The 68,494-nt window shown below is 48.4% G+C and overlaps 5 protein-coding genes across 8 annotated transcripts in view; 2 read left to right on the top strand and 3 right to left on the bottom strand.

Moving 5' to 3' along the window:
* The window catches only part of LOC128971063 (thiosulfate sulfurtransferase), an 8,066-nt gene extending 3,182 nt beyond the window's left edge, over positions 1 to 4,884 (bottom strand). Inside the window, exons 1-2 of one of the 4 annotated variants that reach the window (XM_054386459.1) lie at positions 4,299 to 4,884; positions 2,359 to 2,367 (exon numbers count right to left, since the gene is read on the bottom strand). In XM_054386459.1, coding sequence (XP_054242434.1) covers positions 2,359 to 2,367; positions 4,299 to 4,884 — 595 coding nt within the window. Of the gene's footprint in view, positions 1 to 2,358; positions 2,368 to 4,259 lie in introns of all 4 variants that reach the window. The other 3 variants (XM_054386456.1, XM_054386458.1, XM_054386457.1) reach the window with 3 other exon arrangements.
* Positions 4,885 to 5,072: 188 nt separating this feature from the next.
* LOC128971065 (3-mercaptopyruvate sulfurtransferase-like) lies at positions 5,073 to 7,912 on the top strand. Its single transcript, XM_054386460.1, has 3 exons — positions 5,073 to 5,111; positions 5,688 to 6,340; positions 6,937 to 7,912. The coding sequence occupies exons 2-3, from the start codon at positions 5,746 to 5,748 to the stop codon at positions 7,233 to 7,235; spliced, it is 894 nt and encodes a 297-aa protein (XP_054242435.1). The 5' UTR covers positions 5,073 to 5,111; positions 5,688 to 5,745; the 3' UTR covers positions 7,236 to 7,912.
* A 6,592-nt stretch (positions 7,913 to 14,504) lies between these two features.
* Positions 14,505 to 19,936, top strand: KCTD17 (potassium channel tetramerization domain containing 17). Its single transcript, XM_054386526.1, is given in 9 exon segments — positions 14,505 to 14,711; positions 15,321 to 15,429; positions 17,076 to 17,167; positions 18,103 to 18,198; positions 18,560 to 18,685; positions 19,363 to 19,429; positions 19,671 to 19,699; positions 19,702 to 19,782; positions 19,784 to 19,936. Coding segments are annotated over 9 exon segments (960 nt in total).
* A 3,081-nt stretch (positions 19,937 to 23,017) lies between these two features.
* Positions 23,018 to 38,931, bottom strand: TMPRSS6 (transmembrane serine protease 6). The gene is made up of 17 exons (XM_054386525.1): positions 38,784 to 38,931; positions 38,477 to 38,619; positions 37,861 to 37,928; positions 36,486 to 36,670; positions 33,734 to 33,775; positions 32,591 to 32,795; positions 32,120 to 32,256; positions 31,118 to 31,230; positions 30,560 to 30,669; positions 29,763 to 29,908; positions 28,480 to 28,578; positions 27,246 to 27,359; positions 26,857 to 26,973; positions 25,939 to 26,107; positions 25,302 to 25,573; positions 24,040 to 24,176; positions 23,018 to 23,176 (listed from the first exon to the last, which is right to left on the bottom strand). The coding sequence occupies exons 1-17, from the start codon at positions 38,929 to 38,931 to the stop codon at positions 23,018 to 23,020; spliced, it is 2,364 nt and encodes a 787-aa protein (XP_054242500.1).
* Positions 38,932 to 44,882: 5,951 nt separating this feature from the next.
* On the bottom strand, positions 44,883 to 55,588 carry IL2RB (interleukin 2 receptor subunit beta). Its single transcript, XM_054386947.1, has 9 exons — positions 55,474 to 55,588; positions 55,024 to 55,150; positions 53,434 to 53,539; positions 51,868 to 51,976; positions 51,239 to 51,387; positions 50,799 to 50,970; positions 48,865 to 48,961; positions 47,046 to 47,130; positions 44,883 to 45,710 (listed from the first exon to the last, which is right to left on the bottom strand). The coding sequence occupies exons 1-9, from the start codon at positions 55,553 to 55,555 to the stop codon at positions 44,883 to 44,885; spliced, it is 1,755 nt and encodes a 584-aa protein (XP_054242922.1). The 5' UTR covers positions 55,556 to 55,588.
* Between the last annotated feature and the right edge of the window lie 12,906 nt (positions 55,589 to 68,494).

Genomic DNA, 68,494 nt, shown 5'->3' with positions numbered 1-68,494 from the left:
GAAACACAAGCAAGTACCATTTAGACTACTATGCATCCAGCTTTGCTCTCTGTAGCATTGTATTTTGTCACTTCTATCACTGCAGGTGGTACCTCACGCAACACTCCCCAAGTGATCATTTAAACCTTCCCAAGGCTGTGCCAGCAGTGCATTTCAGTAGCAACTCTCTATTTTCAGTGCCTGGATGATTCAGAAAAATATGAAACAAGACACAGAAGCATAAGGATGGACCATGCCTGCAACTTCCAGCCCCACACATCTGCTTTCAGCCCAAGTTGTTCTTACCTCCCTTTTCAGTCAGTTCTTTTGGGAATCTAACAGTACTTGTGCTTTTTTCTCCCTTTGAACTAAAAGTTGCCCCTCTCTAATAATATGTCCAAAGCATTACAGAATTCCAAATGGAACAAGCCCACCTCACAGGTGCTTCCAGTGGTTGGAAGAAAAGCTCAGACATCATTTCCAGGCACACATGAAAAATGGGAACCAATTCTTTCATCTGGCACATCAATTCTGCTGGCAAGGACAGAGAGCCCTTAGCTATAGTGTAAGTTTACCAAGGTATTTTATTCCATTTTGTCTTTAGTTCAAATAGTTTTTCTTGAAGAGTTTTTTGAAAGCCTTCCAGTCTATCCATGATGACACACCAACAGCCACCTATGTTGTGCTGTGTCTCCTATCCTAGATGCAAGTACAAACTTTTGCTAGTGTTTCTGTTCAACAGAACCATACTCTTGATTAAATTCATTACATTCTTGCCTCATGAAGTTGCAATGTCATGACTTATTTTTGACACGTTTGGGATGGATGCTGTCTGCCTCACAGATTGGAGCACATGGACACCTTCTGGTTATACTCCCTCTGTAGAAATGATCATTTCCACTTCTGTATTTTTCTTGGTACCACTCCCCCTACTCTGCAGATTTAGGAGAAAGAACAAACAGTAGCACAGATTCAGGATAATTGTGTGGCTGTACACAAGTAATCTTTCATCTGAACCCCTGCTAACTGCATAGCAACCCTATTTACTCCTTCTCTCCTTGTTCTCTTCTTATTCACTGTGCTCCAGCAGTTTTTGTTATTTGTTTTAATTCCTTTTGCCAAGTCTCACTCAGCTTGGCTCCTGGCAATCCTCCCCCACAATCTGTAACCTATAATATGTTACCTTCTTTACTGTTTAATCCCCTTTTCCACATCTGTTAAAATTCTCTGCTTAAGTATTATTTTCTTTTGTTGGCTATTTATCTAAGACTACAACCCCTTCTCTCCCTAGCCTTTCCCTCTGTGCTGAAAGCTCTAGGTGCAATTTCTTAACATCAAAAAGATAAAAGATGTGCCTTGTCCACATTTAACTCCCCGTGGTCCTGGAATTGGCTAGCTGCAGATGGCTGTTCCTTTCCAAATGGAACAGCTTTCCTCCTCTGTTGCCTCCTTTTTAATCTCTCTCGTCCATTCAAATGGTATGATCACCATTAGTGACCTCACCTAACCTACTGTGAATTCATTGGAAGGAACACTTTAAGCTTGGTCCTAGCCAGCTCCCCGGGAGTCCCCACGGTCAGAGCAGTGCCAAAATACTGTGTGTATGTGTACAGCCAGAAGAGTCGACTCTAAGAATCAGCACCCCATGCTAATTCTGGCAGCTGATGCTTGTCAACCTGAGCACATGAACAGACAGCTTTCAACTGTAGGTTCCTATGGGTCGAAGCAGACTTGGATAAAGTCTTTTGCTCTTCATGTTGTGCCTTGAGTGTCACTTCATGGTCAAAGCAGAGCCAGTCCACCCCTAGCTGCAAATTCCAGTTGGAGGAGAGCGGGAAGAAGCAGCAACATTTCATTCTCACTCTCTGCACACTCAGTATGAGCAAAACCTTTGTTTGGGGCAGGGAAGATGGGAAGCTGGGAAAACGGGCAAAGAGCCATGTATGTGCTACTCAAAGGCTGAAAATAAATGGACTTTGAGTTTGATTTTTAAGATGATGAATTTCTAGTCTGGCAACTTTCTCCTCCTTTTCCATGTGTCTGTGGAAGAATTCGGACATTCACAACTTTTCTGTATTTGTTCAGCTACCATTCTTGCTGCTCAGTTTTCAGTGCTCAGTACTCAGAGAAGAGCCAGCACTGGTAATCACCATCTAATTCTTTTTAACATCTGCTTCTGGATTGTCTCAGTTCAGGCTGGTACCACACACCTGCACTCTACAGCACCTGAGTAAGGAAAGGACCTGGTTGGGCCACTGCTTAATCACAGCTAGTAAGCAGGCCTGAGCTGCTAGTTCCTCCAGAAACAATGAGCTTATGCTACACAGCATGCAGGAACACCTAAGCTTCTTCATCCAAAGCAACACCTGCATTTAAGACCAATGAGGTCTGGCATATAGAAAAACTGACCATTTTTCTCCCACCCTGGCAACCTAGGTAAATCTCTGCCAGCAACTACAAATTAGCCATGCTTATCTTAAATGCTACAGAGCTCTAAAACTCAGCAAGGCAGCTGCTGTACACAAAAATAAAACAGGGACAACTAATTCTTACCACAAGGAACTGAAAAACTAAAGAGGCAAAAGAGTCAGCTGAAATTAGCCTCTTCTAGAGATGTTCATGGAACTGGAGAGATTAATTGACTTAATTAGGAAGTCAAGAGCTGAGGCAATAATTAAACTGAAATCACCTGAGAAAGCAGAAAGTTCCTTAACCTCAAGACCATTCTTCTTCTCTAAATTGCAGGCAATGTTTCTCCTCCCTGATTGGCTAGCCCCTGTAATTAATCAGCATTGATTTCAAATTGCTCTTTGAGGTGTAAGCACTGCCTTTTACCCACTGCTGACTGTGCTGCAGCTACTGGTTAGCCTGGTTCAGAAGGCTGTCAAGCTCATGTGGAACAAGCAGCTGCAGCTGGAGTGCTTACACTGCTGGATCTGCTGTAAGAAGCAAAACTGGACCACCACAAATAAACTGTTCCATGCTGACTCATTTCAAAGGGAAAAAAAAAAAACTGTTTTCAAGATGCTGACAGGGGCTGCAGTATTTGTCACCTGGTGACAACTCTCACTTTGGGAAAGTGAATGAGAAATACCCAGTGACGAGCATTTTATTCATGCCTTGAGGTTAAAATTCAACCTTCACTTTGATGGGAGGCAGTAAGAACAAGAAGAAACAAAGTGGTAAGCCTAACTGTCCCTCCTTCTGCAACAGTGTCCTCTGTCACTGCCACTGCCTCTTCCACCTTCTGCACAGGTCAGGTGTGCTGGGAGGGGCTCACTGCAAACACTTATGTGAACCATGTGTACAGAGCCATTTACAGCCAAACGCTCCTGAGGTTTGGATGCTGAAATCCATTTCAGGACAGGACCACGCTCCATGGCAGTGCTGCAACATACACATAAGCAGTCACAACAGAGTGATAACTGGCACGAGAGAGAGCAGTGCAGCACTACCTGCTGCTGCAGCATGTGGCTCAACTCAGACCCAAACTGTTGCTGAGCCTTTCTGTGCTTTGTTTTTGAAACTCTGCATTTCTTTTTAAACCATGTCTCTGATTCCCTTTTGGAGGAGAGGTTATTCTAGGATATGCCAAGGCTTAAATTACACAGTAAGGGCATCCTACACCAACCAACTTGAATTTCATGCCAGGCACACTGCTGAACCAACTGTCCCCACTGCGCAAGACCTCTCCCGCCCCTGCTGCTTGCGTGTCTAGTGTTTGATTGAGGTAATAAAATCGACTTTTTGTTTCTGTTACATCCAAAAGAGACAGGTTGACAGCGCATGCATTTGGGAAGGGTCTGGGGCTTTTCTTACTTAAGCCTGTTATGCTAGAAACCAGAGCAAGAAGGAAAATGTCCCTTGGGTTACTGAATTGACTAAAGCCTGGGCTTCTGCTGGTGCATTCATTATGATGAGAGTGCCTGTATGAATACTGATAGTTTGTGTGTGTCTGCTAGTGTTAGATAGGACCCTGAACAAACCCCTGAGAGCACTCACCTCCTATGTTTGCATTCTGTCTGATTAACTTCTGCAGGGTGTGGGATGGGGAATCCTGGTGCAAACTGACTGCAGACTTTTACTGCTATTTCTTCCTGCAGCTTTACAACCAACTACAAGAAAACATTCCGTGAGGGCACTTAGGATCCAAATGATCAACTGTGGATCCCCTAAGGTAAATCCACGAGTTAGGCTGCTGCATGCCTGTGCACTAGGAAAATCTGTTTGCTGGCTGGGACGAGCTGTTATGCCCAGACCAGTACTGACACTCATCCCACTGCGGTGCAGAGGGTAGGCACTGCTCCCAACTCCATTACCTTGGTCCAGCTCAGTACCCCGGAACCGGCCCTCAGGGCGGGAATCCACCACCTGGAACTTCAGGGACCCCACATTCTGTATCATCTCCTCAAAGGTCTTCAGCAAGGCCCTGTTCAGCCTGGCCTTAAAGACAGCTGGGGTGGGCTGGCTGACCTCCGCCGTGACGGGGTGGCCCTCCTTCACCCAGTTCTTGAAGCCGCCGTTCAACACAGAGACCTCCTTGTGCCCAAAGGCCCTGAACATCCACCAGGCGCGGGGGGCGTAGAAGGTCCCCAGCGCATCCCCGTCGTACACCACCACGTGGGTGTCATTGCTGACCCCCAAGCGCCCCACGTAGTCAGCGAAGTGGGACTCGCTGGGCAGCATGAAGTCATAGGGGGAGGACTGGTCCCGGCACTCCTCGATGTCGAAGAAGGATGCCCCGGGGATGTGACTCTCCTTGAACTCCTGCCGCGCGTTTCGCTCCTGCGGGGGGTACCAGGAGGCATCCAGTATCCGCAGGCTCGCCCCCACTCGCCCGGCCCGCACGGCCTCCGAGAGCCATTTGGCCGTAACTAGCGGCCGGCTCAGCACCTGCGACGCCATCTCAGAGGGCCAAGGCCGAAAGGGGGCGCCGCCGCTGGGGATACACACACAAAATGGCGGCGGGGGGACGCGGCCTGGGGGGCGCGGCCGGAGGAGGCGGTGCGAGAGCGGGCGGCACAGCCCGGGAGCGGCTCACCGGGAGGGCTCCGGCTCCCGCCCCCCTCAGCGGCGGCCATGGCTGGCGGGGACGGAGGGCGGGTGCTGCTCTTCTGAGGCCCAGCACAGAGGTACGGGGCGGTGTGGTCGGCCGACCGGCCCCGCTCCTTCCCGCGCTGCAGAGCGGAGGAAACCTGGGCCCCGAACCGCCGAGGCTGGGGGTGTCCGGGGCGGGAGGGGTCTCAGCGAGAGTCGGCAGCGGTCCAGCCTGTGTTGGGGGCGCCACGCCCCCGGTAAGGCCTCGGCTTCGAGGCGATGAGAGCAGTGGGACAGAGCCCCTGTTGTTATAGGGCAAATCGTAGTTTGCCTCATCGCGAGGCACTCGGTCCTCGCCGTTCAGGGTCCCCGTGGCAGCCCTCCTTCCCTTTTGAACGCTGTCAGGACTGACAGGTGGTTGCAGGAGGTGGAGGAGCCGGGTGGGCTTGGGGAGGCTCGGTGCAGGGCAGGGCTGTTGCCATGGCTGTCCCACTCGGGGCAGGGTCTGCGCTGAGCTTTGTGAAACTTTATTTTCAGTGCTGGAGCGTTTCAGGCTCCGTACTTGGAGGCTTAGCCAGCAGCTCAGTACAGACAAAGGATTTTGATCCCCAAATACATCTTTTTCCATTTGTAAGGCTGGTCTTCAATTTGTGACTTTCTTCCTTTTGCAGTCAGGTGGCATCAGGCAGACCCCAGGAATCAGGTAACCTCAGCCAGGACACTGGAACAATGTCACAACAACTCCTCTACCGTGCTCTGGTGTCTGCAAAATGGCTTTCAGAAGCCATCAAGTCCAAGCAAGCTGGTCTGGCCTTGAGAATCGTGGATGCATCCTGGTATCTGCCAAAAATGAAGCGTGACCCAAAGCGGGAATTCGAGGAGCGCCATATCCCTGGCGCAGTTTTCTTCGACATCGACCATTGCAGCGATCGTACTTCTCCTTATGATCACATGCTGCCCAAGGCTGATGACTTTGCTGAGTACGTGGGGAAGCTGGGTGTGGGGAATGATTCCCATGTTGTGGTGTATGATGGCAGTGACCAAGGCCTCTTCTCAGCGCCCCGGGTGTGGTGGATGTTCCGGGCCTTTGGACATGAAGCTGTCTCCCTTCTGGATGGTGGCCTGAAGAACTGGCAGCGAGAAGGACATGCTCTGAGCTCTGGGAAAAGCCAGGTAGCTCCCACTGAGTTCCATGCCTCCTTGGACAAGTCCCTGGTGAAAACGTACGAGGATGTCATAGAGAACTTGGATTCCCATCGCTTCCAACTAGTGGATGCACGTGCTGCAGGACGGTTCCGGGGAGTAGAGCCAGAGCCCCGAGACGGTAATGTGCCTCATGAGACGCTGGCATGATAAAAAAGTACTTCATTTAAGGTGCCCATCAGTTTGACTCCTGTAGAGGTAGTGAAGACAAGTATGTTTTCCGTTATGGGAGGAGACTTGAAGCCGTGTATCCACCTGTCCTTGTCTCCTTTGATGTGCAAGGGATGCTCTTTGAAAATTCAGGAGTGGAGAAACTGCATGTTTTGGGTTTTTTCTCCTGAGAGGCTGGCATGAGGAACATTGCTTTCATATGCCTTGAAGATATTCCTTGGTTTCTTCGTGTGTTTGTATTACTTTTCCCCTCAGAAGCACCTGTGGAGGTGCTTAAGTCAGTGCCTTGTCAGAGTGGGTTGCTCTGATGTAGGGAAGATGCAGAGGGAATTGGGAGGAAGGGCAGAACTTGAGAGGATTGCATCTCTGAAGGTCAGAGATGCATCCTTCCTGAGCAATCTAGTAAAGCAAAGTTTCACAAAATAGAACCCATTTGTTTTAGCAAAATACACTAAACAGTATTCCTCCCAGTGGATCAGACAATGCATTTTAAGATGGGTTTGTCCCAGACAATAGGGGTTAATTCTTATCCTTATTGCTTTCCAGGAATTGAGCCTGGCCATGTCCCTGGGTCAACGAACATCCCCTTCACTGATTTCCTCACAGAGTCTGGCTTAGAGAAGACCCCTGAGCAGATCCGCAGTCTGTTCCAGGAGAAGAAGGTGGACCTCTTAAAGCCAGTGGTAGCCACATGTGGCTCTGGAGTCACTGCCTGCCATGTGGCTCTGGGGGCTTACCTCTGTGGCAAAGCAGATGTTGCTGTGTATGATGGGGCCTGGGTGGAATGGTACATGCGAGCACAACCTGAAAATATCATTTCTGAGGGAAAGGGGAAGACGGTGTAGTGAGATGCTTTGTGCTTTGTCTCCCAGCTGTGTAAATAATTTGCCTTGAAACAGGGTTTGGAAAAGATGGGTTTAGCATTCTTGGTTTAGTGTCTGGAGGTGAAAGTATTGGGTGACGCGTATGGGGACATGGTGCTTTGCCATTTTCCTCTTTAGACTACTGCTGCTGCTTAGAAGCATAAAGATGACCTAGGCAGACAGTTGTAGGTGACCCTGCCAGATCCCTGACAGGCAGGGTGAGCCAGATATCCCCCCAGGATCACTTCTAGCCTCAGCTTTTCTGTGATTTTGTGTTCACTGTATCAGGTGGAAGAGAGAGGATGCTGGTGGTAGCATGGGGAAGTAACTGAGTCAAGCCAAGATCATGACTTGGGATATTCCAACATGTTCACTCACAGGATGATCAAATTTGTATAACTGTGCCTGCTCTCTGCATCTGCCCTGGAAGTCATCCATGCACTTTATGATCATTTTGAGTGCAGACTTTGGGGAAAGACATAGATGTGAAAGGACCAAGTATGGCTTCCAGGTTGGCACTTAGGTTAGAGAGTTTGGATTCTTTCTTGCACTCAAATTCTTAACTGCAGTGTGTATTTAGTCAGTTTTGTACTCCTATGGTCCAAAATTCCCCTTGTAACAAAGAAAAGATTCTGAGATTGGGTGAATAAATGTGTTTCAAGGTCCTTCTGCTGAAGGAACTTAAGTGAATTTTGTTTGGGTGATTTCTTTTAAGGAACTCTACTTTTATGGGATCATTTTGTCTTGATGATTAAAATGAGATGGTTCCTTCTCTCCATGAGTAGAACTACTGCTCTTACCCCTAACAAGCTCTTTGGCCCAGGACAGACAGTGGCATGTCTCTCTCTTGGGACTTTTCACCATCTTCCTTCTTTCAGTCCTTGTGCATTTGCTTTTTGGCCTAAAATTCCCCATTAGTCAGTTACAGCTCTGTTTTCAAAGACTGGATGGCAGCTCACATGGTGAAAATTGGACTGCATGGATATTTCCATTCTTTCCATGAGACCTACCAGGTAACTCTAAAAAATGTAGAGGAACTGAGACCTAGAGAAACCACAATGGCACATAGTTCTTCTCATGACTGTTGTCTTTTATGTGAGAGTTGAAATCCCCCCAGGTATCCTTGACAATGGTCAAGAATTTATTCTCTCTGAGTTTTCTCTTGAGAAACCCCAAACAAACAAACTGCCCCCCCCTCCTCCAACAAAACACAAAAGCCCAAACAAAACCCCTGCACCTATTTTGGCCCACTGATAGCTTTGAAAGTTAATGTGACAGGATCTGCTTTCAGGCTTACAGCAACTGATACCTGTGGACATCCAAGGATGATGGGATCATCCTCTTAGGGGATGCTATGGATGCTTATGGTCACAGATTTGCAGGATCTCCTCCTAGCTGCTGAATAGGAGGGCTGGATCATTTCCTGTTGGAGCATGTTTATTCTTCACACTTGCTTTGGCCTCTTGATTGTAGCCCTGGCTTCTTCCTGAGCTTTGTTTGCATGCACAGAAGCTCCCTTTCTGCTTCCCTCCTCTGGAACTAGGGTTTCACTGTCCATATGATTTCTTTGTCCTCCCCACCCACACGTACAGCCTGAATCTTCTTTCCACACATTTCCAGTGTCTGAAAGCATTCAATTCCCCTGCTTGCAACCAATCTACCCACCCAGCTCTGCAGCGACTTGGGGCTGGCATTACAGCCAATGCTGATAATGCAGAGTGCACAGGGGTCTGGAATGAGTGACACTTTAGTATGCAGTGCAGGACGCTGCTCTGGATGAAATAATAAGCCTTTATACCTGCCACCTTCCATTTAGTTCTTTGGGCTTAGACTTCCCAAAAGGGCTTCCTTTGCTGACTGCCATATATGCTGCAAATTGGTGAAGAGTTTTAGTTCTGGATCTAACTGGTGGTTTAATTTTATTTTCCTTCCTGCTGGGTAAAGATTTTCTACTTCTGTGCATTAGGAATTTCCCCACCTAGGTGATCACTGTGTTTCTAAAGACCAATAGCAGCATCTTGCTTTATCCCACGTTGGGTAATTTTCTAGAAACTGTTTCCTGCAGAGCAAAGGGAAGAACTAGTCAGCATGTCATGTAGGACATCTGATAGCAGCCTGGAACTGAGAGCACTTAAAAAGCAATTCTTTAAGCTGAAATAGGGTGTTGACATGAAAACAAAAGGATAAGCACTGTCTGGGAACACCAAGTGCTGCTGAACAGTGAGTGGAGAGGCTTCCCAATCTGAGCAACATGGGTATTGCTTTTTAAGACACTTCAAGTTAAGAGCACTTGTACAGTGTTGTCTAGATTGGGGTCTTATAGCAGGATCTGGCCTGTGACATCTTTTCAGTTCAGGATTTCTACCTTCTCCTGCCATTAGCCAACCTCAGGCAGGTTATGGCAGGTCAGTAAAGTTTAACACCCTGGGTGGGGCTGACTTTGTGAATATGTGGCCAGGCCAACCTATGTACAAACAGGGCTGTGCCTGCTCTATTTTTCCAGGAAAATTTAGTTATTAGAGAAAATCAACATACTCTTTCAAGGCTTTGTTAATCATTTCCATAGGATGCAGGGGGATTGCTTTTGATTTTGTCCTTCCAGAACAGTTGGCAATACAGCGTAAGCACTGTGTTTCCTTTTTTTCCCATTGCCCCCAGCAGTCCCTCAGTTCAGTGGATATCTCTCTGCTTCCTTTTGAGACTGAGCTGCTTTTCTCTGCCCAGTGTGTTGCAGAGAGGTGTCTGCAACAAGGCCAGCCATCCACCTGGAGAACACAAATAAAGTGAAAGATTTCCCTCTCCCCCATGGTTCAGTGACATCTAGCAGGGCCCTTCCTCCTCCCTGGTAAGTGTGCCAAGCTTGGCTGTGCTCAACTACCCTTCTGGCTGGGTTTTGAAACACAAAATCTCAGCAGCTCTTCAGTTTCCCAGCTTTTGGCAAATCTTTTACCAGATGCTTGGTTTTGCCTTGATTTCCCCACAGCAGAGAAACTGAGAACTTCCTCCCCACAAGAAGATACTTAGTGTTTCTGGGGTATGCCCTGTTACATCACACATCAAAAATCTGTCCAAGAATGTCTTCTGATACTCTCCCTCCTTTTAGCTGAGATCTGTTCTCACACTGCTGGCAAAGCACTGGGAATGTTGTGGAGACTGAGACAATGTTTTCAAAGCCTGGAGACTGCAAAAAACTATTTTGAGCCATAACAGATGCTACTGGACATATGGAATAGCTGAGGGGACTTGCACCAGAACTATAAATACTAGGCAGATCTTTAGGTCCCTGACTTGATGGGTGGGTCTCCTGTGGGAACTGGAAACTGGGGAGGAGAGGGTATGAATGAAAATCACTAATGTTCATAACTCTGCTGTGGAAAATCTGCCACAGGGAAGGGGGAATAGCATATCTTGGCTGGAATAGGGCTGGTGGTGGCCAAAAAAGTAGCCTGAAAACAGTTCTGATATAGAAAGGGGGTCTCATTGACCTGTGGCTAACTTGAGACTGGAGCTTTTACAGCTGTCTATGTAAATTTGAGAATCCCAGGCTGGCATGTAAACTCTATATTGGTTTATTGACATATTTTACTGTCTGCAGTACTCCTGTCCTGAAGCAGTTTTGGGCTCCATGAAAACAATCTAGACAATGGTTCTCCAAAGGTAATCTCATAGTCCCTTGCTCCTCATTGTGTCTTTCTTGTCCTCTGTCTTCCTCTTCTTTCCCTACTACTGCCTAGCAGTCAAGTTGCACAATTTCACACTTCCCAGCAAACTTTGTTCCCTTGCGAATACTCCCAAATCCCAAAGCAGCCCTTCTGGCAGCTGTTCCTTTGCACTGACAACCACTGCATCAGCAAAGGTAATTGCTGCTACCTGCAGGGGCTGTTCTTGTTCTCCCATCTCTCCTGGTGCCAGCTCACAACTGGGTGCCACACGACTTCCTTCTTCTTTTGGCACTCTTTCAGCAGAGGTGCCAAGCAATGCACATCACGCAGACTTCACAGTGTTGTGTGCAGGTCTATTGTTCACAGGTGGCATGAAGCACAGTTTGCTGGAGAAAGATTGGCTTTCCTGCACACCACTGAGCCTTTCTCTCCCTGCTCCAATATGCCTGGCTCAGCTGGCAGTCAAGCCAGGCTCTGCTGGCTACCAGTGAACTGTCTTCCTCCCACCCCAAAGTCCAGTGTAGGGAGTTTCTTTGCCCAGTTCAAAGCCGGTTTAATGGCATTGTTTGTCCTCCCTTCCTCGCTTTTTGTAGAAAGAGGAGATGGTTTCTCCTCTGGTGCTTTGCACCACAGTGTGTTCATTAACTAAATGATTGCACAGGTTTAAACCCTATTGTGTTCCCAGCTTGCCAGAGTGGTGACACTGTCTGTGGTACCCCTGATGCACAGCTCTACAGTTCTCCACGAGCAGCCCTGGGGGATCAGCGATGCATCAGCTGGGTGTACCCAGCTGACTCGTCAGGCTGCAGCAGATGCAGGGAGTGCTGTGGTGTGTGTAGCTTTCTGCATGTTTGCACGTGGGCTTGCTGGATGCTGAACCAAGAAGCTCCCATTTTACCCTCTGCTTTGTTTTCCTCAACTCTTGTTGAGTTCCATCACCTATCTACCTAGTGCCTGTCCAGTTTTTCTTGCTCCTAGTCTTGTCTGTGCAGTGACCCTGTGATTTAACTGGGTGCCCAGCAGGGGTGTGCAGTGTTACACTGCCCGTTGTAAGCTCTTGCTTGCTCCTGTCTCTCTGTTTTACATGTTTTTATATACAGTTATCATCAAAGCAGGAGGAAAAGCCACTGGATTATATTAGTGGACCTTAACAAGAGCCTGGTAGCTGCATCTCAGAGCTATGTCTGGTGGTGGTGTGCAAATGAAGCCTGTATTTAGCCCATGCCACTGACTCATCACATCATTTCTGTTGGTAACTCACCCTGGGCTGGCTTCTTCCTAAAGAAGATTTTCATGGGCTATGGGGAACGCCCTGGCCAGGGGGGTTTCCAGTAAGTTTTGTGCTGTATGTTGCAGAAAAGAAGGCTCTGAGGATGGGAGTGGTGTACCTTGACCTCTTTCCTTACTCATGGTATACCTCTATAGATTAACCAACTAACCTTTAAAACCAGGCTGTGAGGGTGAGCAAAACTTGAAGTGCTGGCCACTCCACTGGAGGGAGAGATAAAGAGTTATAGACTCCCACCCAACTACTACATTCATATCAGAGAGCCACAGTCCTCACTCTAATTCTTTGCTGGACCTGCAGCCACAACAGATATGTATTCCTTGCACACCAGAGTGCAGGGCAGAGCCATGGTTAGACTCAGAGACAGAAGTAGGAGCACATCAGCCCTGAGCTGTGTTGCACTGTGTGATGCTTCAGCTCAGGTCAGCGTTAGTATGAGCATCTTTGATGCATGCCACTGCTCAGTGGAGACTGATCCAAGGGCTGGGCACTAATTTGGGCCAAAATCTGCTCCATAAAGATAGGCAAAACCGATTTTTCATCCTCTCCCTGCTACTGGTTACTCTAGTGGTGGCCATACAAATTCAAGGAGATCTAGAGTTATTTGATTTTACACCTCCCTTCAAATGAATTGTTTCTATGCTTAAATTAGCTTGAGGTCCACAATCTTTGAAATGTTTTCTGTGTTACAGTCCCCTCCTCTGCTTCACACTCCTCCACAGAAGGAGCAAAGTACACACACCTTCATTGTGAAGGAAGTCCTGGGTGATTTGGTGACAGGGTGACACTGCCTTCTTATCCTTTAGTGATAAAAGGAAGTGATTTGTAAATGAAAGAAGAGGGAAGGACAAGAAGAAAAAGGAATATGCATAAAACATAGTGTTCCTCTTATCCACCCTCCTTCCCTGATAACCACCCCCCACCCTGAAACACAAAGATCTATGTGCAAGAGTAATAAAGTGTATGCAAGGCATGGCTGTGTCTCTGCAGTGCTGCATTGCCCTGGCAAGGAAGAGCCAGAAAGCAGCTTAGGTGAAGGAAGGCTTTGGGCCACATTCAGGTGAAACATCAGCCTTGCTTTTCTATTTCTAATACGCTTCAGCTGCTGGCAAGCACCACCGTACTTAGATGGGAGTGGGAAAAACAGAACTGCTGGAGAGAAAGCTCTTTCAGGTTGCATCTGTGCCAAGGACTGCATTTCAACAGAGTCCCATGGGCCATGAGCTGCTGAGCTCCAGGCTTGGCCTGACTGGAGCAAGCAGCAGAGGCAGGGCTAGATTTGATATGGCAGGATAGGCACAGCAGCCTCAGTGGGTGATATGTGCCTGGGGCAGAGGTGAAACTCCTCACAGAGCTAAGTTAAAATCTGAGCTTTCTGTTGCCCAGACACAAACAGGGATGGCAGAAGCACAGGGGAAGGATGCAGGGAGTCTCTGGCCTGCTTTGTGCTGGTAGGACAGCATGGGGTGGGGGATGGGGAGTTTGCTGAGTCAATGGCTCTTCCAAGCTGGAAGAAAAATCGTTCCTGCCCCCTGCCAACACTTCTTGCAGGTCCAAGATACAGTTCTCAGAAGGTATGTTAGCAAGAAGGCAAGTGTCTGCACGTTTTGCAGCAGGAACATTGAGGCAACTGGTGCAGCATTGAGCTGTGAGCCTGCGGTAATGAACCTCCTGAAGGGAAAGCCATGGAGTACAGTGCTGGCTGCTTTAATCTGCTGACTGCCAGGGAGCAGGTTGCTCTTCCTGACTCCGAGGACTCTTGCAGGCAGGACCTAGGACTGGCAGCAGGCAGGCTACCAGCCACAGAGCTGAGGTCATGTAGTACAGTGCAGCCCCCTTTATTAAAGCAAACTTTTTGCAGGGGCAGCAGGCTGGGAAAACTACAAATCCCAGCATGCTTTTGTGCATGCCCCTGCAGACTACAGTTCCCAGAATCTTGTAATGAGTCCGAGCAGATGTCTGTGGACATAAATAATCATTTTTGCATAACACCCTGCACCCTCGAAGTGCTGGCTAGCCCTTGGTTAGTGACAACAGGAACAGGGGGAAAACCAGGGGGCATCAGCGATGTGGAACTGTTGTTCTGTCCACTCCTAATACCCACAGCGGTATCCTCTAGCACAGAGCATCCTTCCTGCCCTCGGGCCTCCCTTGGCCGTCGCAGGGAGGACCCTGGCTCCCGGGGAACGCGGCTGCTGCGGGGTGAGAGGCAGAGAAACTACAGATCCCAGCATTCTCCACAGGAGACTCCACAGCACCTGCGGCAGTCCCTGCACACCGGGGGAGGGGTGGGGGTTGAGGATGAGGATGGAAGGTGGGGAGGAGATGCAGGGCGCCGTGGGGCTGCGCTGCGCCTGGGACATCGCGCCACCCGCTGGCACTCCGGCCAAGTGGGTGAGGCTCAATGTGGGGGGCACCGTCTTCCTCACCACCAGACAGACTCTGTGTCGGGAGCAGAAATCTTTCCTGTGTCGCTTGTGCCAGGGCGAGGAGCTTCAGTCGGACCGGGTAAGGCAGCTGGGTTGCCTCCCGCACCATGCCCCAGCGAGCATGGGGAGGGCTGGAGGGATGCAGGGATGGAGCCAGACCCCGACAGCAGCCGGAGCAACTGAGAAACGCCTGCCCTTTCTCCCCTTTCCCGGGAAGGATTTCCCCTTGCCGGATCTCACCTTCGCTGTCTCGTAGCCTGGCACTTGTCATCCCAAGCTGGGAAAAAGAGAGGCCATCTCCCCTACACCCCTGTTGTACTGCCTGTCTATCCCCCCACTTCTCCTGGGTCTACCTCACAGCTCTGTCTGCCTGACTCAGCCTTGTCTGCTCTAAAGGGGCTCTCTGCTCTCTCACACCAGGCCTGCAGGGGCAGTTGCAGAAGGAGGCTCAGGCCTATGTTTTTGCCTTTCTCAGCTGGGTATGTCCATGTTGAGGTGGTCATGCTGAGCATACCAATACAGGAGTTAAAATCCAAGCTGGGCTGACTCAGTTAAGGATTCCCAGGGGCTTATGGTTTCCAAGGAGTCTTAGAAATAGTGGTTATGTTTGCTTAGGTTTGCATTTATTATATTCTGGAGTATTTGAGAATTGGTCACAGGTTTCCATGGGGTCTGTCTCTATTGCTAGGATGAGACTGGTGCATACCTAATAGACCGGGACCCCACTTACTTTGGACCTATTCTGAACTTCCTCCGTCATGGAAAGCTGGTCCTGGATAAAGATATGGCTGAAGAGGGTGAGTCTTGGAGCTCAGAGACTTTCTGCTTAACATTGCTGCTGTAGGCAGGATGCAACAGGACTTGTTGCCAACCTTCTTGTTCCTCATTCTCCATCGGGTGACTGATGTGGGGGGATATGAGAGGGCTATCCTTTCAGTTATTGCAAAGAATATTGTTCTTTCCTTTACTAAAGGGGATTGCAGTAGGTGAGGATGGCATCATACAGGTATTGTGGCTTCTTGACTGTTCGTTCAGCAGAGAGGTCACCAAGATGGAAGTGACAAGATCTCTCAGCCTCAATAAGCCATTTTTACTTGTTCCTGATCTACTTTTAACAAGGCTCTGTGACTGTGTTTTCTGTTAATGACTGAATGTTTCTAATTAGAACTAAAATCCCAGAAGACTGAACAAAACCAAGCTCATCTACTGACTGCAGTAAAGACCATCATTAATCAGCGACATGCAGTGTATGCTTGTAAAGCTCTGATGGCTTGTGGACAGCAGCAATTCCAGTGGGGCAAGCCAGCCAAACCAAATCCTCATTTGAAGCTGACAGGAGGTCCAATAGGATAACTCAGTAACATCATGGTGTTACCAGACAGCAGTTCCCAGTACCTTGTTAGTTTTTGGATGCTGGAGTCTAACCAAGCAGCCAGTTTTCAAGACAGGCAATGCTGTCTAGCCCTCACCAAGTGCAGTTTCTACGTGTTCATTGTTCTTCTTGCCTCTCTCACATATTTTTACTTAATGCAAGGAAAGTTTTCTGTAGAATCATCTTACAAGTTATAATTCCAAAAATATATCTTAGTAATGGTACAGAATTATAACAAACACAGTTTCCTGCTTGACTTTTATTATAATACTGAAGTCAGACAAAGTTCGTTCACAGGTTTTAACATGAAATCCACAGCATAAACAGGAGTCCTGTTTGTAGCTTAGCATTGCATTTTGTTCTTGCTGCAGACACTCAGGCTGTCTTAAAACTAATCTGCTAGACAATTCATAGCTGAATGAGGGACTTGAAAGAGTGTGTCAGGCAGGGAAGGATCAATCTCCCCACCAGCACTGTCTGTATACTGCCCTAGAGAAATGTAAATGTTGGCTCCCAGCTGCCTTTCACCAACACTCTGGGAACCCACTTGCCTTTCCCTGAAGGCTTGTTAGGAAACAGGTGAGTCTCAGGAGATGTGATGGATGCAGACACCACAGCAAAAAGCTAAAACACTTCTCTGTTTACCTGCTTTGAGGTGAAGCACAGGGAACAGAGCCAAAGATTTTCCGAAGTCATATGGGACTGTAATGTGGGTGCTGCTCCAGCTGGCCTAGGAAAAAAGTTGGGATTTTCTAGGAGAGGCTGGAGCCCACATTTACTCTGCTTGGCCAGTTACCTGGGAAAAGTATTGACAGTCCTCAGCACAAGCCTTCACTTAGAGAGCCTGTTTTGTAGTAGCAGGCAGCATAAGGAAATTGGGGTGAGCATTAGAGATGCAATGCAGAGAACCAGGATTCCTCTTTCTGCAGTAAGAGTTTCAAGTCAACAGAAATCTGTTAAAAAGTGAAGCTCCCTATGGACCTTAGGAAGCTCAGAACTGATCTTTTGCAAGTCAAAACCCAAAGACAGGCTATTAACTTTCTGTCTTTGTGGTCCTTCTGTCTTTCTCAGGAGTTCTAGAAGAAGCTGAGTTCTATAACATTGGTCCTTTAATCCGAATAATCAAGGATCGGCTGGAGGAGAAGGACTACACCGTAACTCAGGTATGGAGGGAAAGATAGAGTGGGGTGGGGGAAAGAGGGAATGTCAAAAGGGAGAGGTTAGTCTAGGGGGAGAGCAGGCTTGGGAAGAAGTAGCAAGGAGTGGAAAGAAGCAACTAATTAGAGTTTATGTGTTTATGTCCCCTGCAACATAGCAAGATGTTGCAGGGGGCAGACTGCCACCATCTAGTTACAATAAACAAGTTACAACCTTGTTTTGCATCTGCAGAAGTAATGTTGGATGTAGTCCCTGAAACCAAATCAGCTTCTTTAGCTTTTGGAAGAAAGCAGATGGTTTCTGTGGGTTATGGAAGAATGGAGTGAATGTTTTTTTGGAAAGGAGGATGCTGGTGTGGGGAGTCCTGGGAGTGCAATCACAGTGGAGAGCATGGGGATACCTGTAGAGAAACCTGGAGAGAACAGGTGGAAAGATGTCTGTGGAAGAGTCAAATGCAGACAATGAAGCACAAAGAATCTGTCCTGTGGCACAATCACACCTTGTTCTTGGCCAATAACCTTTTAAAAATCTCTCTTCTGGGAGTGTTGGCTGATGCCTCACTTTTCATTGTGTTTGTCTCAGCTTGTAAGCCTCCAGCAACACAGTCACTTTGCGTTTGCAAAACCCCATCAGCATTTGTGCCATTTGCATAAATGGCTTTGTGACAACAAATGCAAACTCCCCATCAAAAGAGACCAATGTCTTCTGGGGACAATGCAGGAAGTGCTCAGCTCATTCCCCCCTCTCCAGAGCAGATAGTGGTGTTCTTGCTCCCCACAATAGCAGAACAGAAAGCTGGGTTACAGTTCCCACTCCCCTTTAACCTGGGATTTGGAGAGAAGGCCAGGTCTGTCAACAAGGGGTGCTACCACTTCGTTCTTCACAAAGGCAACCTGTAGCATCCAACTGTTGTCATCATGCTCTACAATTTTGCTATCAGGTGCCTCCTAAGCATGTCTACCGTGTGCTACAGTGCCAGGAAGAGGAGCTCACCCAGATGGTGTCCACTATGTCAGATGGATGGCGCTTTGAGCAGGTATGGAGGAGGTATGGAGGGTGGAAGGAGTCTCCTTTTGGGGAAAAGATCATGGATACCTTGCAGTCCCCAGGCAAGGCAGCTTCCCTCGTTGAGAATATGGGGTCATGTTGTGGAGGTATCACTGGATTTCTCCTATCCCTTCTCTAGAGGTTTAGAAAATACTGTGTGAGGTTAAGCTGGTTTGCATCCTGGTTGACTCCTCACCTGGTTCTCTGTGCTGCCTCCTCAGCGTAGTTATGAGGCCTTTCTGTTGTGGGTGTAGATTGGACTCCATGCTGCTCTCTGTCTTGCTCTGTAGGTGGTGTGGATATTTGAAATAACTTATACTTGTGATTCTTGCTCTCACTTTTTTTTCCAGCTTGTGAACATTGGTTCTTCCTATAACTATGGGAACGAGGATCAGACAGAGTTCCTGTGTGTGGTCTCCAAAGAGCTGTACAATTCCTCCAGTGGCCTGAGCTCTGAGCCCAGCCAGAAAGCCAAGGTGAGACCAATTTTGCTGTGGCTCTGATCCTGTTGTATATGAAATCCTTTGCTCATATTTGCTCCCTCTTTCCTTCCTCTCTCCACCACGCCTGTGGGGCACCTCAGTGGTGGAATGCAGGGGCTTGTCCTGATGTTCAGCTGTGTCATTGTACCCCTTGCCCAAAAGGAGGAATGTGTGTGTGTTGTGAGTGGTGGTGTCTGCCCTTGTGGCAAAAGGCTTTAGCAAGTCACCCTGGCATTTCTCATGCAGCTCTACTATTCCCCCTCATGCCTCCTCCTGACCATGCTGTCTGTGTCACTGTCTCTAGGGTGTGATTTCCCTTAAGGTTTTGCAGTGTTCTCCTTCCTTTTGCTGAGTCCCAGCTTAAGGGGCAGGAGATAATCTGCTCCCCTTTTGAGGTAAGGACAGAAGCATGTGGAAGGAGCACTAGCAACTGGTTTGGCAGTGGGATCACAGCACTTGTAAGTGGGTTAGATAGCCCTGAGTGATGCTCCAGAGGAAGACAACTCTCATTGCTCCTTGACCAGAGCTGTCTTGGCCACGGGGAAAGGCCCCTTTTTATTCCAATGTCATGACCATTGCTTTATTCTCTTGTGTGTCAGAAAGGACTTCCATGGCTCATCTTGCAAGTATCTCCACTCTTTCTTCCCTTTGTCCTGCATGCTGGGCCACAGAGCACAGAGGAGGACCTGGAGGAGGAAGAGCAGGAGGTGGAGGACGAAGCAGAAGCGGAGGAGAAAGGTGCAGCAAATCCTTGAGGAAAATGATAAAAATACCTCCCCCCCAAGCATAGACCCATCCACCTTTCTGGTGAGAGCTCCCAGTTAGCATCAGGGAAGGACTAGGGCAGGTGTGGGGTGTGGGGGCAGTCCTCTGCAGGAGTCTCTCTGGAGATAAATCCAACAGGGGAGAGCTGTTGCCATGGCTGCTGCTTTGTATTTTAAACTGTTTGGTTTATTTATGGTTATATTTTTATTTGCAGACTGTTTGTCTGTTTGGGGTTGCACTAAAATCTTTCTTCCTCCAGACCCTCCCTCCTGCTCCCCACCATGTCCATCCCAGCACTGCCACCTCCTTCCAGCACTGTTACCACCCTCCCACCCTGCCCCACATCCCAGCTTTCAGCATCCTTCCCTCTGCTCTCTTTGCCCATCAGGGCTCAGAATGGTCCCTGTCTCTCTGCACTCCTCACCTTTCCTCCTCTGCAGGTACGTTACCTGTCTGCGCTCTCAGCTCCTGCCAGCCTGAGCTCTGCATGAGTGACTCACTTTCCTCTTGTGGGTATGGTCTTGCTTTGTAGAGCTTGGGGAGGGGAAGAGGGAGGGGGAGGTTGACTCATCCCTGAGCTGGCTTTTCCAATTCTCATCCTGTGTTGTGTGCCTTTACCTGCCAAGCAGGTCCTGGACCAGAGGCTCTTGCAGCAGAAGGGAGATCGCAGCTGGGAGAAATGAAGAGGGGTGAAAATGAATGCAGAGTAGGCAGGGGTGGCAGGGGGAAGGAGGGGGCGTCTGCCACGTGTCTCCCTGACACACATACCAGATCCCTTCTCCAGACTGCTGTCCACAGCTCTTTTGCCTGTCAGCCTGGGAGCAGGTTGCAGAAGGCAGCCTGTTATTTTTGCATTCTTGCTCTCTCTTCTCTGGGCTTTTCTGCCACTGCCTCTGCCAAGGTGAGAGCACAGTGGGAGAGGGTGGTGAAGTCACTGAAAGCAGAAGTGGCTGATGCCTGCTCCAGATGTCCTCACAGCTGTGTGTGAAATGAGCCACTGTGTTCTGCTTCCTGCTCAGAGAGAGTGCCTGGCCGTCCTGCATGAGGCTGGGGGGCTTTTTTCTGCAGGAAGCTTTAGAAGGAAGATTCCTCTCTCATACTGGAAAACTGTGGGGCTTTGTTAAACCAGAGATGCTGTCCTTGTGGAAGGCATTTCTGTCTCCCTCTGCTTGAGAGCCTTCTTGTCCATGGCTGTGGGACCTGAGTGTTATTCTCTTAAAAGTCAATGTATGTTAATCATGTGGACTTTTCCTTCCTTCCTCTCTGTTGTCCCACCTTATCTCTCTTATTTGTCTTCTGTTCTCATTTCCCCTGTCATTTCTGAGTCTCCCCCCTATGCTCAATCACTTTTTCCCCCCCTGCTGCTCATTTAATTTTTCTCTTTGTCTCCTTCTCTAGCTGTTGCAAGCCAGAGGTCTGAGGATGTGCTTCTGACACTCTGCTCCACCCTTTTTGTTTCTTATATCTTTATTTTTGTACCGTAGTGTATGGCAGCCCCTTGCCCCACAGTAACACTCTCCAGTCCCTCTCACTTTTCACATGCAGCCACTATTTTTTAACAGACCCACCTCGGAGGTCTGAGCCTCCAGCCCTGGAGGAGAGCAGATGCTCGGTGGAGTCCCTAAGCTACTGCAGGTGCTGGAGCTCACAGGCCCCTCCCCTTCCTAGCACGCTGCCTTTCCTTAATGTCACAGTGGCCCCTGCTGGGGACATTTGTGATCAGCCACCGCAGCCTGCGGTCCCTTCCTCAGCACCCTGGGTGCGACTGGGGCCCTGGTAGGCAGTGCCTGCTGCAGAAGGACCAGTCCTTGGCCATTCGGCTGTTGGAGGCAGCTGCTCTGGTCTTGTGGTCAGAGGGTAAGTGCAGAGCCTCTGCCCTCTTCTGAGCAGCCTCCACGGCTGGTGAGGTGTCCCTGTGCTGGCTGTCGTGCTCCTTGCTTCCAGCCTTCTTGTGTCCCAGAGCAGCCCTGAGTCAGCAGGGTGAGGAGGACACAGGAGTGCAGCCCTGGTCCCGGGAACATTCTGGCACCTGCTGTTGTGTCAGGTACTGCCAGAAGATCCCTGTCTTGGGGAGCAGGGTGCTTGCTTCACTGCTGTGTCTGAGGACACTGGGTTGTAACTTCTCAATAAAATCCAGTCTGTTCCTCCTTGCAGCTTCTCATTTCAAGTGACAGAAATTTGGTGCTGGTAGAAGGGGGTGGGATCTGAAGAAGAGGAGTTTGGATTCATCACATGGAGCCACCAGTAGCTGCTTGTGTTGTGTCTGTCTTTTGGAGGCTCGAGGTACTTCTTTCTGCAACTGTGCTGCATCCCTTCAGCAGGCAGTTAGGCTAGGGAGCAGGTTTGCTTATTGCTATCTTCACCCCTAAATGATAACAATAAGTGAGGACTGCTTATCTAGCTAATCTGTTGACCCCACTGCTCCTGGGGGCCAGCTGAGAGGTGGGGCAGGGCCGTGGAAACTTTTGCCAGTTGCCAGTGGCAGAATTCGAGCTTGGTCAAAAAGATAAAATCTCCAAGATCATTTTCCACAGAGAAAAGCAAACTAGAGCCAAAAAACCCCCCTCAGATTAATTTTATTTCTAATTCCAGAGAGTGGCCCATGGTATATACAAAGATTGATGTCTTCAGTATAAACCCATACCCAGAGCAGTCACTGTTTAAGCACTGTGCCCTCAACCTTCTCTTTCACCTCCTGGGTTAGCTGAGTTAGGAGAAGTAAGCAATTGAGACACCCTCATGGTAGAGGTAATTAGAAGGGCTGAAGGAAGGGGATGGGAGGCTGTTCCAATGTTTTTACTGAGGGTTGGGGCCTTTTCCCTGAGGAAAGTGCAGCAGTGGAGGCTGGGTGCTGCTCCAGCTGGGAGGCAGGACACGCGCTTGGGGGTGTGATGCTGGACTCGTGCCTAGGAGTCAGCGAGATGTGAAGAGTTGCCTGGCTGAGCTGAGCAGAGCAGCACACTGAGCAGCACATGCCAGCTAAGAAAAGTAATTAGGGAGATGGAAGAGGAGGAGTGATGGGAGGGGAAGGGGGAAGAAGGATGAGCAGCAGGAAGGAAGAGGGAGGCAGATTGATTTCACAGTTACTGGAATCTCTAACTACATCAGTCACATTTTCTTTCAGCAAATGTTCCAGTGCAGGATCATGGCTGAATCACATGGTTCATGGAAAGTTCAAGTCCCTTTATTCCTTTTCTCAGAAACCATCAGCTTGGGACCATTGTTGGGTGTTGTGTTATTGTCCATTCCTGTCTCCCCAACACCTCTTTTGGATGGATGGCCTAAAACCACCTTGGGATGCTCTCTGGAAAGCACTGAAGATGAAGAGGTTCTGCCTGCTTTCCTCTGTAATTCCCACAGTAGTTTTGTAGATTTCTGGGTTTGATTTGGGGTTTTTTGTTGTTGTTTTGGTTTGGTTTTTTTTACCATGCTCAGAAGAGCATCTTGAGTCTGATAACATCCCACACTGAAACTCTTGTCTCTGAGAGGCAAGTGAGCAAGATGAGGAATGAGTGCCATGTGAGTGCAGATCTGATGGGGAGAGGCAGAGATGCATTTTTCTCAGCTCATGGTTTGGTTCATCCAGCCCAGCATTTGAGTGATCCTGGTGTATACTCCATAGTGATTTGGACGTGCACATCCCATTCCCCAGCTGACCAAACCTGCCAGAAACCACCTGCCACTGGGCTCCTTGCAGGCCAGAGGACCTCCAGAATCACCCTAGAGAAAGGGAGAGAGAAATGGGGTGGGGTGATGATCACATAATCACAGAATGCTGTACGTTGGAAGGAACCTTTAAAGGTCATCTAGTCCAACCCCCAGACATCCAGCTGAATTTACAGGAACTGAAGTTGCTTAGCAACTTGCATCAAGAGGTTCAAGAATAAAATCACAAAAGCATTGATCCACCAGCTTCTCTTGTTGGATCACATTGGCTTTTAGTCCCTCTGTGTGAAGATTCCTGCATCCCCTTGATGCAGGGGGTGCCTGGGGGATCTGCAATGTTCCTTGTTCCTTAGGCATATGTCAAAACCCATTTCCAGTGCCAACATCTGACCCATTGTTGCATTCCTTCCTCAGGCAAACTCCTCCCCCTTAACCAGGTCCCAAGAAGCTGACAGCTTTATTGCTTCCTTCTTCTCAGTGTGGCCTTTCCAAATATGTGGAGAGTAAGAAACCTGGTGAGATTTAGCTGGATACTTGGAGGGATGGGAGACAGAGGAATTCCTTGAGATTGATAGTAATAAGGGAATAGACAGGTGGTTGTCTGTGCTGGATGCTGAAGAGGCTGAGGGGATAAGAGACTGGTATAAACACGTGACTTGAAAGAGGGAGGTCAAGAGTGGAGAATGGGCTGACATGGGAAAATGAGAGCTTTAAATGTATTTGGATCCTGTTTAAGGCAAAAATACTGTGAAGAAATAGTCGTGAGAGCTGCTTTGGCCACATGGAGCAGAAGAATTGTTAAGGGAATTAGGCATTTTGTGGCCTTTTCACCCTTGTGTCAGGCTATGGAGCACATTTAGGAAACCTAGGACTACCACCTCTGGTAGTCAGCCCCGACCCCACAACTCCTCTGTCACCTGGCAGGCATCTTTTTTGCCCTTTTGGTACCCAGCACACAGCATCCTGGGAGAAATCATGTAGTGATAGGCCTCGCTGCAGATGTCTTGCTGGATGAGCTGCACATCTACCTTCTGCAGAACATTGCTGATGTGCCCTGAGGGGTAGAGCACCAAAAGTCATGCGGGTGAGCAATGGTGGAGCTTCCCATCATTTACCATGATCCCCTGGTCCATGGCCATCTTGCTACATGCTGAAAGATGCTCTGTTTTGCTCTTCACTGGCATCACAGTCTCTGGCTTTAAACAGAGCTCTTCACCTGCATGGAAGGAGTAACTTTCCCCTTCAGTCCCTTTCCCTCCAGGGATATAGTATGAGGGAATTCTGATGTGGGGAAACCTCTGGAATTGGGTTTACTCCTGAGCAGTAATTGGGTTTACTCCTGATTGAAGTGAACATTAAGGTCTTCTAGTTAAGTATGCAAACAAGGAGTGTCTGTTTTCATTAGTGAAAGCAACTAATTTGACATGGATGAGCACATCCATATTCCTGTGACAGGCCTTACCAGCTTGGATCCATTTTGCTGTCCTTATGGGGAGGGAACATGCAGCTACAGTCTTCCTCACAAAACAGAATGGACTCATCCATGCTACCCCTTGGGAGCAGGTCTTGGCCCGTGCCGTCCCCCCAGCAGTACATGGGAGCTATGTGGCCAAAATGGTCAAGTGGTGCATGCTAACAATTACACAGTGTGATCCTTGGGTGACCCTGAATTTACTCCTACAGGTGTTTCTGGGGGGCCCAGGTCCTAGGTTCTTTGACAGGGGGAATATGTTGCTATGGGGCCCACAAATACATGTCTCCAGGAGGCCCATTCCTGATCTGATGAAGAGCAGGTTTTTGATCTCCCCTTTCTGTCCTTGGTGGAATGACCTCACAGGACCCCACATATCTATGCAAGCATGCAGTTGGGTGTTGGGGCTGCTCCACACTGTTATCAGGATAAACAGCTGCTAGACAGACCTCTAACTCCTGAAGGGCTATTGTAGTCTCTGGATGAAGGAGCAAATGCTGTCCCCATATAGTTACCAGACTTTCATACCTGCCTCCCAAATGAGGCTTCGAGGCAATCAACAGGTAACTTTGGCCAACCTGTGACCCAAAATCAAAGGGAGTGGAGGAGGCATAATGCTTTGGAGCAAACAGAAGCCTATTCTGCCTACCCCACATCTAAACATATGTTTCTGCTACAGCAGGCCACCAGCAAAGACCTTGCACCTACCGCCTTCCTTGAGGGCTCCCCAGCCAGTGATCCAGCAATGAAGGCCAGGTTCAAAGAGATGGGAAGGAGCAGGCAAGCAGATGGGCTGGATTAAGGGTGAGATGATCACAGGGTGGTCCAGCTGGAGCAGGGCCACATCATAATCATGGCTGTCCTCCTCGTAATAAGGGTGAAGGAAGAGGCGGATCACCTTGAAGGACACCTCTGTGTGGCTGCTGGCATTCTGAAAGTATTTGCCCAAGTAAACAGTCCAGATGGAGGCAGAGGCCAGCCTGTAGTACACAGCAGAGAAGATAGCTCATCATATGGCTGGACGGGTAAAGCCTGCTTCTGTTGCAGCCTTTTGAGAAGTCTCTGGTATGGATGATCATCTCCCTCAGAGGGGCCTCTTTCTTTATTTGGCTATTGATGTCAAGAAATTAGGTGGGACAGCTCTTGGATGCCTCTTTTCCCCCACGATGCACCCAAATACCTGGGCATTCGTCCATAGCCCTCTTTCCAGCTTCAAGCCACAGAGAAGAATGACAGAGCTGCCCTGCCCAGATGCTGCTGCACTGTGACATTTTCACAGTTTGGGTGATCCTCCCCCATGCATGACATGGACAGCAATGCCAATCCTTCTCCCCCCTCCCCTTACCTGTCATCCTGGAAGCAGTGTGCGGCCGAGACCACCCAGCGGTCAGCAACGAGCGTTCCCCCGCAGATGTGGCGCCCCCGGACTTGCAGGCTGGCCTGCCACGGCCATTCCCCTTCCACAGAGTTTGCACCACCCACGATCCTGCTGAGAGGGGCTTGCAGCCCACAGTCTGAGGAGGAGGAGACACAGCAGGAACATGACATACTGTGTCTGCCCTTCCTTTCCTACTTGATCAACTGAAGACTTTGACCTCTAATCCCTTGCCTTACCCAGCCAGCAGATGCTTCAGGTACTGTCCAGGGCAGGTCTAGTGAGAATTTCCTCCCACTACGTGTCCCTGCTGATGCCTGCACAGCCTTACCCCACCTCCAGCTGCAGCCTGGGGATGCCTTTGGGGCAGCCTGCTGCCTGTGCTACCTGCTGCCATGTCAGGGAACCCTCACAGTCATTCCCTTTCACTGCCCACTGACATTCCAGAGAAGCCAAGCAGGAAAATCAAAACACAAGCTCTCTCCCTGCCAGTGACCACACAGGCACAAGTAATTTCCCTGGCTGGAGCCTTGTAGAATGGCATTACTTCACATAAGCCAACACAGTGGTCCAACAGGCAGCCTGTGAGTAGGACCTGGCCTGTGAGATGCTGTCTGGCCTGATGCCTCTGCCTGAAAGAGATGGGGAGCAGCTGTCCAAAGAGCAAATGCCTGCTCATGGCTCAGCACAGAGAGCAGGCTTGTTGCTGCTGCCACTGCAGGATGCATCAGTGTCACTGCTGCTGAGGGGCTGGGTTAGGGAGAAGGTGGTGGAACAAGGGAGGGTGGGTGCTTGTGCTGGGGTGGGCAGGGGAAATAAATGATGTGACTTGCAGCTATGTGGCATTGTGAAGCTGCCTGGCTGAGGTGCAACCCAGCATTTCCTCACCACAGTACTTCTCATCCGACAGGTCCTTGCAGTCTGCAGTGGTGTCACACAGAGGGTTGGGTTTCTTCACACAAGTGCCATCCTCACAGCGGTAGGTGAAAGGACCACAGGGCACCACTGCAAAGAGGGAAGGGAGCAGTAGGTTGTAGTTGCAGCCTGAAGTCCTTGGAGTGTGTGGGGGGTGAGGTAACAGAGAGCTTGGGGGAACTCCATAAATGATGGCAGGGAATTCCCTGAGCAAGCTTTGTTGTCTGCAAACAAACCAAACACTGTGAGCAGGTCAGGCACCCAGTTGGTGCCTTTACTGCTCAAGAGGGAAGTATGCTGCTGGCAGCCTTGGCTCAAGCACAGGGGAAGGTATTTGCAGCCCAGCCCTGTCCCCTCTCTACCTTCACTGCAGTGCTCCTCATCGCTCCCATTGACACAGTCCAGCTGCTGGTTGCAGACCCTGCTGAACTCGATGCAAGTGCTGTCCTCGTGGCACTGGAACTTTGCAGGGCACACTGCATAGGAGGGAAGCCCCCAGGAATTAGGCATGAAAGACAAGGCAATAGGTGTGGGGTGAGGGTTCTAGGGGCACCAGCAGGCTCTGCAACCTCTTCCCCCATCTCATAAGGAGCGAACTTTGTAGAGCAGGGTTAATGGTTGGACCTGATGGTCCCAGTCTTTTCCAACCTAAATGATTCTATTATTCTAAAATTCTGTGAATACAAACCCCAACCTTATCAATCCTGTGAGAGTTCACATTTCCACACTGAATTAAACCTTCCTTGAGAAAGATTTCTCCTTCTTCTACTTTAGACTTTGCTATACTTTCCTCTGAATCTTTCCGAACTGGCTACTGTCTCCAGTGGTTGAGGGATCTTTCTGTCTGTGAGAAAACAGCTGTAAGGGACAACTAATGAAAAAAATCAGTGGTGACAGCAATGTGATGAGCCCCCACTCACACCAGGAGTGGGAGAGCAGATTAATTAGTTGTCACGCCTGAGCCTGAGTAGCTGTTCCTAAGCATGGGGCTTTGCAGGACCCCTTTGATGCCAGGAGTGGTGTCTGCATCAGCACTCACTGCTGTTGGTATAAAGACCTGATGGCTGATCAAGGTCTTCAATGCTCCAAAAATGTAGTGCAATACATGGGTGAGGATCTCTAGAGATCAAGTGTCAGAAATGGTCTGGGGGAGGGAGAGACCAGGGCAAGAGGTGGGCTTGGGGAGGTGTGGGCAGGGAGGGGGATGCTGGGTAGTATAACAGCAGAGGGGGTAGGCCAGGGCTGAGGCTGGCTGTCAGGCCTGGGTGGGGGGAAAGCAGGACAAGATGGGGGACAGGCTGGGCAGGGGACTTCTTTCAGGTTGCCTGCAACTCTTGGTGCCTGGATACTGAGGGTTGTCCTAGGAAGACTGTGCTGTGCACAGCAACTAGAAGTGCTCTGCTCCCTCCCAGGCAGGCTGAAACCAAATGGCAATGGGATAAGTCTTTTAGGGATGCAGAGGTTTAGGGTCTAAACAGGTACAAGGCTGTACCTAGGCCAACTGAATCCTCTCCATCGCTCCTTACCTTTGAATAAATAAGCAAGTGGCTGTGGCCTGCTGAGTCCAGGGACCAGGAGGGAGAAGAAATCACTCACCACAATTCCTCTCATCCAGTCCATTGGGGCAATCTTTGATCCCATCACAGGCTGGAACACACAAACCATTCACAGAACACAGGAACTCCCCAGGGCAAGCTGTGAAAACACCAGGGAGTAGTTAGTCCTCGGTGACTTGGAAAACTCCTTGCAGCAGAGTACTGTGGCTTGAAAGTGGAGCGTGGGGCTGCACACCTTCCTGACCATGGGTGCTGCAGCAAAGGAAGCCAGGCAAGGAGAGGGCTCTTTCCCCTGCTTCCTGTTGTACCCATGGGCAAGAGGCAGGACAGCCACCCAACTGGCATGCTGTACCAGCACTGTTTCATGGCTGCTGAATGCTGTGGGAAAGCTTTGGAGTTGTTATTAAAACTTACTCAGGGTCTTGAAGGGTTTGGTTGCTAGAGATGTGTTGTCAGGTGCAGGCATGCAGGGACTGGTATGTGTTACAGGCACCCTTTTAGGAGGAAGAGGGAGAAAGTCTGGAAAGACAGACTGTGGGCATGCATTTGCATAGGTGCATTTGTGTGTGGTTTGGGTTGTCTCTCACTTGCATGGATTCTGAGGAGAGCAGGAAACAGCTCTCTGTAAGAGCTCTTGTAATCAAAATAAAAGCCACTTCAAGCTGGAGATGGTCTCTTGCTGAATTCCCAAGGCCAGTCCCTGATGTGGATATGGGGGTGAGAGTGTAGACAAATCTCTGACCATAGCCTTTGAGGTGTGAATACTCTGGCAATATGAGGCAGGGCCACACCTACAGAGGTGAGTTTGCAGGAAAGGGAGAAGAGAAGGCTCCAGAGAGATCTAATATCAGCCTTCCAGTACCTGAAGGGAGCTTACAAGAAGGCTGGAGAGGGACTGTTTACAAAGACCTGCAGTGACATGATGAGGGGCAGTGGTTTGAAATGAGAGAAGACTGGATTCAGATGGGATATTAGGAGCAAGTTCTGTACCGTGAGGGTGGTGGAACACTGCAACAGGTTGCCCAGGGAGGTAGTTGAGGCCCTATCCCTGGAGATATTCAAGATCAGGCTCAACAAGGCTCTGAGCAACCTGTCCCTGCTGACTTCTGGGGAGTTGGACTAGATGACCTTTGGAGGTCCCATTCTATAAAGTGCCTCTTCTTTTTGGGACATCAGTGGTGTGTGCATCACTGATCTGTGAGAATGTGCCTCATGGGCAGATGGCACAGGGCTCACAGGATGCCTTGTGTTTCTCCTGACACAAGCATGGGGTCTGCTGGTAGCCCCCACTCTACTAAGGAGCAGGGAGAAGCCTGAACTTACGGTCAGATTGGTTGTACAGGCTGTAAGCTGCCTGAACACCAGGGCCAGTTAGGGAGATCTGTGAGGTGAAGGTGATGGTGATGTCAGCAGAGGATGTGGCTGGGATCCGCTCAGCGTAGTCTTGCAGGGTCCGGAGGCCACACAACCTGAGAAGCAAACACAGGCAGGATGTCTTAGGCAGGGAAGGAGGACAACAAAGCAGGGCAAGGAAGCTCAGTAGGGCTGGATGGGAAGTGAGCCACACAAACTAGGTGTTGGGGGGAAGCTGGGAGGGCAAATTGGCAACTGCACCAGGGCAGTGGTGGGCAGCAGACCTAGCTACATATGGATGCTAATTTTGGGAAGTCTTGTAGTGGGAAATAGCTGAAGTCAAAGCAGGAGATATGGAGCTAGGTGGAAGATCTGTATGGAGGTGTATGCAAGGCAAAGACTCACAGAGGTAATACTGCAGAGGTTGTGACAGGCAGGTTTGCAAACCTGGGAGACGTGGGAGGACACTAAGGTTACACACACAGGAGCACATTAGGAAGAATGTTGCAAACAGCAAGACAGAGAAGGCTGGCTGGTAGCTTAGAGCAAATCTGTAAGAAATAGACACACTGGGGAGCCTATGAACAAGAGAGGCTGAAAACAAGTAGAAAAGCCCGAGGCACCAGCATAAACAGTGGCCACTGAGGGTGGTAATAACCTCTTCTTCCTCAGACCTGGTGTCTGAAGACAGTGGGGAATTTGCAGAGGTTTAATCCCAGTTTAATCCAATGTGAAAAGTGAGAGAGAAAACGGACCCCAGCACACACCTTCTGTTCTGAATTATCCACTGTCCTTGGGTACAGGGCAGGTCCTGCTTCTGTCTGCTGAGTGAGTAGGCATCGAACCTCAAGGTGACCCCGTAGCTGAGGGATGGGACCTGCAGGCAAGGGGGTCCAGAGCAGTGTAGATGACTCCTAGGAGTGGTGCAGCCCACTCAGTATAGCATGAAATGTTCAGGGTAGATGTGAATGGGAGAGCTGACAATTAACTCATTGCAGGCCAGAAGGAAGCACCCCATAAACTGGGGCCATGCTGCAGCCCAGGGTGCCCTAGCAATCTCAAGCAATCTGGTTCTGCCTTGAGGGAATTCCCTGAAGATCAGATTTCAGGTTCATCTTCAGCTATGGCACCTCTGTGCCAGCATGCAATATTAGACTCCTTCTCCTTCAGAAACACACATTCTGTGGAGGCCAGGCAGGCTGGCACCCTCTGCTCACTCCTCACAGTGAGCTGACTGAGAGCACTGGCTGCAGCCCTCCCTGATGTGGGAGCGTCCCAGGGGTTTCAGGGGTGGGGTTTCAGCTCCCCTGGGAGCTGGTCCTTACCGTCATGTGCCAGGTGCACTGTGTATTGGGTGAGTAGTAACTGGGGTAGTGTGGGGTGCCAATCTTGCCCTGCAGCTCCAGCCCCTCCCGCAGAGTGATGTTCACTTCACAGGCTGTAAATAGAGACATTGAAAGCCCTGCTACCTGTCAGCTCAACCTCAGCCTGGGCATGACATGTGCTCATCCTGTTGTAAGAGAGGAAAAAAGGGGGTCTAAGACCTGATGCTGAAGTTAGCTGGGATGTTCCACCATCCCCCTTCAAGGGGCCATTTTGATCTGGCAAGACTTTCTCTCTTCCTCTCGTCCAGAGAAGGGCAATGCTAATGTATATTGCTGCCTCACTCTTGAATTGAGTTTGTCTGCAAGTGCATCTGCTTGTGATGTCCAGGCCACATCTGGTCTGTCCTTACATGACAGTTTGGCCTTCTCTTAAAGTATTGTGGTCATTCAGGCACTGCTCTCCAATCTGAGAAGACTGTAAAGACTTGAGCCAGATGCTAATGTGTGAGCACAGGTGAGGGAGCAACATCTAATCTGCTTTTACTGACCACCTCTACCCTTGCAATCTAGAGTGAATTCTGCCTCTGATGTGGATGGAGCACCTCTAGGAGATCATAGAATTTTAGGGTTGGAAGGGACCTCAAGGACCATCTAGTTCCAACCCCCCTGCCATAGGCAGGGACACCTCACACTACATCAGGTTGCCCGGAGCCACGTCCAGCCTGGCCTTAAAAATCTCTGGGGATGAGGTTTCTACCACCTCCCTGGGCAACCTGTTCCAGTGTCTCACCACCCTCATGGTGAAAAATTTCTTCCTAACATTGAATCTGAATCTACTAATTTCTATATTTTTCCATTCCCCCTGGTCCTATCATTACCTGACACCCTAAAAAGTCCGTCCCCAGCTTTCTTGTAGGCTCCCTTAAGATACTGGATGTGATGTTGTAGGAGATAACCTGTCTTCTTCCTGTATCCTGGCAACCCACCCTCAGCTTTCCTCACCTTTGAGGGGCACTGCTTGCACTGAGAGGACGAAGGGGTCATAGTAGCTGTACATGGCTTTCTTCCACACAATGGACATGACAGGGCCAGAGGAAAGCACTTCCACAACAGGTTCCTGCCGGCTGCAGCCGTAGAGCCTCAGGGAGATAAAAGGATGGGAGTGAAGTAAGAAATGAGCAAACAAAAGAGAAGGAGAGAAAAAAAGACAGTGGAAATCTCTGTTATCCACAGCACAGGCCTGCTGAATCAAGTAAAGGGCCAGCAGAGAGGCAGCTCTTGCTGCTGTAGTCTCAGACTGCACAGCTGGCTGCGTGATGTCCCACATCAGTGACTTCAGCTGATCAGTAAGAGGCAGGTTGTGCATCAAAGAGAATTTCCTCTGATGTAGTCTAACACCTTCCCCTGCTGTGGTGTGCTGTGCCATCCTGCCCAGCTTCCCTGCCCTGTTTGCTCTGCTCAGGAGCTACCTACGAGGTGATGAGGTGTTTCTCCAGGGGCCCGGCAGCGTCATACATAGCCAGGCGATCCCTGCAGTCTGTGAGCGTCCACTCCAGGTGCAGCTTGATCATGTAGCCCTTCAGGCTGTGGAGGTGCCACAGACAACTGGATGCTAGGTAGTCAGGACCCTCCAACCTTAGGACATCATCCTCCTGGACATAGCTGTACCTGTAGCAACCTGAATCCAGAGGACAGATAGAGGGATTTAAACCTCAGGGTGATGTCAGTGGAGGCAAAGGGAGGCTTAGGGGTGGTTGTAAAGGAAATTAAGATATGGGATTGTCACTTGGGATATTAGTGGAGTCCTATTTCAGAGTAAGACTGACTCATCCCAGTGATCTCAGTTCACTTTTACATATGCTGTGGTGGCACCAGTCCCCTCATACCAGTGCCCCAGTTTCTCTCTACAAGAACTGTCCCCTCTTCCTTGGTTGAGCTAATACTATCTCAGCCTTAAAATATCAGCACAACACCATTATCTTCCATTGGCTTTATTTTCTTTTTTACCTCTTTCTCCTCTCCCATATTCTTCCTGGCTTTACATCCCCCTCATTTGATTTCCAGGTTCCAGCAGGCTTCCAGAGTAAAAGCTTAAAGGTGAGTTTCTAATAATATATCTAACACAAGCTGCTAGTCATAGCACTGGTAACACTGCCTGAAATTACTAAAAGCATCTTCAAACATCTCCAAGGCAACAGACTCCCAAATGTCTGACAGCATATCCAGTGCAGAGCCACGCAGGGAACCCCCCACCCCACTCAGCAGAATTGAATGGGGCCTGGAACTAGCACCATTGTACCAGCACACCCAGCTGGTCCACAGGACTCATCAGCACAGGGACAAGACTACTGTGGCTGCACTTCCCCTGGGAGCAGATACCTCTGCACAGTGCTGTGCTACTGGGCCAGAGGGGTGAAGATGCTCAGAGCCACCTAGCATGTAGCTGGATCAGGTAGTTTGGATCTGGCCAAGCAGCAGCTCTGGTGTTCCCTTGCTGCTCCTCTCGTCTGCCTTCCCCAGCAATTTCCACTCCAGGAAGCCAACAAGCTTTCTGCCCCCTGTAAAAATTCCTCCCACAGAGTCACCAACTCAAAAGGAAAGGAAAAGATAGCCTACCCAGAGTGGATTTCAGCACTACTATGTCTTTCACACTGGATTCTGTTAGAAAGAAAATATATAAAGGAAGATAAACAAAAAAATAAACTGGTAGTGTCTAAGTGCTAGCATGGCAGGTGGTGACTCCCTTATTTCCTTTGCCAATAGCTCACAACTTTACTGTGGGGCATCCTCCAGGTACTTTGTCTGTCCTCAGGGACTTGTTTCAGCTATGCCTTCTGCACCCCATCACTCTGAGAAATTTTTCTGGCCTCCACTCCAAATACAAGAGCCCAAATTCTTGCCTTCCAGCCCACCACAGCCTTCTGTGCTTTATTTTTTTTTCCCCTGTTGCTCATTTTGTGTGTGCTATTCCAGGACCTCTTCTCCTTCCCAGGAGGGCTGGGCTTTGCTCCAGGCAGCCGTCTTGCTCTTCTGCCAGGCACACCACAGAACACAATCCCACTTCCAGGAGTCTTCACCCCTCCCTTGCTCCTCCATTTTAAATAGCCCTCACTGAAAGGTGTGTGAGTTGCTGAGGGTGGAGAACTGTCTCTTGATGACCGCTAGTTGGTGAGCTACTCGACATCCTTATAGAGTTCTCCTGTGGAGAAGGGAGTTGCAGAGAATGCAAGGACTACCAATCTGTGCAAAACAGAGCCACAGGGTGGACAACACTTTTAGGAGAGCTGGGCTTTGCTCCAGCCTCCCAGCTGAACTGGAAGCGGCCAGAGATCAGGTGCTGCTGGGAGTAACTGCCAAAACAAAAGGCACCCTGAGGTCAGCTGGGTGTGAGAGTTGCTGCTGGGGGCTTGCCTAGGTCAGGGCTTTGGTCTTCTGTAGATCCTAAGCAGAGCGTGCAATTCTGTAGGGAGAGCTGAGCAATTTTGTCATGGCAAAAACAGATGTGGAAAAGATGATCCTGCATGCATAAGGCAGGCTCCTGAAGAAGTTTGTGCTGCAGGGAAGGGCGTATGCTGAGCTCTTATCAAGTACTGTTTTATCTGAAGGTCATAAACCTGAGCTCCTCTAAGGAGAAGGAAGTCTGTAGAGGTAAGGGGACTCTAGTGTCTTCGTGTGAGAGCAGCTGTTAGTAAAAATAAAGTGCTGGAGAGGTTCCTGTGCTAGTCAAGGGTTTCCAACTCTGTGTCTCAAAGCAGGTGGCAGGGAAACTTAATCTTTAGAGCTAAGCAGGCCAGCAAATGAGTCTATCAGAAAGCAACGAAGTGCTAATTACCTGCTATGAGCTAGCTAAGTTTTTACTCCAATTTAACAGAGCAAATGAAGCCAGAGGTTAAGTCACTGCCTTGCGGTCACCCTGGCCAAACAGCAGAAGAGATTTTTGTCTTTTGACTGAGTTGCTAGGCTGGCTGGAGAGGGGAGGACTAGGGAAAGTAGAAGGAGCTGAAGAGACTATGATTGGTATGCTAATTCCAAAATAGAAAGAAATGTGGTCTGCTGAAATGAATAAAACAGTGAGACAGATGCAAAGGGAATATGATTGAACTGGGAATAGCTGAAAGAATGGCACCATCGTTTTTATTTGTTTATGAGTTGTGCTATGAAATGAGTAAATGAAGGAAAAATGCTAAATGGGCTGACTTGGAAGCATTTAACACATCATCTTATGATATCTTAAGAAAGTTAATATAAATTGGCTGAGCAAAATGTTTGCTATGCTGGAAACAAATCATAAGTAGAAGCAAGTGACTAATGGCAATCATGGGAAGAGATGTCTTCAAGAGATGCTTCAGAAATAATATCTTATGGTCTGGATGAGGGAGTGAAAAAAGGAAACCAAGCTTTCTTTGGAGACTTCAAAAAATAACCCTCAAAACAAAAGAGATGTGGAGGGAAAAGTTAAAGAAAATATGGGTGGGATATATTAACAACAACAACATATATATTCACCCTAGAAAAATGGAAGATACTGTGTCTGGGGAAAAAAACCTTGGAGATGTAACTTTTCCTGGGAAGAAGAGACTTGGAAATGAGAGTCCCAAGGGATGAGAAGAAGCACAGTGTATTTTGAAAACCTGTGAGGTTTGGGGGCTCTGTAAGAGGGATCAGATCTGGCTGAGAACTTAAGTCTCATAAATACCAAATATCAGTTCCACTGGACTTGGATGCATTGAATAGAGACATATCCCAAGCCCTTTATCTAAAATCTGTTTTACAGATTCAGAGATTTTTTTTTCAGAGCAGTTCTATAGGGGTGGATTTTTAACCAGGCTGTGATCTTTTCTGTGGACAAAAAATGAATCATCTTTAAAATCCTATGTCAAGAACTGAAGTGGCAACTTCAGTTGCCTTGTCTCAGAGGAAGACTAGTGGTGACCCAGGTAGGTTGCCTTTGTTCTTCTCTCAATCAAGTAGCCTGGTATAATCTCCCAAAGGAAAGTAGGAAACCTGATTGCTTGCTATTTTTGAGCTGGGCTGATCAAAGTCATGACCTGTGTAAGATCTTATTCCACAGAGCCAAAGCTGGTGGGAGAAAAAAAAAAAGTTACCTAGCTGGTTATGGTCAGCTAGATACCAAATAATCTTTAATATTTCAAAGGAAGGATGCTTTTTTTTCAACCAGACCTCAGTTCTCTTCTCTCAGGTAGAAATACATCTAATTGTATCCCCTGATCCTCACTTTCCCCCTATTCTCTTCAGGTTTCTCCTATCCCCCTCAGTAGTGACTTCTGAGCTTTTCTCCTAACTTCTCTTCAGCACTTTGTAAGTCTTGAAGCATTTCAGACTGCTTAGGCCACAGGCTGGTACTTACCCAGCAGGATCAGTGAGTCTGGGTTGACTCTGTACTCTGTCTGGTAGGACAGGCTGCCTGAGCTGTTAAATCTGGTGGAGAGCTCTTGGTGGAGCGTTGTGTTTACCCTCTCAGCAGTCACCTCCTTCTGCTGGCTCTCAGGGATTTGGAGGGCAAACCAGAAGAAGAAGGTCAGAGCTCCCTCCCTAACAGAGAAATAGCACGTTAAACCTAGCAAACCCCAGAGATTAACCCCACACTGTTCTTCCACAAGCATATCTGTGTGGACTTTTCACACAGCTCACTGCTGTGAGCCAGAGGAATCACTCTAAGAGGGGCAGGAGAGCTGCTATGTCCATGCTGCTAGTGAATGCTCAGTCTTTGGGGGGGAGAAAACCATTTTATACCATCTGGCTTCAGTGATGGCCATATGTAGTCACATTAATGTGATAATTAATCAAGACTGGTCTAATGAGTAGCCTTAATTCAGGTAGAAATGACCTTTAGTTACTACTGACCCATAGTTGAAAAGAAGCCCTCAAGACTTCATTGTCTCACCTCCCAGTGGTGGCAGCTCAATGATTCATGACTCAGTACCTTACCACAAGCCATTAATGCTGGGCAGGCTCAAGCTGCGGGAGACTGTGCCTGGGCAAGCTCTGTCCAACCAGCTGGCAAAGAAAATTGGCTGAGGGAGGGGGAAGAGATGTTGAAACAAACCTTTGCTCGGTTAGAGGCTGGAGGAAGAATTGCAAGCGAAACTTCTCTTTCCCTACTTGAAAATTGGGATTTTCCTTAGCTTAGGACAAATTTAGGGGTGTAGTTTTCCATTGGCAAAAAAAAAAAAAAATCAGAAGCAAATGTAGATGTTAGTTTGGAAGTTATTCCTGCTTTCTTGATCTACTGTATTGCCCTGCCAACCTGTAGTCCCTCATCTGTCCCATACTGTTGCCCCATTCCCAGATGGACCTGGGCTGGAATACTTTTCCCATGGTGCATTCTGGCATCTCCCTTCTGGTGCCTGGAATATCAGTCCATAAAATGACTTTTTTGAATTAGACAAATTAATTTCCAGCTGCTTAGTTTCTACTGAGTATGGCAAGACATTTTTTTTCCTTTCTTTCCCCCCCCCCCCCCCCCCCCCTTCTTCCCAGTGATTTTTTTTTTCCCTTTCTTGAACTTTTGCCTTTTTAAAAAAAAATTCTCAGTTTTGGCTTTTCATCTTGACCATAAGTAAAGATGAAGATCAAAATATCCCCCAGCTCTGTCATGATGGAACCATTCTAGATCTGGTCTGCCCATCAGCTTGCTATGGCCAGACTTCAGTAAAGCCAGAGTACAATTGACTGGAAGCTTTCACACACAAACAAGCAAACATGCTGTGGGTGATACTCACCCAAAGGCATACACTGTGCTCGAGTTGTAATATCGACCCAGCTCTGTGGCACGAATCACTTCCTTCAGCTGCAACGAGAATGTCGTCCGGTAACTAGTGTGCAGTGTTACAGAGGCACAGGACCTTATTGTGGCTTTTCAATATCTGAAGGGGGCCTACAAGAAAGCTGGGGAGGGACTTTTTAGGATGTCAGGTAGTGATAGGACTAGGGGGAATGGAATAAAGCTGGAAGTGGGGAGATTCAGACTGGACGTGAGGAAGAAGTTATTCACCATGACAGGGTGAGAGCCTGGAATGGGTTGTCCAGGGAGGTGGTTGGGACCCCATCTCTGGAGGTGTTTGCAGCCAGGCTGGATGAGGCTCTGGCCAGCCTGATCTAGTGTGAGTTGTCCCTGCCCATGGCAGGGGGGTTGGAACTGGATGATCCTTGTGGCCCCTTCCAACCCTGACTGATTCTGTGATTCTAAATTCTATGACCTATGGCCACCCTTATTTTTCATCCCTTTTGCTGTACAGCCTCATCCAGTCTGTCACTTGGATAAGGGTAACTAACTCCCTAGTCTTTCTACTGACTGAGCTGCCTCAAGGCCAGTTCTGGTCATGAAATTGCTCTCACCATGTTCTGGAGCTTAGCAGACTCCAACCAGAAGGCTCTGGACTCCAGCCGCCCCAGGTCCGGGAAGTATCGGCGGTTAAGGACCTGGAGGCTGCCACAGTAGAACTGCAGGATGGCTGGCTCCAGGTGCCACGGTCTGTAGTCTGCCAACAGAATACACTACTGGATCATCTTGCTGACAGGTAGGAGAGAGGGGTTTACACCTATGAATGAGTCACCCAGAGTTGGTAAAGCACTTGGAGCAGGGTATTGCCTTGACTAAACACATCTACCTCCTGCACGGGGACAAAAGGTGTTGAATTTTTACCTAGGAAATACCAGGTTGCTGCAGCAGCTCCAGCCAGCAAAAGAAAGGCTATCCCAAGGGACACATAGCGGAGGCAGTCTCGTGGGTTAGTCTCTGATCCATCCTTCGAGAGGGAGCTGGCATCTTCCTCCTGTTCCTCGGCCTCCATCAGGGGCATCTGGTGATATAGCACACTGTGGTCAGCCTGGGTATTCTGCATCCTTTTACATCTGGCTCTGGAGGGGTTCTGCCATCTCTGTGCTCCTCTCCCAAGATCTACAGGTCTGTCTGCTCACCACCAACGGCTTTGCTCAGTGCACATGTGAGTAAAACCCCTACTGCAACGTGAGACAGGCTTCCAGGACACTGTCCTGTCTATGCCTCCTGGCAATCCCTTAGTTTTCAAAACCATTCCCTAGGTTTTGCTTCTACCAAACCCCAAAATGAGTACAATAATTAATTTCTCTACTCGTTCTCCCAGGCTGGGAATGGTTTTTAAACTGGTGTTTTATTGACCTAGAAATCAATGCTAATGACCTCAAATGCACACAGAAGTTGCACAAAACAGCCACAGCTTGGGAGCCTGAAGTTGCACTGCACCTGAGGTCCCTAAAAGTGGGAAAACCTTGCCATTCCCCTGAGACCACATGTTCCTGGGCTAAGCTCATGCTGGCACTGGCTCACTAGCTGAGCTAGTGAGGAAGGAACACCTGAATATTGTTGAGCCCTCTGCCATCCTTTGCTTGTGCCAAGGGACACCTTCTGTCTTCCTTTGACCCTTGTCTTCCCCGGGCTGCTTCTTTTGCTTCCTCCTGACTGCTGCCTTACTGTCAGCCCCAGACTCTGTGGGCAAGAAATGCCACTGCCCCAAAGAGACTCATTAATCTTGGTTATCTCACCCACCTTCCTTCTCCTTTTCTCTGCCATCATCTTGTGCATGGCTGCCCCCAGACTCTGTCTGTATTTCTGTGACTGGAGAGGAAAGGGATGTGAATGCATCTGGGAGGCCACAGAGGTGTTGGGAAATGCCTATGCCCTGCTTATGTGTCTGTGAGGCATCTTCAGCCCCAGTGGTACATATGCATGTGAGGGACTTGCTGCAGATATGGGAAGAGATGGTTGGCTTCATGCAGATTTTAGCCTGCACAGATGGCATTGAGTGTTCACACAACAGAGGTGAGTGGTCTCCTCAGTCTCTTTGCTTTCCCCTAGTTACTGAGCCCCAGGCCCTCCAGGCTGCCTTGCAACTTGGAAACGAGTTTGCAGAACAGAGCATGAGGTAACTGGCTCTGGAAATTAAATTCAGCTGGGTGAAGATCAACACCTGGACAACTGGCTACACACCTGCTTGCTGTCATTCACCCCTCCAGAGGGGCATGTGGCACAAGCACTCTCCCTTGCTTGTGTGTGTGGCACAAACTGCTCTGCCTTGCCTCTCCTGGGTTGCCTTCCTATGCCTATCCTGGGGAGGATCTCCTCTCCAGCAAACCAAGCTGGGCAGATCAGCAGAGCAATGGCACTTCTCTGCTATCACAACATCCCTTCAGAAACAGCAAGCACAAGCAAACAACTGCAGACAGAGGGATGGGAGGAGGGCACAAAGCAGATGCAGAAGAGCCTCTTTGTTAGAAGTTTTGATGGTAGGCACCAGCTTGTCCCCTAGAGCTGCAGACCTACCTTTGAAGCCTGCTGATGCCTGTGAGGCCTGGCCCACACCCCCCTAGGCAAGCCAGCTCACACATACATGGAGGGGGGAGAGAGGAGGACATCTATTTACCCAAGCTCAAGGTCTCCTCAGCAATCAATAACCCGATGCCATCTCCCTTTGGCTTGGCCTTTGTCCTGCACTGTCCTCCTGCGATGGGTCAGCTCACCCTGTTCTTTTCTGAAATGGAGGTTTCAGATGCTTGCAGGGGCAGAAGATCCACAGGCTGAGCAGGGGAGCCTGGAAAAGTCAGAGAAGGTGCACCTCCATCTGTGTGGAGAAGAACAACCCAGGAAGCTGGTGCAGATAGCTTACATTGTCCTCCTCGGGGAACAGGGAGTTGCTGAGCAACTGCTGTATTTCTTAGCTACCCTCCTTGGTCCCATTGGAGGAAGAGGCAATACACTGAGTGTGTACTCCCCAGCACAGGGATGGAGCAGATGTTGGCTGGCAGAGGTAGATTGCTTGAAGGAGGGAAGATGGCAGTAACCAGCGGTCCCGCTTGCTGCTGTGCTCATGCAGATAAAAGCAAAGCACAGTGTCCCTCAGTTCCAGCCTGCAAGATTCTCTCTGGTGGTCTTCAACTTCTTGCTGGTGAGACTCCTGACAATGGGGTCCCTTGCACTCTGAGTTGCATCACCATTCTGTTCTCCCTGCAGCATCTGATTTTCTTCTAGTCTCAGGTCTTCCTCACCTACCTTGCTTCCACCATCTTCTGCTTACAGCCCCACAGCTCTGTATGTGCCCCTTTGTTTTCCACAAAAAGCAATGAGACTCCAGCTAGAGCAATGCAAACAGAGTTATTCTGTCAATAAATGGGTGGAGAGGATGGCAACGTGAACGACTCTTGACCTGGGACTGGGCTCCAGCAAGTGACATTCACCTGGGGTGGAGCTTATTTGGCCTGGAGCTTTTTTGGGCTCATTTTGGGAGCTCGGCAGGGATGTCTGTTTTCAGCTCTACCACTGGTTCACATTTAGTCTTGGACTGCAGGAAGATCAAAAGCCATTGCTGTAGTTGTCTCATGGTGGATTCCAGTGGATAAAATGTGGATGAAAAGCTGCAGTGCTTGACTGGGAATGTGTCAGGGCTGTTATCCCACCTAACACATCACTGTAGATGTGAGAAACTGAGGCATGACAACAAGAAATGCCTTCAGAACTGCTTGAACAATTTAAGAGATCAGATTTCACTTTTAAAAGTTACTTTGATCCAAAATTTCCCCCCAGAAAACTGGGGACTAGCTGCATCTTTAGGCATATATGTATTTGTATATAGCTTTTCCAAGGGCTTGCCACAGTGGGTCAGAACCCAGCCAAGGGTATTTCCCAGTGACAGAGACCTTACTTCTTTTGCATCCAACTTTTGTGGAAAGAAGCATCCTCATTCTGTGGTGTTTACAGCAGAACAAAAAGTACAGAATTTCAATCTGATCTAAGTAAGCATACCACATCTATCACCACAGGCTTTTGAACCAACCAAGGACCCAAACCCTTGATCAGATTTGACTTCACAGGAATTCCTTTACTGAAAGTACCCTTTACTTTCTGCCTCTCTACAGTGGGAAAAAAAAAAAAAAAAGGAAGGGATGTGAGAGGGGACTGAGTGTGATGTTTCCTATTATGAACAAGGTTATCTTGGAAAGAGGGAGATGAGAGCTGTGACAGCTATCTTTGCTGTCTCTAGGTTTAAGATAAAGAGAGGCCTCACATCTGTCCGCTCAATATTTTCCACACGGCGCTGGTGTACAGCTTTAGTTTACCTCTGGTACTGAGGGACACTCTCCTAGCATCTTTCTGTGGTTTTGCAAACCACACACCCTGCATTCACACTGGCTTGAGAAGGGGCTGCTCCACATGTGACATTTCCAAAGAGCTCTTGAGGACCCAGCAGAGAGTGTTATGCCTTTGGCATTCACAACCTGCGTTACTCACATACGAGACCACATGTTCTTGCCTTCCTGGAAGAAAGGTCCAGTTATCAGCAGATCTGATGTTGAGCACTTCCTGCCACACTGTGTCACACATTCACACCCAGCGTAGCTCTCACTGCTCTCAGCTTGAAAGCTGTCAGCATTTTCACAAAAAGGAGGGAAAATATTGAGCCAGCAGGGATGGGCTTCAGGGACTTGCATCAGGATCACCTCGAGCTCTACTTTCTGGTTGAGGTGGCTGAGTCCCTTTGGGTAAGGGAATAGGAAGAGAGGCTGAAGGTATATTGATCTGAGAAAAGATTTGCCAAGTACTGGGTTTAGAAAAGCTGTTAATCCTTCCCCTCCACCACAAAGAACAGAAAAACCCATTGTGGGTTCCTTAATACTTCTTTTATTTACAAAGAGGCAAAGTTTTTCCTTTGTACTGGTGTTAGCAGCAGGAATAATTGAAAAGCTTATGATGGTTTACACTGGGTCAGGAGAGCCATCAGTACAGCCAGGTTCCTTGGCCCATGTGAGAGCAAATTGCCCATCAGTGGCAAGGGGTTCAGTGTCTCTTTTTGAAGCCCATCTAGGAAGATTGTCAAAGTACTGCAAAGAGCTGGGCAAGCCTTGTGCTTCCTTATCTAGGAAAGTTGTGGCACCTTCTTCATCAGCTGTCTTGTGGAGACAACGCAGAAGTCCGTGTTTGATGCAGATGGTGAAGAAGCTGATGAGAAAAGAGGTATACCTTCCCCAGCCATCTCAGCTGCAGGCAGGCTCAAGTCCTTTGAGCAGCTCTTTTGAGGTGAAATCCAAGTCCATGGGTGACTCCATAGCTGAGATTCACAACAACATTCAGGCTTCATAGTGTGAGGTCAGGTGATAGTGTGGGACTGGGACACAGGGGAAGGTCAATGCGTGTACAGACAGAGGTAGGGAAGAATTAGTTCTGGGTGATACTCACAGGGGTGAGAGGAGTGCTCACAAGGTTGGTATCTTTGACATAAAAACTCTTAGAAGAAAGATCTTTAACACAGGGTTGGTATTTTTCCACTGCTGAATAGCCCAGAAACATGGCAAGAGAGCAGACAGACAGTACAGATGTTGAGTGCAGGGATGGCTGTAACCAGAACAGATCATCTTCAGCCTTGCCTCTTTTCTTCTGCGGTCTGCTGCTTGTTCTCAACCCAGATCAGCAAATGCAGAGGGACAAGAAGGAAAAAAAACCCAAATAAGTTGTCTTTGCTATCCCCATTCTTTGTGAATGGATTGAGGTTTTCTCTTCAGGGAAGGTGCTGGTTTGTAGGTTAATATTCTGGGCTCGTTCACCACATCTTTGCCCCTAATTAGGTAATGGTTTCCCTTGACCAATGGAAGGAATGGGCAGCAAAGTTGAGGTGTTTTCCACTAATAGAGGATGTGGGATGAACTTATCTTATCGTAGTCAGAGAGCTGTGTTTTGCCAGCAGGGCAGAGAGACTTTCGATTTCATGAAAAATATTGCAGCAAGAATGGGAAATTGTGTCTGTCCTTTTCACTGCCATCATCAAACCTGGAGGAAGAAAGGGGGGAGGGGAGGGGATTTCCCCAGTATTTTTAACCTAGTAATGGGGATTTCTTTTTGACACCTCACTGCTTACACAGCTGACACGCTTGTGGCTCTAAGCTGACCTTAGAGGCTTGAGTCTAAAGCTGGACCAAGAGGCCTAGAATGTAATCTCTGATTAAAACATGAAGTGGAGGTATCACAGCAAAAATTACACCCTTGGACAGTCAGAAGAAGATCTTTTTGTCCGTTTCATTATTGGCCCTGGCAGTGTTGCTGTGCCTTGTACAAAATCTCACAGCTACCTCTTCGTGCATTTGGCCCTCCCGTGAGAGGTTTTTAGGCTGGGATGAGGCAAATGGATCATGTGCCTGCTCAGCCTCAAAGCTGAGTGCTGTTTTACACCAAGACACAGAGCATGGAAGTGCTTGCACAGCTGCCTGCTGGGAGCTGGGGAAGAAAGAAAATGCTGGTGAGGTTTGGGATGGCACTTCAGCAGTGTGGGAAGTGGTTTCTGTGCCATCATATACACAGTAATAGCAGAAACAGGTTTAGTTATGAAGGTGAGTTCTTGTTGGCCTGTATGCCAGGCTTCTGTGTCTCCATTAGCTCTGTAGCTACTGAACATCTTTAATGTGCCTTTACCATTCTCCAAGTGTTGCTTTACTGTCCACTAGCCTGGTTATCCGTGCAAAATGTCTTCTCATTTCCAGAGATCTGTTTCACCAACTCTTTACCTTGGGAACCAGTGCTACCCATGTAGCCATCCATAAATTTATCCCTTGCCCCTCCTATTGCTTTGCTGGTGTTGCAGCCCTGTTCTTCAGCCTCATTAAAGAACAGTCCCAAGGGGTTTGATGCAGAAGTCATTCACATCCTGAACAGAAAAACTATCCATCTAACTGACCCTGCAGAGAAGGCCTTTTCTACCTGTGCATTTCCTCCAGGCAAATCCTAGACAGAGCGATGGCTGTACTGGCTTTGGAGGTCCCTCAGAGAAAGGTAGGCACCAGTGTTTGGGACTTGGCTAGAGAAGGTTGTTCTGCACGGATCCTCATCCTGGCTTTGCTTTAGAGGTTGAGGCTGAGAGAAAGAAGAGGTAGCATGTGCTGCTGGTGTACAGGGGTCAGCTGGAGAGCCTGCCTCCCCACTGCTCTCTGCTGCGTCGATAGTATCACTGTCCTGCAGGTCTGGTGGGTCGGGAAAGTCAGTGTCCAACTGGCACAGGGACTCCTCAGGTTGTAAAGCTGCTTTGTCCATCACCACCTCATCCTGTTTCAGAGCTGCTATTGATGAGGTGCCTTCACTTGAACAGAGAGCTACAGAACTAACCATGTCCCCCTGGGCTTCACTTTCTGTCTCATTCACAAAGGAGTTGTTTTGGAAGCCCTGGCTTGCCTTGATACAGTGAAGAAAGTTGTGAGACAACACAGGCATGTCCTCTGCCAGTGTGCAGAGGTCTGGGGAGGGGAGAGCACGGTAAGACTGGCCATCCTCACTGCCACTACCCTCCTGGGTGAAAGGCTCATAGGTGAAGTAGACCTGACAGGGCTCAATCTCAAAGGAGTTGGGAAGATGGAAGAAGAAGTAGCCTTGGTTGGTGAAGCAGCTGGATACAGAGTGCCCACTGGTTTCTTTGGGAGAATCAGGAGCCAAGGTTCCCTTGTAAAGTAGAAACTGGGATTCCTGGTCAGTCTTCTGCATCACCTCAAGCATGGAGATCTCTGGGGTTGTGTTGTTCACACAGTAGGAAGATGTGGAGAATGGGGAGGAGAGCCATTTCTGATGGGGAAGAAACACAGGAGAGAGACTCAGTGAGGAACCAAAGGTTTCTTCTCCTGGGCACCCACAGCAGTCGTGTGACCTTTTCTCTTTCCAAGCTAGAGCCCCTGGAGATAGTGGGGAGGAAAACTCACATTCATGATGTCTCATCTGCAGGATTTTCAGAGAGTGTGTCTTTCTGCCACTGTGAGATAAGGAGCAGATCTTGCAAGCCTACACTTTGAGATTTTTGGAGAGGGGAGCGGAAGATGGAGTGAAAGGAAGAAAAGTATTGGAAGACTGTAAGATGAAGTGAAGGTGGCAACATTGAAAGCAGTACTGAGATGTGTCTCATGCAATCTATTCCTAGGTGCTGAAGCAGTTTCTGGTACATGGCCCTATGCAGATTACTTGTCTAAAGTGCTCTCCCAGGCCCCTGGAGCCTAGATTTCCATGCTCTCTATGACTGACATCCTGCAGTGCATTATTATCCATTAAAACAATCTTTTTGATAACAGTTTGATAACAGTCAATTGCCTTCATGGCCAGTAAAGCAATTTTTTTTTCTATTTCTGCACTGAGAAAGTATCTTCAGTGCCTGCTGTGCACCCCTGCCCCCTTATTCTGCACTCTCCCCTTGTAATTATAAGCTTTCTAAAGCTTTTCACACTTAGGATTTTCTGAAGCTTTGCTGTCCTCTGGACCCTCTGCAGTTTTTTTCCATCCTTCTTAAAGCAAGTTGCCCCTTGGCGTCACCTCCCACATCTTGGATTTGACACTGCCTTTAATACTGCACAGAATGGTAATTGTCTCCTTGCAGCTACCCATATGCACAGAGAGATTAGGAGAAGGGAGAGAGTGAGGGTGGAGAAAGAAGGGAAAGAGACAACAAGAATGCAGAAGAGAGATAAGTGCCATCCAGCATAGTGACAATTCACATTAGGAGCAGAGGAAAGGCTCACAGCCAGGAGGACGGGAGTACAATAGGAAATCTAAGGAAATGCTGAGCAGCCCAAGGGAGCCTGGGAGGGACCAAAGTAGGATAGAAGGGGATCTGAGAGGTCAAGCTCTCTCTCAGAAGTCCCTTCTTTTCTCTCAGGCTCCCCATCAGGGAAGTAGGGTGCTGAGGTTTTAGTGGTTTGCCATTTCTCAGTTCTGTAATTAGAGATTTCTCAGCTGAGTGTCAGGTTTTAGAAGGTCAGAAAATAAAACTTGAACAGAGGAAAATTCAGCAGCTGATGCTATAAGGCACATGTTGGTCTGACAACTGGCTCTCTGTCCCACACATGTGCAGCCAGACCCTGCCTCCCCTCATTTCTCCCTCAGAATTACATGGCCCCATCCCCAGTCCCATACCTGAATGTCACCTCCATGAACCGAAACGAGTGGGGGAAAGAACTTCTCAGGGTCTGGGATGTGAATTTTCAGGATCTTCTTAAACCTTGAGAAAAGAGAACAAGAAGGAGGAATAAAGCAGGGCCTGATCTTGACCCCTCTGTAACTGTGGTGGGGGTAGGAAAGAGTGTCACAGCTTATGGCTACTCCTCTGATATGGGGGAAAGGTAAAATAGGAAAAAGTCTGAGTGATCTTGCTCTTAAGTGAGGTACTGAAATACAGTAGCTGGGGGATGAGACATAGAGAGATGGAGTGGTTAAATGTAGCATTGGAAAACACACTGCCTTCAGCTTTTTCCCTAGGGAAGCACAACCAGCCAGCTCACTGCTTTCTTCCCTGCCTTGGCTGGTCACCTTAACCTCTCCACCTCCCCCCTTAAGCCCCTGTCCTGATAACAAGCTGGGCAGGTCGCCCTTGTTTCTAAGCTCCAGCTGCTGTGAGCTGCCCATTGTTTTTTTGCTGCCACCACAGGGACTCAGAGGACCACATGGCCTGAGTGGGACCATCACTGGCAAAGCTGTGACTCAGCTCTCTGCCCTGTTAGCAAGATGCTGCATGGTATAGCTAGGACACACTGGCTGTGCAAACCATCCAAGTATGCCTTGCATCAGTCTCGAGGCCTTCTCTTTACTGGAACCAGTGTGTTGTCATCGTGGGGCAGAATGACATTATCTAACCTGCTCAGTCCCTCAGAGACACTGGCTGATCCTGTCAGCTCTTTTCTGAAGCTTTGCTGTGGGATGCTCTAAGGAAACACCCTCTTGACCTCTGGAGGCAATGCATGCACTCTCTGAAGCATCAGAATTTGCTAGTTCTTGCATATAAACTACCTTACATCACTGCAGATGCTATTTTTATTCATGCATGTCTAATCCTTCCTTTTCCCTAGGTTAATTATACTCTCTGGAGAAAGGAGGCTTTTTCATCTCTCTCTGTGCCACATAGCTAGCATTTCCTTATCTTTAGATTATGACTCAAGGTAAAACACAGTGACCAGTGACTTTCTTGCTATCTATCTGGTATCTACTTACCTTCAACATGCTTCTCCTTCTTTGCTTACAGAGAAGCCATCCAGTCTCTGCTGCCTCATCCTTGAGAACATTTCTCCTGGCTCCCTGCCACAAACAGCGCTCTGCCTCCTTTTCCCTGTCCTGAGATGAGAAATCCTGTGGCCATTCCTAACCTTGCCATGCTGGAAGGTCACCTCCTATTATGGCACAGGGTAACGTTGTGAGACACTTTCAGTCCTGAGTTAAAGCAGGGTCTGCGTAGAAAAGCTGGTGAAGAGGTCTTTAAAGCATCATATAGGTGTTTACCAGCATGTGATGAGACACTTCAGGAGTGCACAGACCAGGGAGAGGAAGAATCATGCTTCTCACTCAGGAGTTTTGCCTACAGACCAAATGCCACCTGAGCCCTTGCTGGAGTGTTTAAATGAGAATGTAGTGGTACCTAGGCTTGCTTGTTCCTCTCTACTGAGGGAGTGCTGTTGGAGAGGCAATTTCAGTGCATCCTTGCCAGGAAACAAATATTTAACCCCTGGGCAACAGAACTATTTTTTTAATTCAGCCAAGGCATGGCCCCAGGTCACAGGAGCAAGGCACAATATGATGATGGTGGTGATGTATGTCTTCAGAAAAATGTCAAAAGATTGAGCTATAAATCATGTTTTCAAGTCATTTTCTACCCTGAACAATTCCAAGCAAAAAATAACCCAGGTGTGAGAAGACACACAAGATACAGGAGAGGAACAGAAAGAAAAACTTGATCCTCATTTACCATTTCAGGGTCCCTAAGTTAATAAGGAAGGCAGTCCCAATGACCACGAAGATGCAGGTGCTCGCTGCAAGAACTGGCAGGACTGTCTGGGATGTTTCTGCAAGATGAAAGAGAACAAAGGGGTTGCTGTGAAAATTTAGCCAGAGTTCTGGAGGCAGGAGCTGCAGCCCTTCCATGCCTGTTAAAGGTGATCAAAGTGGGCCTTTATTATCATTTTATATAATATTGCAGTGTTATAATGCAATAATATATTACAGTAAGAGAACATAGCACAAGGTAATTATATTTTATTGTATTAATCATACAGGTGAGGTAATGGAGTGCTGCTGTGTAGCCTATCTTGACTTTGAGCTGATACAAGTTTCAGAGTCTACTTGACATTGCTCAGTAGATAATTTGTGCTGAACAGCTTGAACTCCCCTTTCAAAACTGCACCACAGCTGGAGGCTGCCACAGATGAAGTGCCACAGTCTACTGGCTGAAGTGTTTGTCAACCTGTCTGTCTTGTTGCAAAGGAAAGCAAGGAGTCCTAAATTCAGCTTGAGTGGAACTGGGGACTTGAAACAGCATTATGAATCAGCTGGGGAGACAGAGTCATAGGATTCATAGGTCTCTGAGAAGGAAGGAGGACCAAGGATGGAGAAGGTTTGGGGTAAGGGACTGGATTCTTTGGAGAGGTGTAGGGAAGCTTTAAGAGGCTAGAAGAGTTACATCTTTCCACCATATTTTAGTACTTGGATTGTAGGGTTAGGAAAAAAAGACTGACTTCCCACATTGCCAGTGCTGCCAGCACTCCTCAGGCTTGTCTGGCATCATTTCAAACTTTTCTTAATCTCTTTCATATACATCTCCTCAGTGTACATTTGCTTGGTCCTGCTGTTCTGGTGACTGCCTCCTCTGCCTGCTCCTTCACCTCCCTCCATCCCTAGCATCCCTTGGTCTGGGCCTGCAGAGCCTCTGGAGTAGTTGTGAGGGAGCAGAGTGAAATAAAAGAGGGAGGATACATTTTTAGGACATTCTTTCTTTGCCTGTCCTTGAGATGCTGCTCAGATCAGTTTGTCTCTTCTGCCTCTGGTACCCTGGTTATCTTTGGGTCTTGGTTGCCATGACAACCGGTTGCGGCTGTATCCTATTCATTGACATCACACACTGTCAAAATTTGATCGCCACAGCAACACAGTGCCCTTTCTAAACATAGCTCCCTTGTTTATACCAGCACCAGGCACAACAGGGAGGGGCTGAGCAGGGGCAGAGAGGGGGTGACATGAGAAGGAGCACCCTCTATCTGCTTATTTTTCAGAAAAGAAATGGCAGGGGCCACAACCAATGACTCACTGAACAGACTTGCTCAGGGCACTTTCTTTCAAGGCTGGAGGTGTCCCCCACGCTGTGGTTCACAGCAATGACTGATGGAAGTCTCAGCAGAACCTTTTGGGAAGGGCTTAACATGCATGTAAGTCTTTTCCGTTCTCAGTGAGACTTTGCTTCCTGGGCTCAGGTGTCCTTTGGTTCAGGAGCTGAGTACTCTGTTTCACTACATTTCACTGATCAATGACTTGGATGGCCTGGGCCATTTTAGAAAGCTGGGTTTAAGTTCCTAGGTCACATTAGCACCTGGCAACATGCCAGTCCTCGCCACTGCTTCAGCAGGCCAAACACTTGACCTTACTGCTCTGGGGAAGCAGTCCCTGATTTACATCTTCTGGGTTTTGCCTGGCTTCTGGAAGTCAGAAAGCCTGTGTTAGGGCCAGGGAGCCTTTGCCCTTAAGCCATGCTGAGCTAGGCTGACATAATGTATTAGGAAGGACAGGTTGTTTCCATTCTTTCTATTGCTCTTTAGTCAACATAATCCTCTCTACCCATCTTACTCCAGCTTTTCAGCCTGCTTTGTTTTCCCTCCCCTCCAAGTCAAACTGCCTGACTTTGATGCTTACCTTCAGCATGTGTGCTCCACAGTATTGGCTCACTCCAGTCACTCCAGACACCTTTGCAGGTACTTAAGGCACTTGGCCTTGCACGGACAGCTGCCTCATATTTTGAGTTGGGTGAGAGGCTCTCAAACACCATCCACATCTGGTCCTGTACAAGCATGTGGTTCCTGGCCTCCTGGGAGTAAGGCAACGTTAAAGCATTGTCAGGAACCTGGCTTACAGCCTCCCATACCCATCTCTTCCAAGGTTCTTGTCCTATGAGAGGACTTTTCTTGGATTCTTAAAGCTTGTGCACTGCTCATCCACCCTGGTGGAAAATTCTTCTTTGCCTTTTTTTAAAATCCCTTTCAGGTCTGTCTTGGAGCTGTGTGGGTTTCTTTGTGAAAGCAAAAGCCCTGGGTGATGTAAAGGTGACAGGTCCCAGTACCCACCCCTGTACTCACCTCCCAGGGCTGACTTGTGGTTCGGCACCGCACTTGATATTCCCTCTCCCCCTCCAAATAGTGAGAGGAAATATTCAGGCTCCATGTTAAGTTGTAGGTGTTTTCATTTCTGCTAACCACCTGAAGATTTCCTGGAGGCCTCAGTTTTACTGGAAAGAGAGAAGGAGTAGGACTGATACCTCCACAGTGTCTGTCCATAACAGGACTCCACTGCAAAGCTCACTGCAGCAGTGGTGTCCTGTCTGTGCTCACAGATTCCAGTCAGCCACAGCCACACAAGATGGTTGTGAGGTGCCTGTCTCTGTTCCTCCTTCTTCCCCAATGTTACTGACAGCAAAACACCTGTTGCCTCCACACAACATTAAAGGCAGCTCCTGCTGTGAGCCTGTGAGAATAGTTTCTACAGTCAGTGCAATCAAACACATCCATGCATCCTGTCTTGTAGGGGTGATCTACAAGGCAATTCTAGGGACAGGAATGGAGCATTTCTGGGAGAGAGCTGTTTCCCAACTGCCCTTGCAGACAGCTACATCCACAAGGCACAGAGTTACACAGACTGTGTGGGGAGGAGAAATGACCTATCATTTTGTGGGGAAGGTTCTGAGACTTCAAGACAGATGGGTACTCACTGTTTGCAAGTGGTCTGAAATCTTCTATTTGCACAGCTATAGACTGATTCTCGCCCGTCTGGCAACGGACAGACATGGTAAGACGGTCGGCAGCGGTGAAGCATTGAGTCTGCAAGGAAAGTTTGCCATCAGTGACACTGAAGCCTCATCAGTAAACATTCAGATTTCTGAACATTGCCTATGTATAAGAGGTTTAGGAATACTTGAAAACAAGTATGGACAATGTTTGTGGCTGAAAAGCATAAGCCTCAGTGGTGAGCGAGGAACCAAAGATTTCATAGACTCATTGAAAGCATTGCATTGGAAGGGACCCTTGAAGGTCATCTTGTCCAACCCCCCTGCAGTGAGCAACTAGATCTCCAACTAGATCCCCAACTAGATCAGGTTGCTCAGGGCTCCATCAAGTTTAATCTTGCATATCTCCAGGGATGGGGACTTCACCACTTCTCTGGGCAACCTGCTCCAGTATTTCACTACCAGCTTTATAGAGAACTTCCTCCTAATGTCCATCCTAAATCTACCCTGCTCTAGATTTATACTTCATGTGGTTGGAATGTTTGCTCATGGGCAAGAAGGGCATAAAATATTGTGATATGCTTGCTTGCTAAGATTGTTCTATGTGCTGTTTAAGCAGGAAAATATTACCCACACTTTCTATGGGTGATGTTTATTGAGCAAAAGTATTTTTACTAAAATACTCCGTGTTCGCTGGCAAGAGTGAGACTCTGATAGTATTAAATGTTGCTCTTGAAATGCAAAGCTATTAAAAGGACACCTGCATCATGCAATATTAAATATGCAATAGGGAAATTAGCTTGATTAGAATGAAAAGACATTGGAGCCATTTACCAACCCTGCAATTTGTCTTTGCACTTGATGTGCAAATGTAAGAAAGCCTTTCTGTCATTAGAACTGGTTGTGACTTAACCAATAAGGAGAATTAGCTCATATTTGGGTGAGGGTTTTTTTTCTGAAAACACAAGGACTACAGCAACCCTGGATAGGACTGAAGGACTAAGCAACTAAACTGGTGAAGGACCTAGAGAATAAGTCTCATGAAGAGCAGCTGAGGGAATTGGGGCCGTCTAGTTCAAGGAAGAGGAGGCTGAGGGAAAACCATATCACCTTCTACAGCTACCTGAAAGGACAATATAAAGAGGTAAGTCCTGGTCTCTTCTCACAGGTAATGAGGGATAGAATAAGAGGGAACAGCCTCAAGCTGCACCAAGGGAGGTTTAGGCTGGACATTAAGAAAATTTTTTTCTCTGAAAGAGTTGTCAAGCAATGGAACAGGCTGCCCAGGGAGGTAGTGGAGTCCCTGTTCTGCATGTGTCTGGTCAGCATGGCCCTGACTGCAATGAAGCCAGTCCTTCCTGCAGGGGAACCCACAGAGGTGATGTGTATCAACAACACACAGCATCAAACCCAGCTCCATAACTGGAGTCAGGGATTAGGGTTAGGCTTTTTATCCTGCTCCTGGGTGTCATGCTCTTTGTACACCCAAAATCCACATAGAAATCCTTACCACCTTGTCACTAGCCAGGACATCCCAGATGAGTTACTCACATTACTATCTTTGCTGAAAGTCTTGATGCATTTCCTCAGTCCTGTTGTGTGTTCTGCCTTGGGTAATTCACAGTGCTCCTTGACTTCTTCAAGCAAGGGAAATGACCTGTGTCTTAAGCAGGAGAACTCAGTGAGCTGGGGAGGAGGCTGTTTTGTGTTTAGTCAAACTTCATACAACACCTAATGCCTTTCAAAATATTTTGCATCCTAACAGATTTGCTGATCAGGTTACAACAAGGATGTAATCTCACTTCCTCTCCAAATGGGATGTGCTTGTACATGGAGAGTCCATGTATCACAGTAATTTCAAGCCAAAGATAACAGTAGGTTTCCAGTTGCCAAGTCTTCACAAAACCCTCTTGCTACCTCTTCTGCTTCCTGTTGATATCAGAGGGTTGTGCACAGCCCAAACACACCTGCTGCCCACAAGTGCACCAACATAAACCTGGAAGACAGGTGCCTCATTCAGCCCCTCTGGGTTTTAAAGTCTCCTTCAAGCCAATGACAGTCCTATAAGATCTCAGATACTGAGAGGGATGTATATTCTGAACCAGGTCACATCCCAGTCAACCAGGACCATATGTTACACTTGGCAGCACTGTGCCAAGACCTCTTTTCTACTCTGACAAGGGTGGCTAAACAGCCTAAGATGAACTATGGCACAGGGGTGACAGTGTGAGAGGGCATCCATGGGTTTGCAGGTGAGGGTGTTCCAGACTGATCTGTCTGCTCCAGCCTTGAGAGGTGATGTCCTAGAGCCCTGGACAGACAAAAGCACAGTTCCAAATTCAGACCAAATTCAAGCCCTAGGCTCTGTGATTTACATCCATGAAGCAACATAGATGTTTTGGCTTCCATGCCTCAGAACCTATTTGCCTATCTGACGCCACTGGAGGTGTCTCTGTGATAGTCACAAGCAACCCACCCCCTGCCACAATCATACTGAGCCTCTTCTTGTGACAGGCACCCAGGGAAGCCCTGGGTTAGGGTGGTAACTCTTTTATCTGGAGGTGTCATACTTGGAGACCACAGGCACTCAGTCAGTCCCCACTGCAGTACCAGCCACACACCTAGCCCTCTGCTGGGAGATGTGTGGGAGAGGCAAGCATCATGAACTGAGAGAGATTAAATGTACAGGGAAGATAAGGCAAACAATATTTTCCTTCATTTATGGTCACTCAGGGTGAAACATCCCAGCTTATCCTAGCCTTTGTATAACTTTAATGTCACTCTCCTCCACCCCCACCTCTATGCATCCTCCTTTTCCATTGAAAATGTCTCAGTCCAGAGGGTAGCTACCAAGGAAGAGATTTTTTTTTTTTTTTTTTTGAAAATGAGGGCAAAGCCTTAGAGCTGGAAGATGGGCTATGCTAGACAGTTTGGGACTGTCAGATGACAAACACTGAAACAGTGGGCAGCATCTCAGCCAACACAGGGTCAGAGACAGAGTTCACAGCAAAGACCTTTGGCTCTGTGACTGCTCTACACCTGGCCTGGGAAGGGGACACCTCCATTCTTGTTAAGTGGCAAACTTTCCAGGACAGTTTTTATTCAAAGCATTGGCATTCCTCAGCCTCTCTGTTCACCAACCTGCCAAAAAAATCTAACTTGGATACAATCTCCAGTTGGCATGGTGCTTCAGCCAGGTCCCTGCTTGGCTTCCAGTCACAGAATAGAGCTGCCCGTGAGTCATACCAACAAGTTAGGCTGGGGACACCTGCCAGCAGAGAAAAGATGGACAACAATGTGGCTGAATTAATAATGATCAGCCACCACCCTGGACGGTTCTGCCTCATCCCAAATTACAGATTGACTCCCATTCAGGATAATTCTCTCCAAGAGGAAAGGCAGAAACGCTCTCTTCTCTATGTCCTTGGAGATCGATGTGCTCATAAGAGACCTGTAACTATTGCAGTGTCCCCTGGCTGTATGTTACAGCATGAACAGTGCACAGCAATGCACCATGGCTCACACAATCTTCCATCTGAACCCTTCTCCCTGCTCTCCCAGCTGGTATGGCTGAAGGGAATCATTTCTTACCTTGTGCTGAGTCTGATGCCTGTGAGAGAGGTGTGATGCTGAACAGCCAGAGGTAACACAGAGGCAGCAAAGAAGGCTTCATCTGTACTGGTGACACACTGAAAAAGAGAAGAAGACCTCCCCCAGTATAACTCAGCAATGCAAGATGTTTGCACTAGGAAGATGTTACCTCACAGGAGGCATCCACTGTCCTGGGCAGAGCTCAAAGGCAGTGCCAATCTTCCAGGCTCAGAAGTTCATATGCTTCCACTCCAGGGTCTGTGCTTTTCCCTCAGCACTTCATTGTTTTCCTGCCTGGTGTGCTTTGCTCAGCACTTACACCATTCTCAGTGCAGTGCAGATAGTCTCTTTGCAGGAGTAATGCCTTGTGGAAGTGGATGGATGGGTGCAGAGCCGTGTGTGTGTGTTGCTTCAGGCTGCTTGATGACTCAGGTAGAGAGTGCTGCCTTGGTTGCACATGGCTTGTGCTTTGAAGAGCTGCTTTTCTTTTCTTTTTTTTTTTTTTTGTAAGCCCTAGGGCTGAAATAACTACGTGCTTGCTGAGTAAGGGGGGTTTCTGTCTGCAACTGACAAAAGGCAGTTGCAGAGCTCATGGCTTAGGAGGTAGATTTTTGAATGGTTTGCATGGGATAGAAGGGGAAATCAGGGAGAAGAAGGAGTTTCCCAGGTTCTAGAAAGTCAAGACTTTACTGTATCACAAAATATTACATAGTTACACACAAACCATGCACCACTCTCAACAACTACAGCCTGTACTGTTTTTAGATGTAGCACAAAGTTTGGACCTTGTAATTAGGAAACTGTGCAGCACCCCTTATCCACCTGTGGCACCCAGGGAGACTCCTTCTCTTATAAAGCCTGAACAGCCATGTTCCACGTTAGACAGACTGGGCTTGTGGGCTTCTCCAAGCCTCTCCCTCTCCCCATCCACCTAGAAGCCTGTACCTCCAGGTGTGCCTCTGGCCACGGCAGAAGGGATCATCCTCACCTCTTAGCAAGTCTGGTGCACAGACAGAGCTGAGCCAAACAAGACAAAGTCCCACTGGACCTTGCTGGGACTGCCAGGGGTGCAAAAAGAGAAGGTTTATAAAGGGATGGCATGAGGCATGTTATCAGTTCCCGTTGTGATAAAAGATTAGGTTCAGATGATGGAAAACATGACGACAGTGCATTAACAGACAAAGAGGAGAGAGAGAGGGAAAGAAAGCAGGCGGTGTGGTTGTGAGATGTGGAGTATGATTTGAGAGGACTGTGGAGAGACAGAGAGATAAATATGTGCTCAGCCCTTCCCAGCGGTGAGATTCAGTTTGTCAGACTGAAACTCCTTCCAATGCGCTTTTCAGATCAGCCACCCCCGTGTAGGAGAGAGCTGGCATCACCACTTTACCTTCCAGCTCCAGGCACTGAATGGTCCAGACGAAAGGAGTCCCCAGAGACCAGGCTGAGGGGCTGGATAGAAGCAGGTGCTGGATGGGGAAGGGAGAAAGGGAGAGGGCTGGAGGTGAATATCCGAGCTCAGTGCACGTCCAAGCGCTGCTGGCACAAGAAGAAAGGTGCCTCCAGTCTAACAGTTCTGCTGCAGAGCTGTTCCTCTCTTACATGCTTGGTCTCTCTCCGTCTTCTCCCTCTCACCTTTGCACAGGAAGCTGCTGCTTGCTTGCCTTGTCAGACTGAGACGAGGCCCAGAAGTATCGAAAGGGCTAGTGAGGCCGAGAATAAAAAGCCCCAAACCACGTCCTACTTCCTGCTGGTAAAGCAATAGGTACAGAAACAAGGGTGGAGGGATCAGGTGTCATCTTGCAGTGCTCAGATATACTGGGACCAGTATGTAGCTATTGCTGGGAAGCAAAAGAGAAAGAGAGAAGGACCTGTCCTCTTAGGACACTGGGTTCATAGTCTTCTCTTCTGTACACCCATACAGATCACTTATATTGTTCTCAGGGTCTGCACACATGCTCAGATTACTTTGAAACTAGGGGTAGGAGTCAGTCTGCAGTAGAAACACTGTGGACCACTTTCTGCAAAATAACTCAAGTCATTGACCTAAGCACCACAGAATGAAACCAGCCTCCTCATCAGTGCCCCAGTTTCAGAGGATCCCTTCTGGGTTACAGCAGGAGTGGAATGAGGGCAGTGCTGAGCATGAGCAAGCTTGAGGCACAACCCTCGTGCTTGGAAATGGAGTGACACCTCAGGAACACCCATCCCATGGCTTACCTACCCAGCCAAGCACCCCACTTGCTCTGCAGAAGACAGAATCACCCACTCTGAGCTAAGCTTTGCATCTGTTTCAGACAGGCAACACCACCCTGCAGCAGTTGCAGTGCCTGTTTGACATAGCTTGTCCATCCAACGGGTCAGACAAGGACACAAAAGCCATGTTCAGCTTCTCCCAAAGCTTCATATGCCTTCAACAGATGGATAACCTCTCACAGGTCCAGCAGAGCACCGTTAGTTTCAGAAAGTCCTTTCACCAAGTGCAGATGTCTTCCCCAGCACACTTTGCCTTCATATCCCAAGCCAAGACAGACACACAGACACAAATCCACAGGTGGTTGCCTGGTCCACAGACAGGCAGGCATGTGCCCACACACCTCTCTTTTTCCATACACACAGACAATTCTCTGAAGTACAGCACATTGTGCTTCCTGTCTGGTCCAGGCTGCACGAAGATGGCCGCTGGTGTGGGGCCAGAGGACGAGAATCTCTTTTTACACAGAGGTCACCATGCTCTGTCTTCATGGCCATTTTGGGGAGAGCATTGCAGTTGGTCCAGCATCAAACACTCAGCCAGCAGCCTGGAGTGCTGCACCTCTTTCCTCACCATGTATAACATGGATGAGGAGGAGTCTGAGGGGTGCTATTTGTAGTCATCTGAAGACTTCCATTGTAGCCACCTTTTGTGAAGGAAACTGGGGAAGCTGACCAGCCAGCCTCTGTTGAACAGAAGCAGGGGGGATGATGGGCTGCACGCTCTGCTGCTCTGGTAATCACTGACTGTGGTAGTTGCCCTTTGAAGGTTCCCACCAGGGTGGAGGTGTAATGGCATGTATCATGAGGGCATGGACCACCTTTCCCAGGACCTCTTAAAATTAATGCAGCATACTCTGGCACAGAAGTCCTTAGCTGAAGCAACAAAGTGCTCTGTGAGTAAGTTCTTGGTGTCACTAGCTCTGCAGTTGCAATGCAATTCATGATAGCTATAATTTTTCCTGTTTGTCTTTCAGGCTAAGAAATCAGCACCTTCCTTCAGAACAGAGAATGCTTTGGGAAAGCAAGAGCACAAAGCACTCATTTTATATTGTTCAGCCTATCAAGGAAAACAAACCGCACTGATTCTTTTCTTCTTCTTCTTTTCTTTTCTTCTTTTTTTTATTCCTTTTTTTTTTTTTTTAATGTGTAAGAATCAGAAGAGGTTGGTTGTGCACTGTGGTATCTGAAATAGTGTAAGAGGAAAACTTAACATGTAGTTAGCCCCTAGAAAAGAGGAGTGTCTGCTGTAGTTAAAAACAAGGATTTATCTGGTCAACACTTCACTGGAGGCCAGTTTGCTGGTTTTTGGTGGTGGTTTTTTTTTTTTTTCCCCTAGATCTGGATCTCTACAATAAATTCTCAGGTAGATTTTTATTTTTTGATATCTATTAAAGACTAATGAAGACTTTCCCAGTGAAGGTCCTAATGGAGAGCTAGGTCTCCTTTGCTTGACAGTTGTAAGGGATATACCTCGTTGTTAATTGTGACTGGAATTGATTGACTTTTCCAAAGTTGTGGAGGTAGGGGGAATGGTCTGATCAGCTAACAGACAGCCAGACATTGATGCATGGAGACACAGATTGCCTGAGCATGTTCAATTTCCACCAGAAACAGTTCAAAATTTACTAAAGCAACAACTGTGTGGCATAAATAAAAAAGGCTTTCCTATACAGTCATGATACCATGATTGTGTCCAGACCCCATCTGATACAGGCAAATAGAAGCTGAAACACCTCTCCTTTGAAGAAAGGCTGAGTTGGGCTGGTTCAGCCTGGAGAAGAGAAGGCTTCAAGGAGGTCTTACTGCAGCCTTAAAGGGGCCTGTCATAAAAGACAGCTGTGATCTTTCATAGCAGGACTTGTTGTGACAGGACAAAGGGTAATGGTTTAAAACTAAAACAAGGGTAGATTTAGACTAGATGTAAGGAAGAGATTTTTTTATCCTGAGGGTGGTGAAACGCTGCACATGCTGCCCAGAGAGGTGGAAGATGTCCCATCCCTGGAAACGTTCAAGGTCAGGCTGGATGGGGCTCTGAGCAACTTGATCTAGTTAAAGATAGCCCTGCAAGGGGACTGCAAGGGGCATGGACTAGATGACCTTTAAAGGTCCCTTCCAACCCAAATCATTCTACGATTCTGTGGTTCCACGGTTCTGTGATTCTGAATACAAGTGCTGTCAGCCCAAGATTCAGCCTTGATTGTCAGAGATGTCATGCTACTGAGAATTTGGCATCTCTTATCTCCTTCACACTGACATTGTTAGGAATGGTGCTACTGGTAACGTGAGAAGCCAACCAAAACCACATCGTCAGCAGCACATGTGAAGTGCTCTTGTGATTACCTTCCTGTCCCCATACTGGGGACTGAGATGAGTAAGCTCTCTGGTCACCACTGCTGCTCAGTGTCCAAGCAGCAGGTAAGTGGTGTTGGAGGTATTTGGTTAAAGCTGTTACTTGGGTCAGATTGGTGTTTCAGAGGCAATTTAAGCTTTAAACATCTTCAAGTGCTCACACAGAGGCTCACCTTCCCCCCCCCTTGCTCTGCTTTCAGTGCTGCTGAAACTTCTCATTTGCAGTTGTGTGTGCACCGAGACTCTGCAGGATGGCAGAGATGAACTGGAGAAGTGTGAAGTGAAAAAGTATTGTGTGGTGTCAAATTATCCCATGGTTCATCAATACATTAGCTGTTGTTAGACTAGGCACATCCTTTCCCCTTGCTGGCTCTCAGGTGGGTCTGGAGTCCCAGACTAAATGGGTTTCCTCACCTGTGGTTTACAAACCACCCTGCTTGCCAGGAGTGAGCTCAGTGGAAGGCTCAGGAGATCCACCTCAGTGTTCTGACCCCATGTTGCTCTGGAGCAGAGCAGTGGGAAGGGTACAGAGGCCAGCAGGAGTTGAGAGCATGAGAGCAGAGATGCCCTGGTGGCCATCAAAATTTGCTTCCTGACAGGATACCCTGTGAAGATCTCTAGAAGATCTGTAGGTTATTTTTGGTACTTTCCAAATAATGTTGTTTTAACTCTAACCTTTACATTGAATTTCCTGCCATGCGCATGTGTGCACTTCTCAACCTACAACCTTGTTCTACCTCTGCTGTTATTTTCTCCTTAAACTGTGGTTCTACTCCGAAGAAAAAGTCTGTAGAAATGGCCCCACGGGAAACCACTGCTTAGTGTATCAGTGAGCTCTTCCCTCAGTTTGTTCACACCACCAGTCTAAGAGAGGCTTCGCTTCGTATCTAAATGGCAACCTTGGGCTGACGTAAAAGGGTTTTTTCACGTTTTTTCCTCCTGATCCATCATCCCTAGGGATATTGCTGCTATAGGCTGGCTCCTCCATCCCCATCTTTAAGTGGAGAGGCATTCAAGCAACGGAGTTGAAGTTCTGGGTTCAGGTACCACAGTGGAGGAACCATGTTGAGCAGCAAGTGTTAATCCCACCTACATGGCAGATGATAGTCCTGCGTTTTTTCCCCTTCCAACTTCTGTCCTCCAGAGAGTGTCCTGAGAGAAGTACACAAACCTATGGGGCCAGATGGAATCCACCCAAGAGTTCTGAGAGAGCTCACCAAGCAACTTCCCATCATTTTTCAGCAGTTGTGGTAGGCTGGGAAGGTCCCAGCAGACTGAAAGTTATTTGGCATGACACCTATCTACAAGAAAGATTGGAGGAGGATCCAGGAAACTACAGGCCTGTCAGTATGACTTTGGAGCCAGGGAAGCTGATGGAGATGGTTGCCCACTTAGTGGATGTGTCTACTGGCTTTTAGTAAAGTCTTTGACACTGTTTCCCACTATATTACCTGGAGAAACTGGCTGCTTATGGCCTGGGTGGTCATACATTTGGCTGGGTAAAACCCAGGCCCAAAGTGTGGTGGTGAATGGAGTTAAATCCAGTTGGTGGCTCATTATGAGCCCCAGGGTGTTCCCCAGGGTTCAGTACTGGGGAGAGTCTTGTTTAAAATCAGTCATCTGGATGAGAGGATCAAATGCCCCTTAGTAAGTTTGACACCAAGCTGGGTGGCTGTGTCAATGTGCTAGAGGGTAGGGAAGATTTATAGCAGGATCTGAACAGGTTAGACTGATGGACCAAGGTTATTTGCATGACATTCAGCAAGACCAAATGGCACCTGAGTCACAACAACCCCGTGGTAAGCCACAGATGGGGGAATGGGTGGTTGCAAAGCTGCAAGTTGGAGAGTGACCTGGGGGTATTGGTTGATAGTGGACTGAATGAGTGTTTAAGTGGCATGTAGACCTGGCACTTAGGGACATGGCTAAGTGTGGACCCTTCAGTGCCAGGTAAAAGTTGGACTGGATGATCTTGAAGGTCTCTTCCAACTAGACATACAGTGTGATTCTGGGTGGAAATGTTGATCTGCTTGAGAGTAGAGAGGCTCTGCAGAGGGATCTGTACAGGCTGCATTGACAAGCCAAGCTCAGTTCTATGAGTTTCAATAAGGCCAAATGCTGGGTCCTGCTCTTTGGCCATAATAACTCCATGCAATGCTATCAGCCTGGGGAGGAGTGGCTGGAAAGCTGCTAAGCAGAGGGGCCTGGGATGTTGATTGGCAGACAGCTGCACATGATCCAGCAGTATGCCTGGGTGACCAAGAGGGCCAACAGCATCCTGACCTGTATCAGGAATGGTGTGACCAGCAGGACTAGGGATGTAATCTTACCTGGTGAGCTGCATCTCAAATCCTCTGTTCAGTTTTGAGCCCCACACCATAAGAAGGACACTGAAGTTCTGGAGCATGTCCAAAGGAGGGCATCAAAGCTTATGAAGGGTCTAAAGCAGGTCTTATGAAGAGTGCCTGAGAGAAGTGGCATTGTTGAGTCAAGCAAAAAGGAGGCTCAGGAGAGACTCTTATCACTCTCTGCAACCACTTGAAAGGAGGTTGTAGAGAAGTGGGGGTCAGTCTGCTCAACCAAGTAACAAGTGATAGGACAAGAGGAAATGGCCTCAAGTTACACCAAGGGAAGTTGAGATTGGATATGAGGAAGAATCTCTATACTGAAAGGGTTATCAGGCATTGGAGCAGCTTACCCAGGGCAGTGGTTGAGTTCCCAACCCTGGAAGTATGTAAGAGTTGTGTAGACATAGTGCTTAGGGATATGGTTTAGTTAAGAACTTGTCATTGTTAGTTAGTAATTTAAGAACTTGTCAGTGCTAGTTAGTGGTTGGACCCCATGATCTTAAAGCTCTTTTCCAATCTAGGAGATTCTGTGATCTCTTTGATAAAAGCTGAAGATATCAAGTGTACACAAGAATACACAAAATGTTCAAAAGCAGGGATTCCCTAGCCCCCACAGGCTGTGAAAGAACATGGAGAAAAGCGGTAGGAAGTTGAAACATTTGTAGGCACTCTCACCTGTGGCAAGTCTGGGGCCACAGGTGGGAGGGGATGGAGGAGGTGTTCACTTTCACTCCCTGATGGTGATGATCACAAGCCCAGAGAGGTGGGAAAACAAGGGTAAGAGGGGAAGCATGCTACTTTCGAGGAGTTTCACTCTTAGCCTGCATGGCTGTGAACACACAGCTATGAACTCGTAACTATGGGACAGTCATGAGATGCCTCATGCAGCATCTGAGCCCTCACTGTGTTTAAGTTGAACCAGACAGTGTCAGGAATTTGCTCTGAAGGGCTAGAGCCTATGCAGCAAGCTCAAGGCTTAAGAAAATTCCTAGGTGTGGATGCCATTCCTAGGTGATGGGTGCAAGGGTTGCTAAGAGTCCCTCCCTAGAGACACTCAGGGCTGGAATTCTGTGCCTCTGTATCTCTCAGCACCCTTGGGCTCAGCAACATGAAGGAAGGCCAGTACCTATGCCCTTGTCAGAGCCTGTGAACATCGTGTGTAAGGCACAGCAGGTTCAGGTCAGGTGATCTCTGTCAGCTGAATTGTGTGGTCTGTGTATGCAGATGGACTTAGTGTGGCACACCTGTGATGGAAAACTCACCAGCGTGATCTGGAAGGAAGGTGGTGTACCCAAGGGACTGGCTGTCAATGGTCTCCACATCCTCTTGGCATCTCAATTTCCACAGCACAGAAAAGGGTACAGAGGACATCTTCCCCTCTTCTTCAAGAACTGAGAGTCACAGATCAGGTACTATGTCCTGAACCATGCATAGGCATCCACTGCCCAGGTCTGCAGGGACATTATTGACTTCTGATATTAAAATGTGCCTATGCAAATGCATGAGGGTTCCCCTTGGTGTGGCATGGCCAGAGTGCCTATAGAACTTGCTCACAGACTTGTGTTGAACAGAGAGAACCTATCCAAGTTGCATGATCTACAGGAGTGCAGCACTGGACTCAAAAAGCAGCCTTACACCAAATCTGTGCCTGAGCAAGGTAGTGAGCTGCTGGATTTGCTATTCAGCATCAGCAGCTGCTCTCATCCTTGAGGGAAATTATTACCTTGTTACCTGGAAAGACAAAGCCCTGCTCTGTTTTGCAGCCTGCCAATGTGCCACATCTCTTTCTATTTGAAGTTAGGGAGGCTTGTGTGCAAATGCTTGACAAGCCTAATAAGAGCCAGTGATGGCTTCTAGACCTAATAAATTGAGGAGAATTCAGAGATTTATTGAACATTCAGAATTGTTTGAAGGTAAGACACAATACTTCAAGGAGATTCTAGAGAATAAGCCCTCAGGAACTTTGATTAGCGAGGCTTACTCCCAATCTAATCACATTTCCCTTCCTTCTCTAGAGGAAAAAAATCATTACAACAATCACCCACATTCTGCTCAGAGCTCTCCTTGCTCCTTCTTTGTTTTCTTCATCTCTGTGCCTGAGTGTTTTCTAGAAAGGGATTTAATTAGATTGCTGGGTTTGTTTTAAAATATGCTTGATGATGTCATGCTTATCCAAAGGCCAATCCACTGCTCCCTCGGAAGCCCTTCTGGGAGTTAATGATTTGTGACTATAGCAATTGTTACCTCCCATGTCATTAGAAACCTTGATCAGAAATTACTTGTTTAGAGGCAGCTGCCTGTCTCCCCACAGCTCAGTGCTCATGTTTCTCTCTCAGGCCATTTTTCACCCTGTTCTGTGGTATCCCAGGTCCAATGTCCCCTGCATTTGTTCTTCTAGTGTCACTGCTTATGAGCACTTTAATCTCTCTTACACATCTTGGGAGGCAGAAGTTATGATGAGAAAGGCTATGGCCACAACCAGTGTGCCTGGATGGAAGGAGTGGAAGGGAAGGCAGAAGTCCAGGCCCACAACCTGGCCCAAGGATTTGAGTGCACTTCACTTCTCCAAGTGACGTAGCACTTTGTGAAACAGGTCAGCCAAAAGGACCCCTCAGCCTTTTTAAGAGCCTATCAGTGTAGGGGTTTCAGCTGCAGGCTTGCTCCTAAGTAGGGTTTCATCTGCAGGCACTTTTCCTCCTAGGAAGCTCTCCCTAGGGTGGCTTGCCTGTAGCAGAGCAGCTCTGCAGCTTGATGAGGGTCTTGAATATGGCTGCACACAACTGAAAACCCTGGTTCCTGGCCACAGAGGCTGGAGTAGGAAAGGCTGCTTCTTATTGGAGACTACTAACCAAATTCTGGTGAACACTGCAAGACCACCCCCTGGAGAAAAAAAAAACAAGCACTGTGGAAGTTGCTGTTTTCCCTACTCTGGTTTCTGAGGACCCTGAAGGTGGTCCCTGGGACATGTGACACAAAACCCTTTACATGTGATGCATTTGAGGTTTGTTGCTATAACACAAAGCCCAAGTCGCTTCTCACCACATCTGGCCCATCAGCTGGGCCTGGATTTGGGAATTGGGATGTGACATCTCAAGCGAAATGTGGGTTGGTTACTTCAGAGAAGAAGCCCAGTGTGCCAATTTCCTCCTCTCCTGCTCCTGAGAGTGGCATGCATGGACAGGAGGTGAATGTCCTTTTGAAGAGCACCAATTCCCTGCTGCTCCAGTACCTCCCACATAAGAAGCAGGAAAGGGCACAGTACACTGAAGCGTTTTGTGATTTTATCCTTCCTCTCCCTGCAGCTCAAAAGAGCAGCTGCAAGCCCTTGCAGCCAGCACAGGGCTAGGAGGGCTGTTAGGCAGGGTTCCATGCCCCACAGTTGGGAACAGGCTGTGGAGAAGGTTTTGGAGGGCATGCCCTGTGCCTGCACCTGTGCACACATTGGCACACACACAGAGGCACACGCAGGCGCACACACACGGAGCTGCAGCCCAGTGGGGAAACGTGGAGGGGATCAAGCACTTGGCTCCACTCAAATGCTTACCATGGAAGCTGGCCAAGGACAATACAGGTCTGCAGGCACCAGAGTCCCTTCCCTTAGCCACACTCTACCCAGGTGAGGCTATTTCTAAGGGCAAGCTTGCACTGTTACCTTTGTGTTTCAAGGACAGAAGTGTCAGTACATTTCGCCAGCGCTGACCTTCCCTGCACCCCAAGAGAAAGGATTCCTCCCTTTCTTCCTACTTTCCCCTTCCATTTTGCAGACAGGAGGTTCCCTCATCAGAGATGCTCAGTGTCCAGAGGGAAGGTGGCTGTTGAAAATGACTGTTCTGGCTTTTTATCCTCTTTGCTCTTGGAAACGATGCCTTGCAGCCCGGTGCAGCATCTCTCCCTCCTTTCCTCCTCCCCTGCCTCAGTCCCCGCGAGGGGAGAGGAAGAGCGTGGGTGGTGGAAGGAGTTGTGGTCCGCAGATGTGTGAATTGTTGCCGAGTAGAAATAGCGCAGCACGGACAAACAGCAGAGCGCTCAGCCGAGAGCCATCGCTTTGGGCTTGCGTCACTGACCTTTTCCTCCAGCCCTTCTCAGTCCTCACCTGACCCTCCCACCGCTTCCCCTGCACTTTGCACTCTCGGGGCTCTCTGCATGGTGTTTTGCGGTGGTGGGGAGGGGCAGCACAGGAATGCAAAGGAGGGGAGCAGTGGGGAAAAAAAAATGCCCCGCAGCAAAGAGAAGGCAACGCATCGATCCTTTCTCCGTTTCCCCACAGCTCAGGTTACTACCCTGCAGGACAAGAGAGGCACGGGCTGCACCAGCACACCACCTTCACTGCCTGGTCCAACCATTGCAATGAAGACATAGCAGTTCCTCCTCCACAGCTGGCACAGCTGGGGATGAAAGAGCAAGCCTGCCCTGGGGAATGCTTCAGATTCTGGCATACCATGAACAAAAGGAATTTAAACCCTTCAACATTTCTGAGACGAGACTGCATTGCCCTCTATAATCACCTCGAAGGAGATGGGGGTTGGTCTCTCCTCACATGCAACAAGTGACAGGACAAGAGGAAATGGCCTCAAGTTGTGCCGAGGGAGGTTCAGGTTGCATATCACAAAAAATTTCTTCACAGAAAGGGGTTCTCAAGCAGGATAAGGAACAGGCTGCCCAGGAAAGTGGTGGGGCCACCATCCCTGGAAGTATTCATAAGACACGTGGGTGGGGTGCTTGGGGACATGGTTTAGTGGTAGTGGTTTAGCAGTAGTTGTGAGGTGGTGAGCTCTAGGTGAGCCGTTGGACCTGATGGTCTCAAAGGTCTCTTCCAGCCTCAACAGTTCTATGGTTCTATGGGACCAAGCTTAAAATACGGTACAACTGTTAAAGTCTCTTAAGTCTTCAACAGAGTCAAAGAAAGCCACCAGCATACCATGAGGCTTGAGGGGTGTTGTGGACAGCATGTAATGGTAATTGTGTGGGCCCTTGGCCCAAAAGATCTGCTGAATTGCTGCCTGTGGCTGCAGGGGACAGGGCTTGATTGCCTGAGAAGTCCTTTCTAGTGATCTGCTGCATTCTGTCACTTAAAGGGAAGACCTGAAGACATGTAGGAAACAAAAAGGTGTCTGTAGGGGTGAATGGAATAATGTCACGAGTCTAGATAAACACGTGTAGGGGAAAGCAGGAGCTCCTCAGGCTCCCCATGGAAGATGCTTTGTCCAGGTCTTGCTCTAGGACACTATTGCGACGGACACCTGGAGGGTAGTCAGGATTTCAGAGCACTGTTTCACCAGAACAGTGAAAATTATGCCTGCAGGATGGGTGTCATTTGACAGGAGACCTCTTCTCCTTCCTCTCCCAGAGCATTTTCTTCCCCTGGCTACTCAGAAGCATTGTAATTGTCCTCAGCAGTGATGGACACATCTCCTGCTCAGAGTTGAACTGCATTGTCTGGGCTCCCTGGCAGCTGAGGCACCTCAAGGCTGACAGAAGTCAGTCTCACTTCTTGAAAACATGTGTGCAAACAGGTGGAAATGAATCAAGAGAAGTCCCAGCCAGGATCCTCACCCAGGGCTGGATTCCAAGGCTTCCCTGGTGGGTGGAAAATCCCCTACTCCATTGCTTCTCCAACCCAAGATCTCTCCATCCTGCTTCTTTCCATTTTAACCATTGCAAACAGAGATTGGGCAAGGTGGGAGATTTTTGCAATAATTCCCTGGTGATTTGAGGGTTAAGTGACACAAATTCAAGAAATAGGGTGGTCTGTGGGTTGAGACACCATCAGAAGATGTTGATTTAAACCTTCTGCCTTGACACCCTGGTACAGGGAGAGAAAACGCAAAAGGCTTATGGGAGAAAGAGGAGGCTTGTAATGAGGTGGGGGAGCTGTGCTTGTATTGAAGAGGCCTGGAGCCTCAGTCCCCCTCTACCTACCTCCTGATAGCATCTTCAGAGCAAGCTGGGCTTGCAAAGGGCAACATTTTCCACTGGCAGGAAGGTGAGAGATGTCCATATGGGGCTGGTGTGTGCATGTGTATACGTGTGTGGGTGTCAGAGCAGAGTGAGCACCGAGCTGGCCTCTGAAG

Source organism: Indicator indicator, chromosome 14 (assembly GCF_027791375.1).
Source record: "Indicator indicator isolate 239-I01 chromosome 14, UM_Iind_1.1, whole genome shotgun sequence".
NCBI lineage: Eukaryota > Metazoa > Chordata > Aves > Piciformes > Indicatoridae > Indicator > Indicator indicator.
Note: the sequence above shows the minus strand (reverse complement) of the source record. Positions and strands in the feature narration are given on the sequence as shown.

What these genes read in the sequence shown, in the direction of transcription:
- TMPRSS6 (XM_054386525.1), bottom strand. Translation starts at nt 38,931, where the DNA reads ATGGAGGCCGAGGAACAGGAGGAAGATGCCAGCTCCCTCTCGAAGGAT. An exon ending in AGTGCTGAAATCCACTCTGG is followed by an intron (nt 32,796 to 33,733) that starts GTAGGCTATCTT and finishes CTCTGGATTCAG; the next exon opens with GTTGCTACAGGTACAGCTAT. An exon ending in AGTGCACCTGGCACATGACG is followed by an intron (nt 30,670 to 31,117) that starts GTAAGGACCAGC and finishes CCTTGCCTGCAG; the next exon opens with GTCCCATCCCTCAGCTACGG.
- IL2RB (XM_054386947.1), bottom strand. Translation starts at nt 55,555, where the DNA reads ATGAAGCCTTCTTTGCTGCCTCTGTGTTACCTCTGGCTGTTCAGCATC. An exon ending in CTTTCAGCAAAGATAGTAAT is followed by an intron (nt 51,977 to 53,433) that starts GTGAGTAACTCA and finishes CTTTCCTTGCAG; the next exon opens with ACTCAATGCTTCACCGCTGC. An exon ending in CCACAAGTCAGCCCTGGGAG is followed by an intron (nt 50,971 to 51,238) that starts GTGAGTACAGGG and finishes CCTTACTCCCAG; the next exon opens with GAGGCCAGGAACCACATGCT.
- LOC128971065 (XM_054386460.1), top strand. Translation starts at nt 5,746, where the DNA reads ATGTCACAACAACTCCTCTACCGTGCTCTGGTGTCTGCAAAATGGCTT. An exon ending in AGAGCCAGAGCCCCGAGACG is followed by an intron (nt 6,341 to 6,936) that starts GTAATGTGCCTC and finishes ATTGCTTTCCAG; the next exon opens with GAATTGAGCCTGGCCATGTC.